The sequence below is a fragment of the Enhydra lutris genome, unplaced genomic scaffold, assembly GCF_002288905.1.
Source record: "Enhydra lutris kenyoni isolate GAN:26980312 unplaced genomic scaffold, ASM228890v2 scaffoldscaffold25, whole genome shotgun sequence".
Classification (NCBI taxonomy): Eukaryota; Metazoa; Chordata; class Mammalia; order Carnivora; family Mustelidae; genus Enhydra; species Enhydra lutris.
The window spans coordinates 24,532,457-24,602,825 of NW_019154109.1; the positions used below are offsets into that span (position 1 = coordinate 24,532,457).

A 70,369-nucleotide genomic window follows, 5' to 3' on the forward strand; every position below is an offset into this window, starting at 1 on the left:
CCTTCGGGAAGGGGAAGAGAGGAGCAACAGCTAAAGGGAAGTGTAGCATAATACAGATTTCCACATCAAAATTATTCCCTAGATTATGACTTGAGAAGGGCAGGAGCCATTTCCTATACTTCTTTCTGTCCTCTAGGCCAGCACAGTGGCTGGAATATGGGAGGTAATCAAACCATGCTTATTGAATCTCCTGGAATATACGAAGCCTTAGAGGGGGGAAAGGCTCTAATGCTCCATGGCAGGGAGAGCTGGCTCAGCACCTGGCCTGCAGTGCTGTTGCTGAGTCCTATCGCGGGTCCAGCTAATTGCAGACCGTCTTCCAACAGTTGTGACTTGTGTAAGTTGCCACCGTCAGCCTGACCTCTTGGGGTTAAACTGCTGAAGGTTCTACCTGAGAAGGAGCAGAAGGCTCCCGTGGGTCTGCTGATAAACCCCAGGCTTGAACAGTCCTCTTGAGATAAGAACAGATGTTTTCTTACGTTTAACGAGTACCTACTATGCCCTGTGTTTTCACGCGTTTTTCTCATCTTTTCACAAATCTCTCATATTCCCAACCGTCGTTCACATTTCACAGATGAGAGCATGAAAACACAGAGAAGGTAAACGTATTTCCTAATGAGCTCTCAGTGGCCAAGTCAGGATTTGAACCCAGGTCTTCTGATTTCACAGGATGCACACAGTGCTCTAGGAAGGCATATGGAAAATCAGCAGGATAGAAGAGGAGCAAGATGGGTTTTCATGGTCCAAGGATCTTGAGAGCTCATCTTTTCCGTGACTTTTGAGGGACACGAAAAGCAGATGGTAATTAAATGCTCATGGGTGGGAGGAAGTGGAGGAGAAAGGAGGGGAAGGATAGCAGAAGAGATTGATTCATTCATGGGATGAGATTCAGGTGGTTGGGCCCCCGAGGGGCTGCACCAAGGGGATGCTCATAAAACCTTCGTTTTGGGCTCCAACCTTACGGCTTTTCCAGGGGGGTAAGGATTCCAGGATTTTTTGTTTGTTTGATTTGCTGTTCCTCAACTATGTGCCTTATAAAATGTATGAAGGGAAGAGGCTGTGACCACTGACGCACCAATGGCAGAAAACAATAAGTCCAGAGGAATAAAGAATATTTTGTTAAAATTTTAAAAATATTTTAATTATCTTTCTCATTGTAAATGTAATTGGTAATAGGAAAACATAATAGGGAACTCATAAAATATTGAGAGTTTTGCAGAAGAAAATAAAAATCACCTCAAAATTCCATGACCTAGAGTCAATTGTTCTTTGAATTTTGCCATATTCCGGTCTAAAGAATATTTTTGAAGAAGTCCAAGGCTCCTTTGAGTTCACATAAAATATTTAAAGGAACCTTAGACGGTCCCTCCTTTTTCCTGCAGACAATAACATTGATCTTATACGAACAGGGGAAGAGAAGAGCCTAGTTTTCCTTAAAAATCCCCAGAAAGAGAATATTCTTAGCCACTCATGCTATGACATTCCAGGGGACCCCACATCCTGGTAGAAGGGAACCCTCTCAGTTCCAAATATAAACCCTCCTCTTCCTCAGACCCACCTCGTCTCGTCCTGGCAATGGTAGAAACATCTATGTAGTCAATAAACCCAAAAATAGCCACTCAATTTGCCCTTGAGGCAACTACTATTTTACAGAAGGAATCTGAGCCAAAAGTTGAGCCAAAGCCCAGAAGGAAACAGGCTCTCTTCACCGTGATGATCATCTCAGGACCTCCCTTACAACTGATGAACCAGCAGGAGGGAAGAAAAAGGAAATGAAGGTTAAGGAGGAGACAGGGACCATTGGAAGCGGAAACTCTTTTCATAACAGAATCGTAAAAATGTCTATGAACGATGTTCTTGTCTTTAAAAAAAAAAAAAAAAGCCAAAGATCTCACAGCTGGCCGGGGGTCAGCTGTGCCCAAAACCAAAGATAGTAAGACTCCGTGGCAGACGGCAATGTGGATAAGCCACCCAATCTAGCATCTGAGGCACACAAGAATTCGTGACGCATGAATCCCCTTTCTTGCTGCATCTAATGAGCTTTCCTTCCCCTGGCAGCCTCCTGGGCTGTGCGGCATGTCCTCAGAGGGACAGACAATATTTTAATAGAGTAACGAAGTTTGATGGTATGGAAATCAATGTTGGCATTGACCTTCCAGTCGCAGTGTGTAGACCCTGGTTCTCCACATCGGCAGGACTCGTGGAGAACGTCATCGAGCAAGAGGCCATGCCAACCCGAGTTACAAGAGTTCTCCTTGAAGTCGTTCATCGATGAGTACGAATAAAATCCATATCTCTAGTTTTTTGGTAAATTCACGACCTGCTTTTGCCCAAATTTTTGCACATGCTTTTAGCTTTAAAAAACACTGGCGGCTAGCAGGTTAAGAAGCCAGGGGCCATCGTCAACTGCAAGAGTCGCAGAAAATCTGGAGATGCTCAGGATACACACCAGCCAGCAGGGCGCAGGCAGGAGAGGCTGGCTGGAGAGGCAGGCATCCCCAGTACTGTTTGCTCGTTCCCTTTGGTGCTTACTCTGCGTCTATCCGTGTTTGCATTTCCTCCACCCCCATCCCGTGTGCATCCCCACCCCCCCTTTCCCATCTGCAAGCTCCCTATTCTTATCAAAAGCTGCTCCTCTTCTCCAGATCATGTAATGCCCGTTACCATGGCACCCGGTACTTCACGTTATTAAGACAATCTCTTTATTAGTAAGCCCGCTCCTCCCAGGATGCCAGGCGCTTCAGAGCCCATTTGACAAGATGATGAACCTGTGTCTTGGGAAGCTTAGGCACTGTCAGGGGGTCAGGACAGACAGGCTCAGAGAGCTTGGACCTCACACCCCACTCGTGGATTGCGCCTCACTGCTTCCTGGGTGACTGGGACTCACAGTCCTGTCTCCTTTTCTTTTCATCATGCACTTGTAATAATTATACATGTTATCACACTTCACATTTTACAAAAGGCTTTCAAATACATCCCTGCCTTCAATCCTCACAGTGTCCCTGTGAACTAAGAATTTTGTGCTCATTTTAAAGGCTGAAGGAACTGGCTGCTGACGTTCAGGCAATCTGACTGTTCAAGGTCATACAGACACTCAGCACCAAAGGCAAAGCTATAGCCACCCCTCTTATCATCGACAGATGGATAGACAGGTACACAGAGAGACAGACGAAACATTCTATGCCTTTTGGGGGCTCAAGAATCATTTGTTGATTTATTGGACTAAATGTGTGCTCTTCTGAATCAAATGTGATGTTACTGACTCACCATCACTGGCTTTGGAGACTATTTTCCCAGTAAGGATTAGCTTCAACCTTTCTTTTTGTCCCCCCCCCCTTTTTTTTCTTTTGAGTTCCTAGCAGGTGCTAGGAATGATGGATGGCATGATGGGAGTGTTGGGGAGTACAAAGAGTGTCCTGTATCACCTGTATTCTGGGGCAGTGTGGGACGGGTGAAACACACGCTACCTGCAAAGCTATCATCTAGCACAGTGTGATAAAAGCGAGTTATCCATTCACCAACGATTGGTTGCCTACCAGCCATGACCCAGGATTCAATGATGAATAAAAGAGATATGGGCCTTGCTCTCATGGAGCTTTCTGTCTGCGGAAGGAGACAGGTGTTAAGAGTTACACAACCGTTTAATTGTAATTGGGATGTGTGCTGGCAAGGGAGAGTGGAGGTAGAACCACAGCATGGAGCGGGCAGGGATGGCAGTGTGTGGCATGGAAAGCTTCCTAAGGAAAAGTCTTGGATCCACAGAGGTGGGATGATATGTCTCACTGCCCCCTACCCCCCGAGGAAACTGAGTCCCTGCCTCATCACAATTAGGCCAAGCCCTCAATGGACATTGAGAAAAGAGCATGAGTTTCAAAGGGCATGAAGGATGGTTTTTTAGTAGCAGGAATTTCAGTGATATTCGTCTGTGGATGTGTTTCATGTTGAGAAAACCCAGAGGTCCCAAGGCTAAGGTAGTTGTGGATCACAACAGGGAGGTACTCAACACTGGGAGGTGGGGGGTGGGAGTTTTAAGAGCAGGGAGAGAGAAGGAGATACAGACAGCCACGCAGAGAAGTGGGGGAGGGGGAGGAGAGAGAGAGAAAGAGAAAGAGAGAGAAAGACTTAGCTGGAAGGATCAGGAAGAGGTGGCATGTAGGTCCAGAGAAGGACCAGCTAGGACTCAGCTAATGGGGACGAATAGTGGGGCGGATGGTGTTGCAGAAGGACAAAGCAGCTTGAGCAAAAGCAGAGAATAAAGGAGGAGGAGTGTGCCTGTGTGTTTGGGGAAGAGCCCGCTGTGCACCTTTCTGGAGACTAGCGTGTGCTCAGTCAAGAGGAGGGCTGAAGGTTTGGAAAAGTGGAAGAAGGGGGCCAGGGTAGATAGCTCCGTGGGCAGAGAGCCGCCGGGAGGAGTATCCAGTCTGGGGAGTCCCATCAGAGCCATGTGTTATTAGATTAATCTGTCGGGAGTACGCAGGATGGATGGGGAGGGAGGGCGGGAGCTGCCCGTTCACCTCCCTCCCACTGTCCTCCTGGGCTGCCAGGGGCAAACTGATCTGTAAATGGCACTTTTAACTCCGTCCTCTGCCTCCTTTCCAATGGAAAAGGGGTGATGAATTTTTAGCCCTAATCGTGATTGCTTTTTTAAATTACCTGGCATGACCAATCCTTCCCTGAAGTACAGAAAGGGTGTATCCCTGCCCCTCAAACAGCTGGGAAGTAATGGATGTTCCAGAACTACTGAGAAGATTAACTGAATTTCCTCCCTTCCTGCTTTAGCTTTTGGTGGTCTGAAGTCCTTGGGAACTGTTTTCATCTGCCGGGATGTCCTCTCCACCACCCCTGCCTTTTCCACCTTTGATTTCGGAGCCCTTCCAGTCTTGGCTGGCTCAAGCCCCTGAAGGATCTAGACCAGCCGCATCCGCGTGGGGCCGAGGGGGGAGGGGGCGGCATCGGCCTCAGATGGCAGCTTTGATTAGGCGGCACAAAGGCTCCAGTCCTTAAATATCTGTGCCCAGCCTGCTGATGTGTCTGAAATTCCCCCTTAAGAGTCACTGATGTTTGGGCAATTCCAGAAATAACGCTTCATGCTAACAGCTGTCCAGGGTGACGTCACAGGCAGCCAGAAAAGCCTTCCTCTCCACTCTGGGCCGTTGCACCGAGGCACTGCTTCTAGATCTGCCCCTCCCCCACCATCCTTCCGTCCCTGCAGCCCCAGCTCTAACTGGCTATCCTCTGGGGCTCCTTTTGCCAGCCTGTTCCTCTTCAGCCAGCCCTCTGTATCCTGAATGCTTTGAACTATTTCTCATCTCTTGGGCCTCCTTTCTCTCACTAAGCCCTTCCAAAACCGTAACCACAGGCAAACACCACCTCTCTCCTACCTCACTCCTCCCTCACCCCTGACCTCAACCCATTTTCCAGAACCTTCCTCTGACCAGAGCCTCTGCCTCCTGCTTGCTGGGGACAGAGGTTTGGACAGTTCAAGGATTGCATCTTCAAGGTGAAGGGTGGTAGAGGGAACACAGTATTTAGAGTCAAGAGAATTTCCTATGCTTGACTCCACTGCTTGTACTAACTGTGACTTCAGGAGCTCTGGCTGTGACATTAATGTCACAACATTAATGTTGGCTTTACGGAGTAGCCAGGAGGCACCAATGAGTAATCTCGAACCCGGCAATCTGGCGTGCATACTCGGGTAAGATCTGGTCTTCTCTAGATACCATTCCACAAAGCTCTGATTCTTAAATGTCACTGCCTATGGGAATTACCTGGGGAGCTTGTTAAAGACCCTCATGCCGAGGCCCTCTCTAGCCCCAAAGACTCTGAATCAGAGGCAGGCCCCAGAAGTCTTTGGGTTTAACAAGCCTTCCAGTTGAGTCTCGTGCAAATGGTATGGACCTCTGAGCAACCCCGCTGCAGGGGTAAATGTCTCCGATCCCGACTTCCTCCACTCGATCTCTTTGGTGTCCCATGGTTGGTACCAGCTAAAGTGGGCCTAGTATTGTTTCCGAGGCTACTCTAATGCACTAAGTACCGAGATCTCTCAAACGCTCTCTGATGTTGCTAAACATGGACTTTAAGACCTTCCTTATGCCCCACCTCTGCCCCTGATCAACTCTCCATCTGCCTTTAGCCATTTCTAATCATTTTTGCTCTTCGGCAGTTACCTAAATGCTGGTGGTTTATGCAGCTCTCGCTCAATGCCTTCTGGAACTAAATGCTTTCTGGCCTTTTGGGATTAGCTGCCTGGAAATAGAGTTAGTTAGGAGCGCCTGGGTGGCTCAGTGGTTTAAGCCTCTGCCTTCAGCTCAGGTCATGATCTCGGGGTCCTGGGATCGAGCCCCACATCAGGCTCTCTGCTCAGCGGGGAGCCTGCTTCTCCCTCTCTCTCTGCCTGCCTCTCTGCCTACTTGTGATCTGTCTCTCTCTGTGTCAAAGAAATAAATAAAATCTTAAAAAAAAAAAAAAGAAATAGAGTTAGTTATACAGGGTTCAGCTTTTGGCAGTAAGAGAACTATGTCCTGGCTGAACACTAACTCAAAAGGCCTTCCCCGTTACAGAGAAAATCATGACTGCGAGATAAATTCTCATGTCCTAATATCCAACATCCTTTCCCACTGCAGCCCCCTTGGGTTTGCCTTTAGTAATATTTCATAGCTGCTTATAAATAAGCTATAAAAGCATGCTGTAGACGGTCAGGTGTTAGGCACAGGGGAAATTTCATTACTGTTGCTTATATAATTGCGGGACCTTCCTCTGATGTGAATCCTTGAGAACAGAACGAGGTCAGTTTTGCCTCTGTCCTCCTTTGTGGCATCTACACACTTAGTGGCTCTTCTCAGGGGACAAGATAGAGGTTTTGTTGCCCTGTGGAGCCCATGGCCAGGTGCTCGTACACGCAAACCCTGTCCAATATAACAGACACTTGCCCTTATGTAAATCTAGCCCTACAAGTGGTGGGGCCTTTGTGCTGGACTGGGGGTCCTGGTGAGTTTCCTGGCGTCCCTGCCTGTCCTACCCCACCCAGCCACCAGCAATGATAACCTGCCGCCCGAGGTCACTGGAGGGTATATTTAGAGCCTCTTCCCCAAGAGTGAGCTGGGTCTGAAAATAGATCGCTTGGCCTGTGTGTGTGTGTTTGGGTCACAGCCTCTAAATCTACACCTTCAATATATGCGGCCCCTGGCCAGCCCGATGCATTCTGTTCAGCAGAATATAAGTACCAGGGACCTGGTCTTGGGGGCTGGGCTCTACTCCAGGATGTCGTCTTCCCTCAACGGGACTTGAGCAGGCCTTCCCGAGGTCTGGTGCTGACATCCCCCTCTGTGGCTGTGAACCCTTGGATCTGGACCCAGTCTGGATTAGAGTGTCCCATATTTGAAGTGCTGGCCTCTCTCTAGAAGAGACCAGATGTTTCCCTCTGGTCTCAGCTCTGTGTGATCACAGTTGCTCTGTATCTCGAGAGCCCCCATGTACTTTGCCGCTGTGGTCGAGTTGTTTACGACAGGGAGCATTTTATGACCGTCATTTGGGAACCAAGCGATGGAGGCATCTGTGTAACTGTTCTTTCCACCTTGAACATGTTATGACAACATTTTGTAGTTGGAGTTAAGGGCAGTTGAAAGTTACCCTTAAACTGGTAGCTTATAGGTCTGTGAGAGCAGGGATAGAGCCTGTCTGGTTCATAGTTGTCCTCTTAGCATCCATTCAATAAGCATTTATTAAGCACTCACTGTGTACAAAGCAAAATGTTAGATTCTTTGAAACTATAAAGATGAATAAGAAGTTGTCCCTATATTCAAGAAGAAGGTCCTAGTTTAATAAGTAATTATGATACAAAGGGAAATTAAACCGGTGCCATAATAAATATTTAAGCAAGTTTTTTGGAGGACAGTGGAAGCACTAACCGTCATTAAGGGAAGATTGACAGAGGAGACGTCCTTGAGGTAGAGCCTTTAATGAATAAGATTTTGATGGCAGAGGGGATGGGGAGTGAGTATGTCACACACAGTCCCAGCAAACCTCAAGTCAGTATATGCTAAGTCCACACAGCGGATGGGCTCAGCCACCACATCTCCTGCTAAGCAAGAGCTTCTTGGGTCCATGAGTCCCAACTGTGTGTCCCAGCAAATGGGTGAAGTGGATCTTGCCATTTCCTTGGAATTATCCCAGGAAGCAGTTTCTCATTTTTTGCTGATGGCTCCTTCTTAGCCTCCTACTAAAGGAAGGTTTTCTTTAAGTCAGTAGTTCCCAAAGTCACCTAGCTGGGCGTTAGGAGCACCGGGGGTTTTTAGCCCTTCCCAAACCCAGACCACGACCCCAAGCCAGTGACATAATCTCTAGAGGTGGAAAAGGCTTCTGTAATTTTTTTAATCTTCCAGGTAACTGTAAGTTTGGGAACAACTCCCTTAGGGCAAGTTTAAGTCGGCTTGTTTCACTAGTGACTGGAGCCGCTGGCCATGATATAAACACGACTGGTTGCTAAGCCACGGAGGACACCTTGTAGATAAAGCATGTGTCTTTGAACACCCTTTAGGCCTTATGGAAATGGCCCAGTTTTGGGGGATGGCTGAGACAGTCTTCATTTAAAGCTAATCACTATTTCTGAATCAGACACCTCATTTCTGTCCTCGGAGGCTCTCAGTCCCCAAGACGCATGTACCGTCCCAATGCCCATATCAAACCTGTCCATGCAGGAGTGTATGACTCCATGAGAAGGAGCCCATGAAAATGAAAATGGGATTGTAAAACCTGTTGGCACCTAGGAACACTCACCTCCTCGAGTCTGGTACCCTGGGGCTGACATCAGGAGAGGCTAGCTTAATCCACAAATGTCCGTTCATTCACACATCGTGCAGTTACTGGGTTTCTATGATGTGTTAGACACTGTGGTAAACGCTGCTGGGGCTGCAAAATGACTCAGACCCAGTTGCCAGTTTTTTAGGTTTTCCTGCCTAGGGAGAGGGCTTTTCGGATGCGTTCAGGAGAATCACAGAAGAAGGAACGTGATGAGCTACACAAGAATGGTCCCAGCTACAGGCTGTGGGAATCCAGGAGAGAGTGGTTCCAACGGAGGGCCATTGAGAAGTGCCCATGAGAACGGTCTGGGGGAATGGGGGTATTTGGACAGAGAACGGGTCGAGGGGAAGGCTTTTCTGAGTGGAGGAGCAGAAGGAACACAAAGATGGATTAGTGGGGTGGCAGCCCTGGGAAACAGTGAGTTATCTGAATCTGCCCAGCATGTAAAGGGGAGACAAAGCCAGGAAGGGAGGTTTCCAGCAGTACACAGCTGACCTGGCCCGTCGGACACAGAATCAGGGGTGAGACAATGGCACTGTGGAACTCTTGGAAGCCAGGTCATCTATGGGGGAGACCTGAACATCGTACTCTCCAGCTTCTGGAATGCACTGAGCTCGTTCCCTCCTCGGTGCTCTTAGACCCACTGTTCCCTGTGCCTGGTCCATGCTCCCCGCCACCACTTCCTTTTCCCCCAACTGTGTCTTATTCTTTCTTTAGATCTGAGTATAACTGTCATTTCCTCAAAGAATTCTCCCTGACCTTTCAATTTAAATTAGATTTCCCTGCTATGGTCTCTTATCTCATCCAATTATTTTCCTCCATAGCACTTATCATGGCTTCTAACGGTACATTTATATCTGTGACTATGTGTTCGCTCTCCAGCGCCTCCATCAGACTGCATAAGCTCCGTGAGGTCAGGGACTTGATCTTGTCACTTAGTGCACCCCCTGGGACTGACAGGCGAAAGGCTCTCAGTAAGTGTTAGCTGAATGATATGTGAATGAATGACAGTGAAGAGAAAAAAAGAATATGTAAGACCCTTCTGTCCCATAACACGTGTAATAGAAATACATCATTAATAAGGGAAGGGTCAAGGTCTCGTGAAAGACACTCTGGCTGGGAGTCAGAGTTGGGGGTCTGGTTTTATACTCACTTCTGTCACTTCCTAGTCATGAGATCACATTGCAATCTGACTGGTTAGTGCGGCTCTCTTTCCTTCTCTGACTTCACAGCCCTGAACTCAAATTGCTCATTTATCAGATAGGGTCATAGAGTATGCCCTGTTTAATAGTTGGGAAAACACACTGAGACTTTATATACTATTGGGCAGGTGAAGGACTACACAAATGTAACAGTATTAATTGGTGCCATCAGCTTAGAGGTATTTGCCTCTACATTTTATATTGAATAAATGGCTTTGGTGTTTTATTCGTGTTTACTGCAAAATATTCTTTTCTATTGCCATTGTTCACACACACACAAAACACACACACACACAGACCAGTGGTAAAGCTATATTCTTTTATTACCAGGGTGAACCCAAGATATGCAGAGTCTGTGTCAAACATACTAGTGAAAACAGATGCCCTTTTCATTTACTCAAAGGCACTAATAGCTTTAATAAAAGCAGAACGTATCACTTAAGAGGAATAGATAATTAGCCTTGACAAGAAGTGAGCTCAGAATTCTTATGAATGAATTAGCTAATTCCCACCATGGACATTGAGCATTTGGTTTTTCATCTGACATCCTAATGAGAAGCCCATAACAGCTGGGGGCAGAGGAGTGACTGAAGTCCGTGGGGTTGTCTGGGAAGGGCTTAGGTCAGGCTAATGTTGTTATATCAATAATGGTCTTAGACAGGACACTGCGGTGCCAGCCAAAAATGTGGATTGGAAAGAAAAGCCACGCTTGTATTTCTTTTACTTTAGACAAAGTGTATGGCTTGTTATGGGATGTTAAATCATATGGAAGGTGTCACAAGGAAAGCATGCTGGGATATCTTGCCATAAGCATATCAAGGATTTTTTTAAATGCAAAAATATTTATTGAGCACCTACTGTGTTCTAGCCTTTAGGCAGGAAAACAATTTATGTGGGGACGCAGGTCGGGTTGGGGAAGGTAAATGGACCTAACAATGAAGCACAAGTTGGGATGAACCAGGCTGTGCTCCCACAGTGAGCAAAATAGCCAGACTAGAAGGGACCATTGGAGAAAGGGAAGAAAAAAACGCAAACAGACAAACATGAAGATATTATTTCCTTGTATGTGTACAGAACTTTGGTGTGTACAACAAACAGAACCCCCAAACCAAGCCAAAACACACGCAGTCCCCTCATCCCATTGGATCATGAAGCAAAAACAAAGCCCAGAAACCTTAGCCAGCTGAGTGCTGTGGGTGCCCCCCTCCCCCGGGACTAAATGAGCTTGCCCAAGGTCACACAGCAGGAGGTGCTGGGCCTTACTTACGACTTCTATCCCAGAGCACTTTCCTCCTGATGGAGCTTAAAAGGTAGGTTGAGACAAGACAGTGGGGCCTTTCCTTACCAGGCTAAGGCTTTTGGTCTTTATTCCGTAAGCAGAAGTGGTCAGGGTCACCTAACTTAGCAAAAGGGGAAGAAAGTAGAGCCTACCACTCACTGCTGACAAATCATCTTGACCTTGACCTTGAATAAGGCTCTAAGGAGAGCTTTTTACAGGATGGTCTTTGAGTACTTGGAAGAGCCCTTGCCAGCACCAGTCCACCAGGAAGTCAGTTGTGCTGGAATAACTCATTTCTTTCTCAGACAGACCTACAAAATGGTAGTTTATGCTTTAGTAAGACTTGCTTCAGATGCTTCTGGGGGAAAAAAATGGACAGTTACGGAATTGGGGGCTGGATTCATTTGCTTTTAATTTTCAAGTTGAAGGAGATTTTGGAACTCACGTAGCCCTGTTCCATCATTCTACCAACGAGTAAAAAGAAACAAGGGGGAAATGACTTGCTAAAAGTCACATCATCATCATCATCATCAAAATGGCTTGTACCCATTGAGAATTAATTATGTATCTGCCACCTTCTAAGTGATTAACACGTGTGGACTGAATCACAAGACTATGGGGTCACTGATGCCCAGGGACACTCAGTGCCTTGCTAATATGGTGAGGCTCGTAGCAATGGAACTGGGATTTGTACCCAGCAAGGCTGGCTTCTGACTGGTTTCCTCTGCAGACACAGCCTCTTCCGGCCACACAACGAGTGTTTTATGAGCCAAGTGTCCATGGTCCTATAATTGGATGGTACGTTGGTATGCCCTAAGACATCTTTGCTATGTTCTTTTCAGTATTTTTGTCCCTAAGTTAGAGAAAATATGGGAGCAGGGTGTCAGGTCTTCAAAAGTCTCGAAATGAGGGGGGGAGGAATAACATGCACTGGATGGAAGAGACAGGAACCCCAGAAGACTCGGGGTGATGAGTGAACCCAAATGCAGGGAGGCAAACAGTCCCCGCGTATTCTGCACGGTCCACATCTAATGCCAGTTCTCAACGGAGCCTCTGAGGCCACCCCCCAACCAAGGAAGCCCCGGGCACACCAGGCCTTCGCAATGATAGCCTGTATCTTTCTTCCTCCTTCCTGACCGACTGGTTCTGATCCCCATCTGGGCCCCGTCCTCCCGCATCATCTGGGCTCTGTTCCCGTCTCTGGGTCTTTATTCTTAGTTTTTTGCTGGGTTCTCTTAGCACTTGAATCTTGATATTTTTTTTCCTGTGGGCCTTGAGTTGCCTTGCCTCTCTCCATGTGCCACACCACATCAAGGACAAAACTCTCATCCTGTCCCAGCCTCTCAGAACTCAGCCCATGACTGTGGTGGGTCTGCTGACGGCACCTGCGTTGCCCTACAGACCCAGACACCAGGTGGAGGAGATCGGGGTTATACCTGAAATACTGTATTCAGGTCTGGCCAACTCCCTTCCCCTCCCTGAGGGTCTCCAGAAACTGAAGCATATTCCTAGAAAAAGAATAGATTGTCAATGGACTCGAATACTTGGTGGTACATGGGCAAGTTGAATGAGGCCAGGGCGCCTCGAGAAGTAGATTGCGGGCACTGGAGATTTTTCTATGAATTCGCAGAACCCTGCGGGCTCCTCTTACGTGACCCTAGAGCCTGTTGGCAGAAGCTACAGAAAGGAGGTAGACGTCAGTTCAATTAAAAACTTTCTTACGGCAAGAGCTCTCCGGAAACGGAACGGGATAGTAGTGAGCCTCCCATGGCTGGAGGTGTCCAAGGATAGGCCCACAGTGTGTTGTCAGGAAAACTGTATAACAGATCCGCACATCAAAGGGATACCTGGACTCTGATTTGTAGCTGGGTTCCAGCCAAGAGAGTCTCTGGCTCAGTGAGGACTCAGTGGTGCCTTCTGAGGGAAGGCAGGATGGGATGACAAGGGCGGGATGACCGCGGTGTGTTGGGCGAATGCATCCCTCCAGTGAATGGCCACCGCCACCTGGAGCCCACGCGTCCTCCCTGCTCGCGCGTCTTCCCTGTGAATGCCCCGGGGCTGCACCTGTCCGGCTGCTTCTGTTAGAGCGCAAACGCCTCCGGCCCCAGAGCAGGAGAGGCCCACCGCACACCGAGGGAGGCTGCAGCTTAGTGTTCCACAGCTGGGCCCGAGTCTCACCCTTCTGCGATCTTGTGCCCAGGAAGGGGCTCTATTCTCTCTAGGCCCTCACATCTGCCCCCCTGCAGGAAAACAAAAAGCCCAGTGCAGAGGACGGACAGGAGCCCGAGTGCGAAAACGCATTTGCCCAACACCCCATCGATGTCCGTGGGTGCCAATCAAGGAGGAGCGCCCCCCCCCCCCCCCCCCCAGCGCCCCCCCCGCCCCCGGCCCCTGCCCCCGCCGCCCCTCCCAGGCTCCCGACCTCCGGGGGGCGGTCACGCAGCGCCTTGGGCTTCCGGGACGCGGGGCCCGCCGCCGGCAGCGCCCCCGGGGAGGCGCGGAGTCGGCGGAGCGCACGCGGCGGCCCAGCCCCGAGTGAATCAAAGCAACAGGAGCCCGTGCGCGGCGGGGCGCGGCGGCGGCGCCGTGCGTGGTAACTGACAGGCACCAGCTGCCGCGCCGCCCGGACGCGCTATGTGGCCGCTCCGAGCGAGGGGCAGATTCCAGACTAATCCCGGAGGGCCGGCCCAGCCCGAGCTGCCCGGGCTGCGAGGAAGCGATGAGCGCTCCTGTTAGCCCGAGTTGAAGGCAGCCCCGGCGGCGCTCGGGAGCCCGGGAGGCCGCGCTCTTCCGCAGACGCTCGGGAGAGGAACATGAACTGAAGAGTAAACATGTACGGGAATTATTCTCACTTCATGAAGTTTCCCACAGGCTTCGGCGGTGAGTCAGGCGCCGGGGCTGCCCCGGGGTCCGGCGTGCGGGGTGGGGGACCTGTGTGGAGGGGCCGGAGGGGAACCGCGACCTGCGGGCACGCGGCTGCCAGTGAATTAGGAGGAGGGCAGGGATGTTCGTCTGCACTGGTCGTGTGTTTCCGCGGAGTGTGTCTGTGCGTGCAGGAGAGGGAGGGAGAGGGGATGGTCGGAGGCGAGGATCCGTGCACAGCAGCATGAGCGAGCAGAAGAGAGAACGTGCAGATACCCCACGGAGCGTTCCAGCCCACCTGCCCGGGAATGGATCGGAGACCCAGACGGAGCGAGAGCGTTGTTAGAACCCAGTGTGTTTGTGCGGGTGGGCAATGTGGAAGAGTCAGAGGGTATCACTGGACGTACCTATTATCCAACTTGTAATGAGAAACGTGCTGAAAAAGGCTTTGCCTCTCTATTAAGAGCCCCTGCCATACTTGGTAACAAGGGCATGCTTGTTTTATTGAAACGCAGATCTCCCTACAATCGGATTTTTTTTAAAAAGAAAACGGAGCACTTGAATTTGCCACCCTGTTTTTCTTCCTCTGTTGTCTTCCCTTTTGATTTGCTAATAGCCTCGCGCCCCCTCCCTGCTGCTTTCCACTGCCAGGGTCCCTGCTGGCAGTTCTGTTCTGAGGGTGGAAGGTCGGTTCTGGGTGCGGGAGTCTGCGCTCCCGGGACTGGCAGGCTGAAGGTCCAAGTCCCCAAGCCCGCGAGGGCAGCCCCTGCTCACTTTTCAGGGGCCGCCTTCCGTGGGACTCGAGGCTCCCTCGATTCAGTGGCAGAAGCAGTTCAGCCGTCCAGCTTTGAATAAATGGAACCAACAGCTGACCGACTGGCCTGTCACTTGTCAGCTGGTGGCACGAAGCTTGTGCTCTTGGGAGCCAAAGAGGAGCTTTTGCCCTGCGGATGCTGGCAGACAGGACAAAGCAGAAATTCTTGTTAGGTCTTGAGAACTGAAAAGTCCCTGCTCTCCCGACCTCCTGTGTGGACAGATAGGCAGTTCATCCGAGGGCTGGGGTAGGGGGGTACAGCTTGCCTCCTTGGCCATGCAGAGCCCTCTGTGAGGCATGGAAGGACGTTGCAAGGTGGCCATGGTCCCTGCCGGGGTGGTGGGTGGTGTTGGTCTAGGGGACTTGCTCTTTCATTCAGGGTGCCTTGGGGAGTTTGTGAGCCAAGCGTGGTATTAGGTTCTGGGAAGACAGATGTGAATGAGACACGGGCTCTGCCACTTGTGCAGAGCAGGCTTATCACACAGGCACACTGTCATATTTCTGGCTCTGTGTGCTTTGGGGTGCAGGAGGAGGCTGTTGCTGGGACTCAAGAGGTGGGGGGCCACAGATGTGTTCCTGGAAGAGGGGAAGTTGAAGTCGTTGGGGCTAGTCTCATGCTATGACCCAGTGAGAGTGGTGGCCAAGGATGTGACCGGGACATCTGATCTCGTTTATAGTTGGGTCCTGGGTGTGAAAAGCCTTCTCAGCTCCTGTCTCGGTCCCATTCACAGTTGAGATACTTTTTTCTTTTCCCTCTGAATTCAGTTGTCTGAGGTCAGAGGGATGTGCTTGTCCTCGAGGTTCTTAGGTTCCCCAAGGTCTGGGAGGCTGTGGCTTCATGAATGTCATGGAGACCCTCTGAAGCAGTGGGAGTGAAACAGGGTTAAGGGTGGAAAGATCTAGGGAGAGCTAAGAGCAAGGCTGGATAAAGAAGGTCTAGCGCCAAATTCAACCGGGGCTGCCTGCTGGAATCTCGAAATGTTAGTCTGCTCAGGGACCTCGAAGAGTGTCTTAGACCTCCCATTTTTGGAGTGGAAATGGAGGCCTCGACAAGGCAGGGGCCAGTCTAAGGCTACATGGGCTTGAATGTGAGAGAACCTTCCAGAAAACCTCTGACTCAAACTTAGAATAGTACTCCTTTAATCGGATCTAGTGCAAGGAGCATGAAAGGGAGAGAGAAAGAGCAAGAGAACTGGAGTTGGGTTCACATACCAGCTGTGTGGCCTTAGGCAAGGAATTGCCTGTCTCTGAGCCTCAGTGCCTTGGTCTCTGAAATGGAGCTGATAATCCCATCCTCAGGTATTGTTTTGAGACTGAAATGTGCGAACATTCAGAGAAGCAGCCACTTTGGTACTGTCTGTGTTTTTGGTCCGTAGTAAAAGTTAATATTTTCATCTCTTCCATTTTGCTCAAGCACTGATCATGCAGATTAACCGAAAAATCAAACGTTACTGGAGAATAATGAATTAGGAATCTTGGGAAATAAAATGAGGTCCACGAAGGTGCGTACACTTTTGCTGGTTTGGAGTCTCACGATTGTGGGGGCTCTGGTGGTTGGTGTAATGAGTTTTCAGAGACAAGGAGACACAGCAGTGCAGCCACAGAAGAAAATACATTGATGTAACACGGGGAGCCAGAGGGAAAAGGGCCACTAGGTTGTTTAAATGTCTCCCTCTGATGCGACTTTTCCTTGTTCCCAAGGGAGGAGAACAATTATTTTGTTTAGTTCTGTTGATGTTTTCCGTTTTGTTTGCGTGCACCGGCTCAGAGTGCTAAAACACTGAGCCAGAGCACATCCCCTGCCCCCCTGCCCCCCAGCTGCAGGGAGGTCTGTCTGAGAACTTGGCACACCCCCGAGGCACAGGGAAAACCTGAGGACTGGGGTGGCTGCCACCTGCAGCGCTGGCACAGAGAGAGGAAACACGTATATGCAGTAATTTCGTGCCTGCCCCCCTTGCCTTTTTATACAGCAGCAAATGGAGCCTCAGGGGGCTCCTGGGATCCCCTGTGAGGAGCTCTAGGGACACAAAGTCACCCGTGGGAGATCGCCCCGGGGATCGTGTCTGGGGCTGTGCTTCCCAGATGTGAGCTCATCGTCCCATCGGTGAAGAGGGGCTGGTTCCTTGGGCCGAGCTGCGGTGACTACCTGGGTTGCGGTGGTCGCGGTGGTCGCGGTGGTCTCTCCGAGGTGCCCCGGTGCCCAGTGCCCCGCCCTGCCTTGTGACAAGCAGAGAACCCTTCCCTCCTTCTCCGCCTGGCTTTGCCAGCTGCTCAGTAAGAGATTTGTTTGCCTGGAGGAGACAGTTGCTGCCTCTAAGAAGATGGCAAAACAAAGCCTGTAATTCCCCCATCCAATTGTGCCGTAATCCTCCCGGGGAGAGCAGGATCGGGAGCAGGGGGCTCGCGTTTCAGGGAACAAGAGTCGCTGCAGCCGCCTTTGCGCGGGGCCTGCTTCCCTCGCGAGCCCTTGACCCTGAAGTCTCCTGACAACCCTCCAAGGAGTCACCACGAGGATCCCGCTGCTTTTAGAGGCGAGGAAGCGGAGGCACCGCACGGTGTGGTAACGTGTTGAAGGTCTCGGGGCCGGAAAGTGGCGCTGGTCGGGATTTGAACCCAGGCCATTGGGCTCCGGTATCCCTGGTCAGCTGAGCTGCCGGTCAGGGCGTCTGTGGACCACACACTTGCTCCGGGACAGGCCGGGAAGCCACGGGAAGCAGCGCAGGCCTTGCTGGGCTGAGGAGCCCTGATCCCGCTGCGGCCCTGCCCTGTGGCCACAGGCCTGTGGCCTGGCCACTGAGGAATAAAACACAGGGGAGTTCGCAGTCACTCAGCAGCAAGGGACTCTGCGGCCCTGCCTGGGGCTGCCCCTGGAGGCCCACTGATTTGCAAGAGTCCTGCCCAGCTGGCCCTGACATTTGTGTGGAACACTCTGCTTTTCCCCTAAGAGTCTCCTTAGAGGAGGGGTGGGTCGGAGTTACGTGTCCCCACGTGTTTGTGTGTATGTCTGGGGGAGCTGTGAGGATGTGCGTGGGTGTGGGAGCCGTGTGTGTGTGTGTGTGTGTGTGTGTGTGTACGTGTACACGGATGCATGCGTCAGAACATACTTCTCCCCTCCACAAATGTGTGGGTGGCTAATTGGGTCCTACCGTGGACGTAAGTGGTTAGGGTTTATGTCGGAAGGCGTAACTGTTTATGGGATTTAGGAAGGAACATATTTAGTGTAAACTATTTTCTGAAACATTTACAATCTTACCAGGAGACAGAGAGCTGAATAGGAACTGGGGGAAGAAATTGTGCAAAGACTAATCTAAATTCTCCACCTCTTCCTTCCCCTCATTATGTCGCTTCTGTATCTGCAGAGAACTTCGCCACCAGAGCTGGGTGGCTGGGATGCCAGGGGCTCCCAGGGGAAGCTGTGATTTTCTCTTATTGGAAAGTGGAAGACTCAGAGGCCCAGGGAATGTAAAAATTTATTTTCTAGAATGCCTGGGTGTGGGGGGCTCTCATGGGATTGGTCCAGGTCCTGGCTCAGCGGTCGTCACAAGAGTGAAATGGTAGCTAATGTATATTATGCACCTACTGTGTGCCAAGCCCTCCTCCACATTGCAAATCTCTCCTCGGCATTGGAAACACCGTCTCATTTAATATTCTCTAGGGCTCCTGGAGGGAAGGCACTACTGTTATCATGGGGAGTGATGAGAGTATCACTGTTGGACTAGATGACCAGAGTCACGGGGAGGTTTAGCAAACTGCTCAAGATTGCCCATCTGGTAAGGGGCAGACCCAGGATCCAAATCCAGGCAGGTGTGAGCTGCCTGCGGTGCTGGAGCCGTATGCCGCACCTGCTGTTTGTTGGGGGGTTAGGGTGGAGAAGGGGTGGGGTGCGGGGGCATGGAGTCCCAGATCTGCCACAAATGGGTGAATTATGTGTAATAACAGCAACTAACAATCTCGGTGCTCTGATCATAATGCGTTTTTTGGACATGTGTAATTACAGCAAATGACTGAAATGACTGGGTGTGGGGGCAGGGCACTGGGCACTGGGAGGTGCTAAGAAAACAAAAATCCAAAAAGTGTCCAGATGGACCCCGCTTTGTTCTAATACACGGAGCGCGACCTTGTATTCTAAGGTGGGGCTCAGCAAACTTTATGAAGAGCGGGAGAGTAAACCTTTGAGTCTTTGCTGGCTCTAGGGTCTCCTGTTGCAACTGCTTGTATCCGAATCTTGTCCTTGGGTGAGAGGAGCGGTAGCTGAAGTAGCGAAAGCTAAGGTACAGGGAGGTTCAGTGCTCCTGTCTATTTGCGAAGCCCGAGGGGGTCGTTCTGGAGAAGGCTGAGTGCTCTCCAGTCTGCAATGGTTCCCATCCCTGCCTCTAACCGGCCTCTTCCTGGCTTCCCCACCACCACAGGGCTGAGTCTTTAAAGCTAGACTGAGGGGCCTGCGGGTCGGGGTGGGGGGTGACCCCTTAGTTACAGGCGAGGACATGTGGGGAAGCAGGGTGGCTTGCCCCGGACCTGCAGCTGCTTGTGGTCTTCAGACTGGGGGGAGATGGAGGGAGGAGTGGGGAAGCCTCTGAGAGCCCTCCCCCCACCCTTTGGGAAATAACTCAGTTCTACCCACCCCACAGGGTCAGTGTTAACTTTCCACAGTGTAGGGGTTTAATAAATAAAGCCTAGACGATCGTAAACACATGGTAAAAGATCCCCCTTGCCATTTCAGAAAATTTGGAGACTATAGTTCTAAAGTCACTAGAATTTTGTGCGTAGATTTTTCTTAGGGGAGGTGTGCCTGTTCTTAAAGCATCAGACGGCACTCCAGGCGATCCTGATAAAGCAAAGGCAGACATGGATTCAGCGCATGTTACAGAAAGTTCTGTTTTCACAAATCATTCTGGGGCAAGCCTCCTGAGATCTGGCAGAAAGAGAGCTGGGACCTGGGACCTTCAACCCCTCCAGTCTTCAGGAGACCTTGGCCCAGGGCCAGTGACTTTGATGAGTCATGAACAACCTGGAACCCCTTGCTGTCCTTATTAAATACCTTGATTGAGAGACAGGGAGGGAGACGGGAAGATTCGAGGTGCGAGATCAAGCTCAAGTTCCTGATGGGATTTCAGAATCCAACATCTGAACTTGAAAAATGGAGAAGCTTGTGATCTTTAGTTCAGAAAGCATTTACTAGGAGTCAGAGGAGCGTCCCAGAAGGAGCTTAGCACATATGTTGGGATGTTTCTTCTAAGCTGTTTGGCTTGGCTTTCATGTCTACGAACTCACCATCTCCTTCATCTCCTTTGCTGGTCACTGGCGTCATTGGGAAGCAGTCTCTTAGACATTTGGGGGGTCATGGTACCTGTGACTTCTCAGCCTCAGCGATGAGGGGAGCAGAGCAAAGGTTAGAGTTCATCAGCAGGGAGAGAATATTCTAGACTGTGCTGGGAATGCCGATTGGTGGTTAGGCACACGTTGGCTAAGTATCTGGCTTGTGCAAGGGTTGTGCAGAGCTCCAAGAAGGCAGACCCATTCCCTGCCCTGAAGGAATGATAAACTAGTTACACGCTCTATAGTCTGCCTCTGTATAACATTTGGAGATGACTTATTTCCAGAAATGTTTCTTGGGACTGAGGTTAAGCGAATGGGTCCCAGGAATTTACGCATTTAGACCCTGGGAATAAATGATCCTGTGTGCCTTGCCTAATGTTAACGTGCACTAGGGGTGTTGTTTACTGTATTTTAAGATGATTGCAGTCTTTAGAAGACTTGTTAGAGGAGCCCCTGCTCCAGGATTTTGGCCTCCCTCTCCCTTATGAGTTAGACACAGCGTAATATCCACCTGTACCATCAAGGTTGATAATTTGGTCCTGGGTAGGAAAAGTGGTATGCAAGCAAGATGTCATTAATTACATGCAGAAAGGTTACCAGAAACTGTGCTAGACTCAACTCAGATTCTAGGTCTGTAATAGCTCACAGCAAGCGCTTACAAAGGTCACTTTATCATTCTGAACCTGTTTTTCTAAGTCGAGCTAATGGGGTTTATTTCTGCCCTACCAACCGCTCTGAGTCAGGTTCAAGCTTCCATGAACTAGGCACCGGCTCCCAGGAGGGACTGCTCTCTCCGTAGTGCCTAGCTTGGGGTCTGGTACATGGTAAGCACTCAACAAATATTTTTTTGACTGACTGAACCAATAACAGACACGGAAATAAACAGTGTATGGTTATGAAGAGCTTTGTGAGTGAGAGAAGGTATGTAGAGCGTGGAATGACCTTGAACCTGGGAGCCAGAAGACACAGTGTTTTTGTACTGATCGTGTAGCCTTCAGCAAGTCCTGCAAACTCTCTGGGATTATTTTCTTTTCTCTAAAACACGGTAATTCTACACGCCCTGAAAGTCAGGTTTCTAACCCTAAGCAATATGGCCTTACGAATTTATGACCTAACTGATTTGGAAAGGTGATTAAATTTGGTCATGGTATGAACTAGTTTGTATTCGCTCCTTCGCCGAAAAAAAAAAAATGACACACACAAAAAAAGTTCGTGGAACAAGTAAGACTGCAGAAGTGTTGCCCCATTTAAGTTACATCTGTTTTGAAGCAATTTAAAAAGCCTGGTAGAGAGCATCATTAGCATATTAACCGGGTGTTAATTACAAAGAAGTCTTTTAAAGCAGATTTTATAAAATCTCTGCTTAATAACCATTAGCTTGCGGTACTGGAAATACAAACTCTTCACGTGTGTTACTTAGAAGTAATAAAATTGTAATTTAAAAGTAATCTGCCAACTTGTCAAGAATTTAGACTGATTTTTTCTCTCAATTGATCGAAATGAGTAAGGTTTTGCTATAATTATATATAATGCTGGTGATAATGAGGCTGATTATCAATCTTTGCCTGCTTTTCACTACCCCCATCATGGTAGATTTTAGGAGAGATGGGGTGGGAGGGGCTGGCAGGATGGGAGCAGGGAGGGGCAGGGAGGAGGAAGGAAGATGGGGGATGCCACTGTGCTCTCCCCCTCCCCCAAGCACCGGGAGAAGCAACCCCATCTCCCACCCCAACAGCCCCAAGCCCTCCTTTAAAGGGACCTGCTGGAAGCCGGAACTGCCCTGGGAGACTCCGAGAGGCTGGTTAGGGGCGCGGAACCCATGAGCCGCTGATCTTTGCGTCCTCCCTTGCTGCTGAGGGGCCCTGGGCGCTGAGCCCCTTCTCCCACACACTCTCCACTTCTGTCACTTTGCTTTATTTTCCCTATTGAGAAAGCCAGAAAACGCTTCGAGAGCAGAGAAGGCTTCTTATCAAGAAATGTGGCTTCTGCTTCTGCTCCTTACTGCCTGGGAGTTGGGGACCTCCCACCTTGGAGTTGGCCCCCGTTAAGCTGTAGAGCTCTGTGCCTTGGAGACACCCTCCTGTCCATGTCCGGGTGGCCATGAAGCTCCAAGGCTTACGTGCAGGTGCTTTTGAACATGCCGACAGTGACTCAAATGTAAGAAACGTGGACTAGCAATCCCCTGGCATCCAAGTGCCCCTTCCACTGGAGAAGGGAGAAGCAAAGGTCAGGCTGAGCTAGGACTCCAGTGAATGGAGCCCCCCGCCCCCGCCCCCCCGCCCCCACCACCTTGGAAGTGGGCGGGGCCAGAGTCTGGGAGGGGAGTGTCTTAGTCAGAAAGTGCCAGGGTCAGGGGCATCTGACTGGCTCAGTCCCTAGAGCAGGGGACTCCTGATCTCGCGATCAGGAGTGAGTTTGAGCCCTATGTTGGGTGTAGAGATGACTTAAAAAAATAAAGTCTTTGTTTATGCACCACACCCAGTGCTCCATGCAATACGTGTAACAATCTTGGAACACTGAAAATAAAATCAAATAAGAAAAAAATTCTTTTAACAATGTGCCAGGGTCAAAGTCCAGAATAGGGAGGCAAGTTAGATTGGGGAAGGCAGGGAGAGCTGCTGGGAGGAGTCCCGGAGGAGGGCAGTTTGTGGTGGGGATGGGGCTAAAGCCCAGATCTGCCGCCTTCCTCCATTTAGACGCCACGTGTATAATTTACGAGTCCTGTTCCCTTGGGCGATGTCTTTAATTCCTCCGTACCCCAGCTTTTGCATTTGTACAGTAGAGATAAGCAAACCAACCTTAACGGGGCTTGTAGGTATGAAGTATGTCAATGTATATAAAGCGTCGAGAACCAGGTCTGGCTCCTGGCAATTGCTCAATGAATGTTGTATTCTTTTGTTGTTGTTCGTCATGGAAGGAGGTGCCTATTAGTGTCAGTTAAAGTGCCGTCCTGTGGCGGGCCTCTGCCTACCTCTCTCTGCAGCCAGCCTGTGTTAGGAGCCAAGCAGCCACGGGGGGAAAGATGACAAGTTTCCCTTACACTAGGAAGAGCAAGCCACGGGGCACCTGGGTGGCTGAGTCGGTGAAGCGATTGGCTCTGGATTTTGGCTCAGGTCACAATCACAGGGTCCTGAGAGAAGGCTCCTTATTCAGTGGGGAGTCTGCGGACGATTCGCTCCCTCTGCCTCTGTCCCCACCCCCTCACTCCCTGCTCCATGCTCTCTGTGTCTCTCTCAAATAATAATTTAAAAAAAGTATTTTTTTTTCTTTTTAAAGCAAGAACAAGCCAGGTGTCAGACTGATTCTGATTCTGGGGCTCACGCACCACGTCCCCCCACTGAGACAAGGAGGCAGGCTTGGGTGTGCGCTGATGCCCCATGGGAGAGAGTTGAGTGGGACTGGGCGGTGCGATGCTCCCTCGACTTCAGATGGAGAGTCCTGACTCAGAGATAGCGCCTCTTTACCTCCATCCCCTTCCCCGCGGGTGGGTATTAACCGGTGTCAAGCTTCCGTACAAGTTTCCGCTGTGCAGGAGAGCCGTGTTAGCAGGCCAGCAAAGTCCCTGCGTGGCGGCAAAGGGCTGGACACACCAGGCCACTTGCTCCCTTGTCTGGCCAGTTGGGAAGACTCACGCTTGACATTTTCCTTTCATTGGCTGAGGAGGAGGTTGCTAGGCAACTTCCTCACTTTGGTAAGAATTCTGTAGTTCTGAGTACCCGAGATTCTCTTTCTCAACAAGGCCCCCCTACACACACACACACACACACACACACACACACACACACGCATGTGTGCACACACAAGCAATTCGTTACTCAGAGATTTTTGCATTGGTTAACAGTGGGGACAGAGATTTCTGATGCAAGTGGTTTCTACTGATGAACTCTCTGTAGTAATATACATTAATTAACCAAAAAATGATCCCATCACTGCTCCCATCCCATTGTCAAGCGTCTTTTGAGCATCTGCTATGTTCCATGCTCGGGGCTGGTCCCGTAATGGGAATTGTGAACAGCAAGGGATAGAAATTAAAAGTATGTGACAACCAGGAGGACAGCAGACGGTAAGACTGGAGGTCACGTGGAGGACCTCTTTGTCCCGGGCCGGATTATGGGGTGATCTGGCCGATCCTAGGGGAAGGGTGGAGTGGCTGGGGTGACGGAGGGGTGCTCCAGGCTCAGAGCAGTGGTGATTTACTGCGATTTACTGTGTGTGGCCAAGACTGTCCTTAATAGAGCATTTAGCACGGGCCTGGCTCCGTGATCTTCTACACCGGCGTTCGAGCCACACACAGTCCGCCCCTCACAACATTTACAGGATAGTGCATTAGTGCACCTGCTGCTGCGGGGTCCGCAGTCTCAGGTGCCCTCAGCGATCCACCGAGGTGAGCGTGTGTGTGTCTCCACTTTGCGTGGGGAACTGCGTTCAGGCAGGTCAAGTTCCTTGCTCAAGTTTATGTGACTGGAAGGAGGCAGAGCCTCAAACCCAACCTAAGGCTTTGTGGCTTCAGAGGCCCGTGTTCTGCGGCGCTGCCCATGCAGACTTCAGGAATCTGGAGAGTTTAGGTGCCCCGCAGGTCCCCAGACAGCTCTGATTGCTGGGGACATGCAGCCTCTCGGGCTGCAGTCTGGAATCCCAAAGAGCCCGAAGGTCCGGCTGCCGACGACAGGGGCCCCTTGGAAAGCGGTCCGGACTCAGACCATGCCAGGTGGCTGGGACCTTCGGGGCTGCTCTGAGGTACCGCCGGACCGTAGCCTGCTCTGGGTTCACAGACCCGCAGCCGGAGGGGTCTAGGACACCCCGGGGCAGAATGAGGCCCAGAAATAAGAAAGACTTTTTTTTAGGTATGTTGCCCCGAGAGAAGATGCTCCTGAGAAAGACCCCTAGCCCTTCCCCATCAGATGCGTTCGTTTTTGTTTAAACAAATCCTTGCCTGAGCGAAGGGCGTCAGCTCCGCGGAGTGGAGGGTTTGTGCGTTTCCCAGGCATGTGGCAGTGGGCACAGTCTGGCGGTGGCCAAAGAGGGTTAGAGGGGGTAGGGTCAGGGAGAGAGCAAGACTGCTGGGGCCTGGACCAGGGCGGATGGGCCTGAAGGGACAACAGGGAAGCATTAGGGGAAACCTTGACTTCGGATCTGGACTAGAAACCGGGTTTCTGGAAAACGTGTGGTGGCTTTTGGTCCTGGCTGTGGCTCCCACGTGGCTTGAGAGAAAGGGGAGAGAGGGCTGGAGGCCGTGAAAGTGCCGTGGACTGCCACGCTCTGGCGTGTGTCTGTGAGGCCGGGTCCATTTCCCGTTGAGAAACACGCTTGTGCTTAGAAGCACCGCATCCACCTTTTCTAAAAGCAAAGCGCTCCTGTCTGAGAACCACTGGGTCATGGAGAAGCACAGAACCAACCCGCAATCCTGTAAGACACATCTGCTTTGTCGGATTTTATTATTATTTTTGTGAATGTGGTTCTAAAGTAGCCCACCGCTTCTGGACCACTGACTCAGCAGAAGCAAACCACGTTTTAAGGCCGTTGCAAACCGAGCTTTAACCCTGTTTCAGTCTGTCTCAGGCACGCCGGGCTCCTCACTGAGCAGCCAAGGCATATCCTGGTCGGTATTACTGTTATTATTATTATTATTATTAATAAAAACAGTGTACTTTTCATTTCAGTCACCCTCTCATCATCTTATTTTATTCCTGGAACAACTTGTGAGTTCCCCAAAGCCCACGTTCCTATGTTCCTTGTGCAGGTCAGTGTTTCTCCTACACAACATCCCCTTCCTCGCTATTCCCATGTGTTCTGCATATGGAGTACCCTTGGACTTGGACTTGGTCCTAGGTCACTGTACTCCTTTATTTTTAAAGATTTATTTATTTTAGAGAGTGAGAGTGTGAGCAGAGGGAGGGGCAGAAGGAGAAGGGGAGAGAGAGAGAGAATCTCAGGAGGGCTTCCCCTGAGCCTGGGGCCCAACGTAGGGCTCCATCTCATGACCTGGAGATCGTGACCTGAGACTAAACCAAGAGTCAGACGCTTAAGCGACTGAGCCACCCAGGCGCCCCTACTCTCTTTTTGAAAACTTAAATAGCTATTTTTAGAAAGGTAATCTTATGCAAAAATAGAAGCCTAGTCACTTGTTATTAATAGAAGGAAACTATAAAAATAATTATAGAACTATTAATATTTTTTTAAAGAGTTTGCCACATAAAATACTACCTAAAATGTCCCTTACGACTGCGTTACAGGTCTCAGACCTTGTGAACCCTGGGGTTGACGAAAGTGTGAAGCGAAGCCTCGTCCCAGTCTGTCTCAAAGCTCTGGGCCTGCGTTCAGGGTACAGAAGTGAAAGGCACGGGCTCTCTGAGAGCCACATAAAACAGAATAAAAAGGAGAGTAGGAGGGTCTTTTGGTTTGTCTCTGGAAAGCTGAAGCCAGGAGGGAACAGCAATTGCCTTCAGGTGGCGGGGCTGTGGGGGCGACGGGCCCGCCGTCCCAGCCGGGAGAGCGCGCCCCATCAGGGCAGGCGGGCTCCCGGCTCACCTGTCACATGTTATCTTAGGAACAGGCTCAAGATATACATTGGCCTCTTTAAATGTCACAGGCTTCCAGGGCCTCAGAAGAGTCTAAAATTGTTCTTTCCAATCAGTGGCCATCTGGGAAGATTTTTGGTTTCTCTGGCTCGAGTTCTTGGAAGCTGCCCTTTTCTCTCTCCTTCAGATAAACTTTCAGCTTGAGATCCCTTCATAATTGAGTCATCTTGTACTTTGTGAGGTGATGGCTCTCCAAATCATCCTTGCTGTCCTTGACAGCACACACAGGGGAGAGCGTGGGCTTCACGTTGACAGCTGGAATCTAAGCTCTCACTGAATACCCGGGCGGCTCCAGGGACCCTGCTGGGGGTGGGGAAGCAAAAACGGACACTCGTCTCCCTCTCCCAGTTTAATGGAAAAGACAGGGAAATAAATAAATATGGCGACACAGTTTAATAAATGCTAGGATATGAGTAAGGGCAGGCTGTTGTTAAAAAACGGAAAAGGGCATCAAACCAGACCAGGAACACCAGGGAAGGCTTCCTGGAGGAGGTAACACTTGACTTAGACCTTGAAGGATGAATCCGAACTTGGTAGGAATGGAGGGGAGAGCGAGTCATCCCGGAACAGTGTGGGGGTAAGGCTGAGCATAAGTTTTCTCATCTGTAAAAAGCTAAAATGATCCTCACAGGCTTATTGTCAGGATGAAATGAGTTAACATATGGAATTTGCCTGATGCTATTCAGGACATGTGATAAGGGTCTGAGCCGTTCATTTGAACCCCTTGGGCACTTCCTCTGTGGATCCACAGAGTGTGGTTCCTCTTCAGTTGTGCTACTTAGATCGGGTGATCGGGATTTAACTGTTTGTAAGACCATTGTCCCTGATAGATGGAAACTCCCTGGGTAGAATGATGGACGATCAGAGTTTCCTTGATGGTGGCAGTGACTGTTCTCTCCACTGGGAGACCTTAACCACGTTAGCAGAAGCTCAAGAGAAACTCCAGGCTGACATTTTTCCAGTGGAATATTTATGTTTAAGAGTAGTTGCACAGTATTTAAAGGGAGCACATCCTCCCCCCATGCTGCTCCTAATGCTACACTGAGTGACCCCTGAGGTCTCCCCAGGGTTTGGATAGCACCTCGCATCCCACATGTACCAGGTACTCGAGGTACCCCTTGAGTGACCAGGCAACCATGTGGGGAAGCTGTGCTGTGATTCAGGGAAGGCCGCCCTCTCGCTTCTCCGGTCTCTGTTTCCTGCTACAGATCCACGGGTTTATAGCTTCTCTCTTCTGGAGAGAAGGTTTCATGCTCTGCTCCTGAGAGGACAGCGGGGCCCCCTCCGTCTCTGTCACCTTGAGCTGTGGCTCACTATAAGGGAACTTGGAGTCAACTTACCTGGGAGAAATAGGACCAGAGGATCACGTGCCCAGGGCCTGTTCTGTGGACACTTGTGACCACAGCTCCCTGTGCTTGGTAGGGGTAGGAACAGCTTGGGCAGGCCTGTCTGCACTTGCCCTCCTGGGCCTTTTTGTGGCCAGTAAGCCATGCCCAGCCATCCTGAGTCTCCTTCCCTGGGTGCTGATAAAACCCCATGCTGTGGAGACAGGCAGGGCAAAGACCTTAATGGGCACAAAGTTGCAAAAGATACAGGTGGCCAAGGGTATGACAACAGTCTCTGCCCGCACCACCACCCTCGCCTTGCCATGGTGGAATGTGACCCCTGACAGCAGGAACTGTGTTCTCTTGGGCCCCTGGAATCGTACCTGCGTCTCAGAAAATGTTCATCGCTCATGAGCGAGTGAGCCGTTCCTGCCTCGCAGGCTCAGCCCGACCCCAGCTCTCCGAGCACCAGGAGCGTGGATCTGGGCGTTTCGGAGGAGCCCGGACACCTGCTCACTTCCTCTCCACGTGTGGGTTTGGACTTGACTCCCCTTCCCTGTCTGGCTGGCCCTGGCCACAGTCCCTTAGGCACCGGGGGCTCGTGGGCTGTGCCGCTTGTGGCCTTGGGTGTTGATGTGACCCAGTCCGAGGTGGGTTCCAGGCGGGCATCAGAGAACTAAAACATGGATGCGTGTTCTGTTGGAGAGCGGGTTCTTCCCGTGCCTTTAATCTAGCAGCTCAGTGGGGGTGTCAGCAGCTTGGGGTCACAGATATGCAGTGTGGTTGGGAGGAGAGGAGAGCTACAGGACACAAGCAGGGGGCCTCTGTCCACAAGGGGTCATCTCTGTGCCCCCCAGTCTCCTCTCATCTATGCTCTTCTCCTTACAGGCTCCCCCGGCCACTCCGGCTCCACGTCCATGAGCCCATCGGCAGCCTTGTCCACAGGGAAGCCGATGGACAGCCACCCCAGCTACACGGACACCCCAGTGAGTGCCCCACGGACTCTGAGTGCAGTGGGGCCCCCGCTCAATGCCCTGGGTTCTCCATATCGAGTCATCACGTCTGCCATGGGCCCACCCTCCGGTGCACTGCCCGCGCCTCCAGGAATCAATCTGGTCGCCCCGCCCAGCTCCCAGGTAGGTGCCCGTCCTCTCGCGGGACTTCCCGGTGACTCACACAGGTTGTCCCCGGCTGCTGCTGAGCTGAGCCCTGGCTCGTCAGGGCTCCGAGGTTGCTTGCTGGCGGGTCGTGTCTCCTGCAGGGCCTTCACGGAGTGTGTCGACCATGCCTCATGGGCCAGGAGGCTGTGGCCCAGAGGCCTCCCCTGTGGTTTAATGGTTTAGCCCTGGCAGTGATTTCCTCGTTTCTGAGGGCCGTTTGTCATTCTGGGGACAGACCCCTCTCTGTTCTTCTCAATTCAATAATGAGTGTTTATCAAGTCTGTGAAGTGACTGCGGCTCCACTACATGCTGAGGGCGATAGGGAAGCGGAAATGATCAGAATGCCATCTCTGCTCTCCAGGAGCTGGTCCCTGAGAGGGGGACTGGGCAGGTATGGCACATGGACAGATCTAGAAGATGGCCCGTTGTCCCTGAGATGGAGGAAAAGACTGGAAACTCAGGAAGGAAACCTCCCCGAATTCCTTGTGTTTCTGCTGCAACAGAGGGGAGGAGGTGTGTGTGCGTGGGCTGCATGTCCTCGCTGCGCTGGGGACCCCGAGGGTGGCTGATTACCACTTCCTGCCAGCAACGTCGCAGCGAGGTCGTCCACCTTCCTTTCCTGTGGTGGTCAGCTCTTGCCATGATGATGCTGTGTAACAATCTTCAAATTATCATGGTTTACAAAAACACACATTTTTTTTCCCACTCACTTGCAAATGTATGTTGGCTGGGATGGCTCTGCTTCAGATGGTGGCGGGGGGCTGGGCGAGTCTGCAGACTCGGTGCAGGTCTGCTCCTCGGTCCCAGAGTAAAGGAGCGACAGCTGTGGGGCATGCTTTTCTCGTGGGGTCTTGCGAGTGCAAAATGAAAACCAGAGCAGCAGGGTCCAGTGAAGCCTCTGCTCGCTTGTGCCCACCAGTGTCCCATGGGCCTAAGCGAACTGTGTGGCTCACCCCAACACTGCCAGGGCAGGGAACTAGGCGGTGCCTGTTTCAGCGGGAAGTACTACGGAGACACAGCGGAGAGGAAGTGAAGAATTAGCAACAATAACCCCATCTCCTGCGTCCCCTCTCTTACTTACGGGCATCTCACTTTTGGGTGGCACTGTCCTGCTCCAACCGTGGAATTGGTAGGTTCTGAGGCTTCCTCGGAATTTATGGTTTTGGAGAAGAGCCAGGAATCCCGTCATGCCAGTATTTCTTCCTAATACAGGGAGAACTTCTGAGACCACCCTTAGACCATCCCTTTTAAGAGGCTTCCTGGGTGCAGGGTCTGGAAGCAAAGCCATGTGCAGTCACAGAACTTTAGAGGGCGTTAACGGACTCAGAAATCTATCGACTGGGGGATCCGAGCATCTGAGAAGACCTTGGGGTGGTCACTGAGTGTGGGATTGCGGGAGCTGGGGCCAGGCAGGCAACAGAGTTGCGTGAGTGGGGCGGACATCTGTCAGCTGGGCTGGTGGGGTCTCCAGGGAGTTGCCCCCTTCCCTTGAAGCCATTCAGATGTCAAGATTTGACAAGCAAATGGGTCACATGTGGCTAGGCCTTTTAGCCCCAGTTTATAATCTGATGGTTTCACCCGTAGGATCTTCTTCAGAGTATACATTTCTCCCCCAAATCGTATTTTAGCCCTTGTGGAGCTGGCGAAAGCCCACCGGAGAGCCACTAATTCTGTCTACATTGTTCTCATCCCACGAGTGAAGTAGCAGAGCCCAGTGAGCTCAAGTGACGCCCCCCCCCCCCCCCCCGCAAACAGCCAGTCAGCAGCAGAGCCAGGGTTCTGGCCCCAGCGTCCTGACCCCCACTCTGTGTGCATGTCGCTGCACTCACCCTGCTGCCGTGGTGTGTGCTGACTCAGTCCGTGACCCCCAGATCTTCCGCTGGCTGCCAAGGATCAAAAGATGACGAGTTAGTGCGCCTGAGGAGCCTCAAGGGGGCGTGGCACATCACGCAGGTGAGTTGCAAGGCAGCGTGTGTAGGCGCGAGGGCGCAAGGGAAGGGAGCAGAAATAAGGCAGCTCTGAATGTCCCCCATGCCTGTTCCATGAGCGTGTGTGACCACTCAGAGGTGTGGGGACCAGTCGGTCGCGGGGATGGCCACTCGGTATTTAAGCCACTCTCACCTGCTGTCATGAGCAGAGCTGGTGATGGGTACCCTTGAGGATGTGAGATATTGTTTGTTTCTTTCGTGGGAATGGACTGCGGGAAGGCAGGTCCTAGCCAGCGGGCTGGGGACAGAAGGAAACGTTGGAAGTTCTGGGCTGAAAGTAAACTCTTGGCAGGGCGCGCCCGTCCACTCATTCAACTATTTAGGAAGACCTACTGTGTATCTGGCGGTCCTTGCCGCTGTCCTGCGTTCTGGGGATGAGCGCTGAATAAGGTGGCCGAGGTCTTTGCTTCACAGCGGTGACCCGTAGCAGGCAAGCCGGACGAACAGCAAAGGAAAGAGCAAGATGGTTGCAAGCGGCACTCATTGTATCTATGAAGCAATAAGACAGGGTGAGGTGACAGACAGTGACGGGGTTGTGGGTGGGGAGTGGGCAAGACACCATCCTTCAAGGCTGCTTTTAGCAACCATGCTCCGGTCTGATTGAGCCAAACCTAACCAATAAATTCAGCTTCCTAGCCGAGCGAGTGGCAGGGCCGCTATTCCTGGACCATATGTCTGTACAGAGGGATTGGGGTTGAAAGGTCAGCTGAGAGCTGTGGTCCTGGCCAACTGGGCTGTGTGCAGAGGCCGAGGCCAAGTTTCACTCCGGGAGCTATATTAAGCTTGCCAAGCTCTGGGGAAGCTCAGCAGCCCCGGACACTGAGCGGTGTCGTGGGCTCGGGCTCTGGAACCCCCGAGCGGAAACATTCTGCCCAGTTAAGCGGCCGGCACAGGGCACCTCGTATCTGTTAGCTGCAGTGAGCTGGACTCTGAACCGCCCGGATAGAAGGTCTCTGTGCATCTTGTCTTCCTCGCCCTGGACGGGTCTGAGGGGGACTCGTGCAGGAAGCATGCTCCTGTAGTGAGCCGGGTCTAGGGTAAGTACAGGTTGGGGATGAGGGGAGCGGGGGAGCTGTGGTGTGGGAGCAGCAGCTGCATCTCCCGTTCCCTGCTCTGTCCTTCTGCTGTTGGAGCTTCACTCATTTTTGCTCTTGTTGGATTTTCATTCTCGAGGAGTAAAGAGTACTGAATCCGGTACTGCGGGGGCGGGGACTGTGTAACCTTTTGCAAACCACTGAGGCTTACATGGATCTCAGTTCCCTTTTCTCTATTTTGGGGTAACATGCTTTTCCCTGGTTACTCTACAGGGATAGTTATGAATATTAAGGGAGCTCTGGATTTGAAAAATCACTTCTTAAGCACTCTACGGCAGTAAGGTGGTGATATGATTATTTTTACACCTAGGTGCTATTACGCACTTCAGTGATTTATACTGTACCCCCGTGTGATTGTTGATTCTGGCGCAGCCTTGCTGAGAGGTTCCACAGAAGTTCATTACCATAAGCATTCATTGAAACAGGCACTGGAGATTAAAAAAAAAAAAGTTATAAGACTCATTCTCTGCTCTGGGGAGTATCTAAGTGGAGGGAGCAATTTCCAGAAACACCGAATATATCGTTGGGAAGATATTTATGGGGCTTTCAGACAAAAGGATCTAGGCCCCATTTTCCTGACTCTGTGTGTGTATGCGTGTATGTGTGTGTGCATGTGAGTGTGTGTGTGTGTGTGTCTGTGTGTGTGTGTGTGTGAGTGTGCTGCCTGTTGTCTGGACTTGGAAGCAAGCCCTGCATGTCCTTGGAATGCCCCCACCTGAACCCAACTGCCTGACCTGGGTTCTGTCCCTGATAATTCCTGCCCTGGTAGTGATCGATAACTGAATTACTATCCTTGCAGATTTTTATAGAGAATACTTAAGTAATAAAAATTGCAACTGTTAGATCTGGAAAAGACCTTAAGAATCATCTTCTATAGTGAATTAAAGAAGTTAAGCTGTAAAGTCTTTTCTCCAAGAGAAAGCACGCTTGGAAGGCTGTTGTGTGTGTCACATACAAGCAGGTTGGGTGAACTTGGGGCAGGAGATGAGAAGCCTTCTTGTTCGCCCTGCCCACTGCCCAGCCACACGCACACTCTGAGTTGGAAAAACCACGGATCGAGTCTGTAGACGAGGAAACCGAGTCTCTGAAGCAGGGACCTGGTTAAGTGACCTGGTCAAGATCACATGGTGAGGAAGCGCAGGTGTCCCCCGGAACCCAGGGCCCCTCTCTCCCCGGTCAGGAAGTCCAAGCTCTCTACTCCTCACGACAAAGACACTCAGTGGGTTAAAGGAGCCCCACTCTGCAGAGTCCGGTCCCTGGAAAAGGAGGGCGTGCTTGGGGCCGGGCAGGCCCGCCGCGTATCTGCGTTCAGTGGAATGATTCTGGCTGAGAGCAGCTCCGAAATGCGGGACCTGATGTTCCATGATGGCTCTAGGGCATCCGGGAAGCATTTGGCCCCTGGCTGAGAGGCTGCAAATGGAAGCTGGACCACTCAAGTGTGTTTCGCCCTGTTCTCAGGGAGCAGCCAGCCGCCTGGTGAACCCCTGCTCTGAAAGTGCTCGCTCCGGCAGAGCCGCTTCTAATGGAACGAGGCAGCCGGGGGGGAGAGTGGGCCAGGCGGCTAATGGCTTTGCCCTCCGCTGGCTGCCTCCCATCCCATCTACCTTCGCGCGGAGCCCACATGAACCCCGAGCGGGCACAGAGGCCAGTGAAGAAGGGAGTATGCCCCTGACCCATAAGGAGAAGGGGTGGAGGGGGCTGCCGGCTCCCACCTGGGAGAGAGGGAGCTCCTCACCTCACCACCGCTAGGGCAGGGGCTCTGACAGGTCTTGCGGTAAAGGAGGAATGAGCTCCTAGCCTGGGCTCTGGCTTGGGCAGGCCCCTAACCTGCGACTGGGCAGAGCGACAGCCCCAGTGTCTCCCTCCTCCAGGCTTTCCTGGAGCTGCTGTCTCATTTCCTTCCCTGAGGCAGAGTTTCAGGAGCAGTGGTCCTCGGTGCAAACCCTCCAGTGGCTGCTTTTAATTGCTTCTCAAGATTAAATCCACTCTCCTTAGCCAGGCAAGCCTCGGGCTCTGTCACAGCCCATCCCCCAGTCCTCGCCTCCCACCCATCCACATGCCACGGGAGACCCCGGGCTTCCCTCAGGGGCCTTTGCTCTCAGGGCCTTTGGCCAATCACCAGCCCATCACTGGCCCCCGGGAGTCTTACCCGCTTTTGAAGGCTGCCGGCGTCCTAGCTCAGATGCCGCCTTCTTTAGGAAGTCTTCCCTGATGTCAGTTGGGGGCCTTTCCTTCCTAAGCAATCCCAGCTGACTCTCAGTCTCATCAGCGGCCCGTCCCCTTGAGGCAGGGGCTGCCACTGTCCTCCTTTCTGCATCCCTGTAGTATTTCTGAATGAACACTCGAATAAACCAACTGCTCTCTGGCCCAGTTTTCTCATCTGGAAACTAGAATGACCTCATAGGGTTGTTGTGAGCGCCAAGCAAGCCTTCTGTAGAGGGTAGTGCTAACAGTAGCATTAACAGTACTTGCTGTCTCTGACCTCTGGAGGCTGCAGGGGGTGAGGCTGGTCCCACAGGTCAGGGCAGTGGGAGGGGAAGGAGAGTGATGGCCTCTTGAGCCTCAGATGGTGGTGGCCTCCTCCTTATTCCCATATCCTTTCTGGTCCATCTGAGGCTTTGAGTATAGAGCCTTGGTCAGCCAGAGGGTTCTTTCTCTGGGGTCATCTGACCTAAAATGTTGACATTTCATGGGTGCATCTAAGGGGTGACAGCTGTTTCACTGTCATGCTCCAGAAAAGTTGTCACCTAGAATCTACACCAACAGAAACCCCCTCAACCTAGTTCTTAAAAAGCAGTAAACGTCTAACTATGTCCCACATCCGAAGTAATGATAACCTAGATAGTATCATGACAACATTAGTTTTCCGACCCCTACCCCCGCACCATGAAATGGAATCATTTAACCCCTTTGGTGGATGTGGGCTCATTTACTGCAGAATTCCTAGCACAGAGTAGAATGTCGACTGGTAAGAAACACTCAAAAGTCTCGTCTCGATGAACTGGATCTTATTGGAATGGTAGGAGCTGGAACTCACAGAAACCCTCCAGGGTGCCGGGCGCTGTGATGGGGATTTTCCGGCGTTACGTCACGGAATCCTCCCAGTGACTCTGTGGACTCGGTCTTACTGGGCTCATTTTCCAGATAAAGAAACTGGGATGGATGAAGATAAGTAACTTCTTTGAAGTCCCGGGGCTGTTAAGGGCACACCTGGAGTCGGTCCGGCTTCATGGGACAACAAAGTGATTGATGTTTTTCCTGCCAAACTGGTGAATCTTAGCCCTGACTTCATATTAACATTTCCTGGCAAACCTAGAGGAACAGCGGTACCAATGACCCTCAGAGCCATTGACTCAGAATTTCTGGGTGTGGAGCCCTGGTATCTGCTTTTCTTTTTATTTTGTTTTTTCCTCTAAAGCTCCCAGGTATACATCTAGGGCTGAGAACCACGGTGTGACACCAAAACAAAGCAAAATACTGGGTACAAGTTCTAGATACCTTGTCTTAGCCCTGTGCAAAAGGTGGGGGAGAGGAAGAGAGAGAGAAGTCTCCCATCCCATGTGTGTTTGCATCCTTCGTACAAATTTTTAAAAATTCCTGATGACTTGGACTTCAAAGCAAGGAGCTGTGGGCTGTCTTGTGTTTCTGCATCCCTTATTGCCCTTGACCCGAGCCTCTGCCCCCACCTCCTGTGCTCAGTAAGTATTTGCTTAGTGAATTGAATAGCTGTAAATTTAGAAGGAACGTAACTCAGGCTGTATTGTGTTTTATGTTTTATTGATTATTCCTGCTGTCCCAAAGGCCTTGAATAGAGAAACAAATCCTACCGTTGGTTTAGTTTGAGAATTGCTGTCACTTTGGGGAGATAGTATGATTCAAAATTCACGTAGACCATACAGAAGTCAGTGGAAACTTGCTTCATTTCCCCGATAGTTACCAGGTGCCTCTGCTGGACACAAACACATGTGTACTCGGCACCACCTGGGAATTTACTTGTAAGTGTTCCTATTTTTTGTGCCTGTCCCCACTCTTCAATGAGAGTGTGCATTTTTGAGGAAAGATCTAGGTTTTCGGTCTCCCTTCACAGTGCCTAGAAGGTTGGGCTGTGCTCATGAACACTCACAGTTTCTGCTAAGTGGTTGATTCTGTCATGTGTATTAACGATTTGATGAATACAGAGCACTCAGCTGTGGCTCTCGGTAATCTCCCCGAGCACTGGAAGGCATGAAGGTGGTGGGGGTGAGGACCCAATATGAACTTGGGACAGGGCTGAGGACAGGGAAACACACGTTCATTGCTTAAGCCTTTTGGGCACACCAACTCCCTACCGTGTGCCAGGACCATGTCGGGTATGGGGAAGACAAAGCAGATAGTCCCTGGCTGTACGAATTTTCCAGTTTCATTGGAAGATGGCCTGTTCCTTATGGTCAAGTTCAACACCATGATCTGGGGCTTTCTACCCAGTTTTGGTGCTACTGCAATGATTTGGACATTCGGTTTAGCATCCTTTGTGGGCTTGTTGAGATGACCTTCTCTTCCATTTTACTGTGAACTCCTTACGAGTGTGAATTTTTAGACCTCACTTTTGTACCCCAGAGCCTGGCATAGTCCCTGCAGGGTAAGCACTCAGCCAGTGTCTGTTGATTGACTTAGTGAATGGATTTGCCTTTTATTTTTGCTTGGCTCTCTTGGAGTCTAAGTCTTTTGCCTAAGAGCTGTAGCTCCTCTTGGAGCACTGTTGAATAGACAGTCTGCCGTTATAACAAAATCTAAAACACATAGTTGACTTGTCCTAAGTGGGTCTTAAGTGTGTCCAGGGTGGATTTCCAGCTCTTAAGAAACACATGGGTAAAATGAGTAAAAAATAACAATTCTGATCATGTGTTGTGATGTTCAACTTAGGTGTTGGTGTTACAAATGATTTAGTTCCTCCGTGTCACTTTTTTTCTCCCTTACATTCATATCCCCCCAACAGGCAGTTTCGGATTCTCTGTACTTACGAACTACTTCTTGAAATAGATTTTGTTTTTTTTCTGCAAGGATACCCTCGTTGCTTTCTGTCTCAGGCATTGGGTCTGTTCTGTCTCCGTGTTTTATTGTATTTTTTTCCCTTACAGCTAAATGTGGTCAACAGCGTCAGCATTTCAGAGGACATCAAACCCTTACCAGGGCTTCCTGGGATTGGAAACATGAACTACCCATCAACCAGCCCCGGATCTCTGGTGAAACACATCTGTGCCATCTGTGGGGATAGATCCTCAGGTACGTGTAGAAGCAGATGCCACTCTTGGGGGTCCCATCCAGTGAGGGTCTCAAGACGGCGCCTGTTCCACTGCTTACCTGGCTACTTTGTACCCAGTGGAAGAAAAAGGGCCTTTGAGGATGGTCCAGCATGGGGCCCAGGCTGTAAATTTCTGGCACTGGATTCATAGCCTGAAATCTGTATGAAGTTAAAGTATGAGTTCATTTTTAAGGATTGGATTTATAGGAAGCATTTCAGAAACACCTCTCTGGAGTTACTGTGTTGTATACCGTTTATGTGGCATAGTGAAGCTGTTATAATTAGTCATCTCTTTAATTTAAAAAAAAATGATTTTTTTCTAATTCTAAAAATATTGTCCCAGGGTAGGAAATGTCCCAATGTAGGAAGAACTAGAAAAGTACAAAAGAAAACTAAAAACATTATCTGTAATGTTCCTAGTGAAGCTAAAGACTTTACTCTTTTAGCATATTTCTTTCTACAACATTCTAGGTTTTTCACATGATTTCATGGGTAGAAATAATTGTGTTTTCATAGATTTCATCCTCTCTGATTCTCTTCCATTTTTGCCCAAATGATTTCTTTCGTGACTTCTTCTCCGCCCTCTCCCTCACCCCGCAACCCCGCCAATTTTGAGGACATGAGAATCTCTGTTTCGATGAATGAGAAGATGGGGAAGGCTCTTTCCTGTGGCTGTCCATGGTGGTGGACTGAGGATTCCTCATCTTCCTGTTGTCACCAAAGCCACTGCAAAATTCTCTCCATCGAAAGTTTCCTGGGGCCTGGAACTGACTTCGCAGTGTGGCTGACTTGTTCACTTGTTCTCAAAACGTGGTTGCCAAATGGTGCGGGTTTGGCCGTTGCCATAGCAACAGAAGGCCAGTCACACCCCAGCAGGGTTTCCTCTGCTATGGCTTCTTTGAAAGTCTGGGAATTTCACTCAAATACGGGAGAGTCATGGGAATGACATGCAGGTACCATGTTTCTCAGAGACAAATACTTCAGAGCTGAGAGCATTAGGATTTTTCCGCCTAAGATAAAATCCCATATTTATTATTGCTATGCGTTCAGTGGGTTGGTATGGGCCACTGATTGAGCCCCGACTGGCTTCAGCAGGCAGGCCATCTCAGGCCCCCATTTTATCTGAGGGCAGCTTCCTCTGACACCTCAGCTCCTGGGATGCAAATGCGTGTCTCGACTGGTTCTCAAGGACGTCTTCACGTTCACTTTTCCATCAGCCTGAGTACAACGGAAGTAGAAAGCAACGTCGGGTCCACAGCTAAACAACATCACAGGTTACACTGAAGAACTGGGGGTATATAGAGTTTGAATGATCTGCTTCCTTCTGTTTTTCCACATTCAAATCAATTGAGCACAGCCGTCTGGCGTGTAGATCTGAGAAGGGCTGCTTAGAAGGAGGGTTGTGACTGGTTCTTGGTGCCCCTGTCGGGTGCACGTGGTGGCTCTCCTGCCACAAAGGAGCCACCCGTGGCTGGGGTCATTGGAAACTGTGTGGAACACATAATCAAGGCAATGAAACATGTAACAGAATATTCTAGATCAAGCAAAACTGCCTTCCATCAGATATTTCAGTCATAAGACTACATGTCCTTTTATGCTCTGAAGATCATATACCAATTTATTTCTCCAACAGCAAGAGCATCTAGAAAATCCATAATCCAGGTTCCTGTTCCTAGTCTGTGGTGGAAGACAGTACTCCTCAGTGGGGCTCCCATGTCCTTGGGCCTCAATTATGGGGAAATACTAGTGAAGTTGAGGGCTTTTTTTTTTTCCCTGCTAGATACTACATAACAAGCATAAATATTTTTATTTATTGCATATACTAATGTCTTGGATGGAGACAGAACATTTCGCTTAACTAAACACAAGAGTTGCCTTAATAAAATAAATGTAAACAAAATCTTGGGTCAGGACTTTTCTGACAGTGTTCTCTCTGGAACTGGCGATTCTGGATGGGAGACACGAGCAGGGGCCTCTTTACTCTGCCTTCGTCTGGTCCCTGTGGTCCAGCCTGCCTTCTTCGCTGGCTGCTCTTTGCTGTCCGTCCTGGGGCCCAGGTGGTGGGCAGGGGTCCCTGGGGAAGAGCCGAGGGGGCTTTTGTCAAGGAAAGGTCCAAATGAACACGAGGACAGTCTCTGCCCGGTTAACTTTTTCTTCTTGTGAGCAGGGAAGCACTACGGCGTGTACAGTTGCGAAGGCTGCAAAGGGTTTTTCAAGAGAACCATAAGGAAAGACCTCATGTACACGTGTCGCGATAATAAAGACTGTCTCATTGACAAGCGCCAGAGGAACCGGTGTCAGTACTGCCGCTACCAGAAGTGCCTGGTGATGGGCATGAAGAGGGAAGGTGAGACCCTGCCCCCGCGGGGAGACAGGTATAAACCATGGTAGTACCCTCCTGATCTCCCGAGGCCTGCGGTCAAGTCCCCCGCCTGAAGCAGCGGGTCCCCCAGAGCAGAGAGAGCAGGAGCGCCTTCCTCCTCCATGCTCAGCCTTCCTCTCCAGGAGTTCAGGTGGGGGTCCGCAGGCTGGACACTCTCCCGGGCTCCTCTCAGATGGGCAGCAAGTCTCAGAGCTGTCGTCCCGGTCCTGGACCCCACACATGGGTCATTCGGATCCTTCGAGGCCTTTCTGGGCAGAGCAGGCTCCTCGCCTCTAATCCTCACGGAAAGGTTGACTGGTTTGAGTCATCTCTGTGGGCTTGTGTAACCTTGGGCAGCTACAGCTCTTCTGAGGTTGGTGCATTCCATGGACGTGGGGGGATTATTGGCTTTACCAGTAATCGGACATCGCCTTCGCATTCAGAGAGACCGTCGGTGTACAGTTTTAGGACGTTATATCTCTCAGTTTACAACGTGGGTTCGTTGGTTGTTGTAGAGCAGGGAATAAAAAACCTGAAAGTGCTTTCCGTTCATTTAGAAAATCAAAAGGTCTTTCTGTTAAATATCACAAATCGAATCGGGCAGTTAATTAACTCGTGAACTCAAGCAAGGACACAGTGAATGGTGCCTCTTACGAGATTGCAGAGTGAGGAAGTCCCGCCTCTCTCCAGGAAATGGGGGCAAGGCATGTAGTCAGCCCCAGGTGACTCCTCATTCTCCAGCAACTTCTTTTCTCTGAGAAGGGGAGGCTGACTGAAGGGATCAATGAAGAAAAGGTTCTCGGAGTGTCTCTGAGGAGATAATGCTACCAAGAAGCAAAAATGGACCTTCTTAGCATGTCTGAGGTAGATGGAGGTGGCCCTTCAGAGTAGTTTACTAGCGCTCACTGTTCCGCAGCTGAGGAAACCGGTGTGGGCTGGTGAGGGGAGTTTTCCAAGGTCTCTCTGGTCCAGCCTTGCTGGTCTCTGCTGGGCCTCCAGGAGCTTTGCGCTTACTGTCTCTCTGCCGGCAGCACCCTCTTGCCAGGTGCCTGCAAGGCTCCCTTCTTCTCTTCCTTCAGACCGTTGCTCACTTGTCAGCTTCTGGGTAAAGCCTTGCTTGTCTATGCCGTCTAGAATTGCATCAGCCACCCTGGGTTCTTCCTAGTCTCTTTTCCACAGCGTGTGTCACCGTATCTAACATACTTATTTTGTTTATCTCTGTCTTCACCAAGGCAAGTTTTCCCCCCCGCCCGCTTTGTCACCCATGACTAGCACAGGTAGGCATTTCATACGTAATTGCTGAATGAATGGGTGAGTGGTTTAAACTGAATATCGGAATCAGAAGTTTTAGTCATGCAGGAGCTCCTGAGAGAACTCATTCCCTCCTGCAGCGAGTGTTAACTGAGGGCTTGCTTCATGCTCGTGTCATTCTGGCTGTCAAGGAATCAATGCTCTTACCGGTCGGAACATGTGAGGTGAAAAATCAGCTGGTGGAGACTGTCTCCTCTTCACCAAGATAGAACTGCTGCTCCGTGGGGCTTCTGCCGCCATGATGGTCACACGTAAAATTTAAGACGCCAAAGAATGTCTCCCATCAGCAAGAGCATGATGGCTGTAGGGGGCCATTTTTGTCTCTCAGGACAGATGAGGTAAATTCAGGATGACTTGGAAAAACAACCATTTTCCTTCTGCGGATGAGATGGAACTAAAGACAGGTGAAAGGCGTCCCTCAGAGGAACGGCCGCGTCTGCTGCTCACGAGCTGTCTCTCAAAACTCAAGCCCGGCTGCCCTCAGCTCCGTTTCAGTCAGAGTGGTTGGCGGGCAAAGGGCAGGAAGTGTGGCTCTTTCACGAAAGAAAAAGTCAGTCAGACTGGAGCATGTGAATTCTAAGGGCCTGGGCAGTCCTTCCTGTAAAGCCGGCATTGTTCTGATTCTTTGATGGAGCCCTGTCTAGTTTTGGCTTCTGCCTCTTTGAAAAGAATGTGGAGAAATGGGAGTGATGAACAGTTGAGTAGTAAAAATTCAGAGGGTGGGACGCCTGGGTGGCTCAACTGGTTAAGCAGCTGTCTTCGGCTCAGGTCATGATCCCAGCGTCCTGGGATCGAGTCCCGCATCGGGCTCCTTGCTCTGCAGGGAGCCTGGTTCTCCCTCTGTCTCTGCCTGCCTCTTTGTCTGCCTGTGCTCACTCTCTCTGACAAATAAATAAATAAAATCTTTAAAAAAAAAATTCAGAGGGTAAAAGGGCTCTTGGAGAAGTTCGAAAGGAATCGGTGCTATTCACCCTGACCTAGAGGGGGCAGAGGAGCGAATGGACCCCGGGTCTGAGTGGAGGAAGGGCCACTTTCCGAGGCTGCTGGGCACTTTCCTTCACCGCTCTCATTTCTGACCTCGATTTACAGAATCGGGAGCTCAGGGTGGACACTGCCTTGAGGACAAGAATAACAAGACTCTGGAACAGTCAACGGAGAGGAACTGTTGAATGGAGAGTTTCTGGAGAGTTGACTAGAGAGAAAGGGAGGGACGTGGGATGGGCTCCGAAGGTGTCTGCTGGGAGCCAGGGCCCATGACCCACTGCCTTTTCAGGGTACATAGTGGTGAAGCCGGTGTGGACATTTGCTATTCTCCGATGTAACACATTTGTTTCCTGACAGAAACGAAGGTCCTGAGAGCCTTGGGACCTGACTAAGCTTCCTGAGCAGTCTAATGGCCGAGCTGATACAGGACTGGGACCGTCTGGCTTCCAGGCTCCAGATAACCCTCAGGGGTCATGGGGAAGTCTACTTCCGTGATTTCTGGTCACATACTAGAGTTCGGATAGTTAGGTAATGGGCTGTTTCTGAGGCAGTTCGTGGGTAGCGTTTGACATCCCTCTCGAGCCCTGTGTGGTCGTCATTAGTACAACCGGCCCAGAACTGGGAACAGGTACAAACGGCTGAGGGGTGGGCTCAGAAGGCTGTCGCCCGCGTCCACGCGTTGGCTCCATCTTTTCTTAGCTCTGGGACCTCTGGCAGGTTACGTAACTGCTCTGTGGCTCCTAGTACTTGAGAGGGTTATTGGGGGATTGAGCGAAGTGTAATCTGTGCAAAGTGTTGTGCATACTCCATAAATTTTGGCTATTAGAGTTAATGTGCAATAAATGTATGTTGGGCTAAGACTAAAATTCTGTTAGAAGGCAGAAGTTTGGTATAATTTTATTTATTTATTTATTTATTTGAAGGTTTTGTTAATTTATAGAGAGAGCGCACACGAGTACGGGAGAGGGAGAAGCAGACTCCCTGCCGAGCAGGGAGCCCAACACGGGGCTCGATCCCAGGACCCCGAGAGCATGACCCAAGCTGAAGGCAGATGTTTCACTGACTGAGCCACCCAGGGGCCCCCCGAGTTTGGTGCTATTTTAGATCACCGAGTGTCCCCCGGATATATCCCAAACGCGTATAGTAGGGTAGCTCAGAATGTCTGCCACATAGAAGATTTCCCCAGCAACAGACATATGACTCCTCTGCTGTGGCAGTAAGATTTATGGCACAAAGAGGAGAGGGGACCAGCAAAGAATAACGCGATTAATGGCACGATTGGAATTAGAGTCGAATTCCCGGAAGCCCAGGTTGTTTTGTTGAAGGTTGAAGGTTATTCCCCTTCCATGTTACAGATCTGTAAAAAGAAACCAGTTGAGGACCATAAAGGAAACTTAACTTAGTTTGCTCTTCCCCATCTTTTAAAATCAAGACAAATAGAAGCCTGCTCACCTATGTTAAAACGATTAATACAAGAAGCACTCAACTTTAACCAGTCAGTTCAGCTGACAAATAAAACTACATATGGTAGCATCTGTGTGCTGTCCGTGAACGAAGGCTAACCGAGTGGACCAGAAGGAAGGAGGAGGGAGGAGGAGAAATGAGGAGAGGGAGGAAGAGGTGGAAAGGGGAGATGGAGGAGGACCAGACAGAAGTCCCAAGAGCACAAACAGAGACAAAGGGAAGGGAAAACTACCTTTTTGGGAACTTTAAAAAAAAAAGATATTATTTATTTATTAAAGACACAGCGAAAGACGGAACACAAGCAGGGGCAGTGGGAGAGGGAGAAGCAGGCTTCCCGCTGAGCAGGGAACCCGATGTGGGGCTCGATCCCAGGATGCTGGGATTGTGACCTAAGCCAAAGGCAGACCCCCAACCGACTGAGCCACCCAGGTGCTTGGGAACTTTTTATAATTATTTCATTTAATCTTCCCCAAACAGCCTCACTCAAGTATGGTAATCCCCCCTTTACGTTAGGGAAACTGAGGCTGAGTGGGCTGTCATATGTCTGATATCCTTTAGCTAGGAAGTGGTAGAGCCCATTTTGAAAAAAACTTCTTGGGCTCCAAAGTACATGACTTTTGTTCTCCTCTTTTCTAATTTCTCTTTATTCTCTCTCCCTTCTGTTTCTTCTTTTTGTCGCCGCCCAGCTTTATTCTCTTTATGCCACGTCTCCCTCTACTCTTTCCTTCCTACCCCCCATCCCTCTGTCCCAGCCCCTGAATATCATTCTCATCTTGAGGCGTCTTCAAGGGTATCTACTGGAGACTGAAGTGTGAGTGGTGCTTTTGCGGTCATACCCTTCTCTGACCCACTGTGGCCGTCTCTGACATCCCTTGTGTGACAAACTGGACGCCCAGCGTCTGGTTCCGGTTCATTCTGCAGCCTCTGTGTCTCACTGTCCCCGCGAGATCCTGGTGAACCACTCACTTAGAGGATAATTTTCTTGATTCTTGGGATTAAAAAAAAAAAAGTATACCAATACTGAATTTTGCTCCTTGATGCTAGGACTAGGAAGATGGAAACCACAGCTTTATAGATGAAGGGAACTCACCCAACAGAATATTTGTCAACAGAGAGGACAGAATTGGGAAGGGGGTCTGCCTGCCATCCTTGTGTACAGACCATTAGGGTTCTGAGGGTTAGGATGCACTTTGGTGAAAACCCTAAGTGTGGGGCAGCAGAGATCATTCCAGTCTGCGCTTCTGCCTGTGTCCTCCCCCCCCCCCCAAATCAGCCACTGACTCTGAAATGTCATCTAGGTGACATTCCTCCACCTTTTCACTTACTAAATCCCGTCATGGCTCCCCAAAGATCTCCCCTGACAAGTTGGATCAGGTGATGTTGTGTTCAGGTCGGTGCATTAGGGGCAGAGCTAATGGGACGTGAATGCCAAGCCTGATGCATAGAATCTGACAGAGGGAATTCGCGAAGTAATGCACTCGCTGCTTAACCATCGCAGGCCCACAGTTTTAGAGGGAGCAGCTAGAGGTGAAATGCAGGGACGCTCCTTGAGAGACGGAGGAGGAAGTAGCTCATTAAAAGAGCAGGATCAAGGTTATGAAAATTTGAAACGCAAACTTCTTAGACTGGTCACCATAATGAACGGGGAAGGCTACAAGCTAAACGCACAGGTGTACACCTGCATAGGCAGGCCACTGGGCTTGCTTTGTTCCATCTGTCAACATCATGACAGCTCTGACCCAGCGCCAGGATGACGCCTGTGTTACAGACAGGGCAGTGGGAGCTCTGGTAGGTAACTCACTTTCCCGTGGCTGTCCTGGGCACGTGGTGACATCTGCGTGTCTTTCTGTGTGCCAGCTGTGCAAGAAGAAAGGCAGAGGAGTCGGGAGCGTGCTGAGAGTGAGGCAGAATGTGCCAGTGGTGGCCATGAAGACATGCCTGTGGAGAGGATTCTAGAAGCTGAACTTGCTGTTGAACCAAAGACAGAATCCTATGGTGATATGAACATGGAGAACTCGGTATGCGGTCTTAGGGCTCCGTCCACCTCCCAGTGTTTGGCAGGGCTGGAGATGGGAAAGGGGTGCACTGGAGTCCCGGAACCTGCCCCTCACAGTACTTTGGTGTTTTTGTTTCTTTTTTTTAAGACGAATGACCCTGTCACCAACATATGCCATGCTGCTGATAAGCAGCTTTTCACCCTTGTTGAATGGGCCAAGCGCATCCCCCACTTCTCCGACCTCACCTTGGAGGACCAGGTCATTCTGCTCCGGGCAGGTAAAGGACATCGAGGTTTGTTTTTTCTTGGGACCATCACTTGGGCTGCCATTTTGAAATTACCCTTGGGATCTGAAGTCAAGTCAGCGGAGGAAGCTGCGACCCATCTGAGCCTTGTGCCAGGCTGGTAACAGGATAACCCTACTCAGTTACTCTTTTTGTATTAATTACAGGCGCTTACATCTGAGTGGCCCCTCCTCCAGAACTTTTTTCCCAAATGAAACATTGTTAATGGAGGGTGGGGCTCTTCTTCTATGCAAATTTTGCCATGGTTTTATAATTTGGATTTAATTTTCCGAGACAGCTAAGTCCATTTCATCAAGGGTGGTCCAAAGCAGTGCCCCCTTATTACTATACTGTAGGAGCTAGAGGGATTCCCATTTCACAGAGGCGAGGAAAGACACCGGAGAGTGCCCGCTCAAGTTCATTTATCCAGGATCCCTTCCTCTGCTAAGGTTCTGTGTGCCGCATCATGTCTTGGCTTCCATTTCTGGGACGTTGGGCATGTGGCCCATTCACACCCCCCCCCCTTGGCCATCGGACCAACAGGGAGGTTTCATGAAGACCAGCTGAGCCTTGGGAGCCAGACCCTCATCTCATCCCCGTTAGATAATGCGCAGTCTCTGAGCGTTGACTGAAAGCTCCGTGCTCGCTGGGTGCCACCAGACACTAAGGTGATCCAGCCGGCCTGTCGGGTCCTGGGGGCAGAGGCTTCGAGGTCTCCCTTACCCACCCTGGCAGCTAACATGCTGACGATTACCTGCTCAATGTTCAGCCTATATGTGTTGATCGGGGGCGGAAAGAGAGTCCTTATCCTCAAGCTGCCATTCTGAGCTGTACTGGGGAGGTGGTGGGGGAAGTGCAGGGCCCTGAGTCAGGGGACCCCCAGTCTTACCCTGTTTCTTCACTAATTAGCTGAGTGGTCCCGAGCTGGCTTTTAGCCCCCGCGCGTTTCTGATGCTGCTTCTGTTCCACGCGGGTCACAGTACAGGCCTCGAGTGATCATCAGTGAAGCACGAATGGGGTCAGTTTTCCCTCAAGGCCTCTTTCTTCCCCACGCAGGGTGGAACGAGCTGCTGATTGCCTCCTTCTCCCACCGCTCCGTCTCGGTGCAGGATGGCATCCTCCTGGCCACTGGTTTGCACGTCCACCGGAGCAGTGCCCACAGCGCCGGAGTCGGCTCCATCTTTGACAGGTGGCTGTCCTCTGCCTCCAGTGCTCGTGTGCGCGCACGTGTGTGTGCATGAGTGTGTGCGTGAGTGTGTGGGCCTGGGGGTAGCTCTGGTGTGCAGGACGGACCACCCACACAGCAGCGCGGGGCAAAGCGGAGAGACTGTGAAACACACAAGAGCAGACCCTAGGGGACGTGGCTGGTGTATTGAAGAAGGTTTGAAGGGCGATGGGGGGGAGCCGGTCAGCGGGGAGGCTGAACTGCTGATCCTAGGGGGCCGGGATGGGCACGCGCAGCCAGGATCCGATTGGGAGGCAGGAGAGATGAGCTGAGGTTTTTGCCCGACCCTGTGGCAGGGTCTCTGGGGAAGGTCTGAGCAGGAGCAGACCCACCTCGGCCAGGCAGCAGCAGCCTCTGCCTGGATGCTCTGCCTTAAGTGGTGTGGAAGGAAAATGAAGGCATGTGATTTAAAGACATGAGTGACATGAGTGGGGGTGAGTGACTTGGGACAAAGGGACGGAGAGCTGGTAAAGAGGAGGCTAGGGTTGGAACAGCCTCTCTGTCCAGTGCCAGGGCCCTGTGGCTCCTTTCCACTTCCCTGAAGAGTGATCTTCCAGGTCACGTGCCCGTCCATGCAAGAGGTCTCTACTCCCTCCCTGTCCTTTCCCCCTGCACGTTCCACGCAGAGACCAGTATGGTTTTTGGCCGGCTCAGCCCTCTTCGTGGTCCCTGGAGATTCCTACCCTGTCTCTGGAGTCTGCCCGCTGCCATCTTCCTCCAGACACGCCACATCCTCGTCCTGCTTTGCCTCTTGCATTCCTAAATCATCTAGGCTGCCTTCCCAGCCCTACCCGCCAGAGTGTCCAGCCATCCCCCTGCTGTCCCCTGGGTGTTCCCTTGGATTTGACTCTTGGCCGTTGTTGGCTTGGTGTTGCTACCTATTGCTTCCACGTCTGTTTTTTTCAATGAAACTGTGAGCTCCTTGAGATCAGGGGCTGCATCCTATTCACCTCCGAGCCCCTAGTACCCGACGCGTCATTTGGAAATTGGGGTGGGCACATAAGGGGCCTTGGCTGCATTCATTGGATCAGCCCTTGGCCTGGGACTCATGGTTTTCTCATCACCTCTCATTGTTTCCTGTGAACAGAGTCCTGACTGAGCTGGTCTCCAAAATGAAAGACATGCAGATGGACAAGTCAGAGTTGGGGTGCCTGCGAGCCATCGTGCTGTTTAACCCAGGTGACTGTGCAGGGGTTCGCCCTCCTCCGTGCTCGGCCTCCGTGCTCTGTTGTCCTCCGCTCCTCTAGTTCAGCTGAGACAGACAAGGCAGGGCATGGGAACATGTCTTTGGCGAGGGCAGAAAGCTGATCTTCATGGTTTTTACTCCTAGTGCCATCTTGAAAGTGTCTCGGATGGGTGTGGAGTGTGCCTGTTTGGCGGGCAGATGGGGGAGACCACAGAGGAGAGCTGCCTAGGGTCATGGTGAGGGAGGTGGTAAAAAGTAGTCAGATTCTGCATACGGTTTTTAAAAAATTCTATTTATTTATTTGAGAGAGTGAGCACAAGCAGGCTGAAAAGCAGAGGGAGAATTAGACTCTCCGCTGAGTAGGGAGCACACTGTGGGACTCGATCCCGGGACTCGAGATCATGACCCAAGACGAAGGTAGATGCTTAACCAACCGAGCCACCCAGGCACCCAGATTCCACATATAGTTTTAAGCAAAGCCATGGGATTTGCTCATGGACTAGAGACAGTGCATCAAAGAGCAGTGTTGAAGGTAATTCTCAGGGGGCTTTGTTTTGTCTTCCTAAGTAATTAGAAAGATGGAGCTTTATTTGCTGAGAGGAGGTTCTTAAGCGGGGGGCGGGCGGGAAGGACTCAGGACTTCGAGCGTTCAAGTCTCAGGTGGCTAGTAGGCCTCCAAGAGTAGCTGGCCAGGAAGGTCTTGCTTGCGTCTGGGGTTCAGAGAAGTTGGGACTGGAGATGTGTATTTGAGAGCGGTCAGCCTCTACCTGGCACCCGGGCTCTGAGACAGGTGTCAGCTCGTGTGGGGAGTCAGTAAGGGTTGGGTAGGGAAGGGGGCTGGGTGCTCACGTGGGTGGATCTCGTTTTTGTGCCCCATCTCAGCATTCCATCCATGCACAGCTCATAGGAGGCACTCAGTAAGTGTGTGAATGTTTCTAGAATGATCGGATAAAATAAAACTCCCTTCCTTGGACTCAGTGGTGGATGCCTTTGGCTATTAACAGGGTTTTACACCTTTGTTCCCAGAGTCTACTGGGTAGACTGGGCACCAAGGGCCCGCAGCTTTGTTTCTTTCACTGTTGTTCCCTGTCCCAGTGTGTCTCGAGTAACTGAGTGGGTGAGGACAGCCCCGTGTGGAAGGGGTCCACCTGCCGTGTGTCGCCCGAGGCTAAATCAGTCGTCTTTTCCAGATGCCAAGGGGCTGTCCAACCCCTCAGAGGTAGAGACTCTGCGGGAGAAGGTGTATGCCACCCTCGAGGCCTACACAAAGCAGAAGTATCCGGAACAACCTGGCAGGTGAGGGAGTGCTGGAAGGATCTGCTGGCCGCAGCCGTCCTTCTCTCCTGCCCCGAATACATGGCAGCGCCCGGCAGGCACCGTCTAGGTTCTGCACATGTTATTTAATCTTAACAACAGGCTCAAAGCTGCTAAAACGCTGGCTCCCTGAAGCCAGAGACCTGATCTTGTTTGCCGTTCCCCACTCCAGAGCCAGAGCCTAAAACAGGGCTGGGCCCATGGTATACAGCTTTATTTTGTTTATTTTAAAGATTTTATTTATTTATTTATTGGAGAGAAAGAGAGAGAGAGGGAATGACTAAGAGTACAAGTGGGGAGGAGAGGGAGAAGCAGACTCCCCACTGAGCAGAGAGCTCGACACGGGGCTCGATTCCCATGAACCTGGGATCATGACGGAGCCACCCAGGCGCCCCAGTATAGAGCCTTCAGTGTCGAATGAACAAGCAGATGGGCAGATGAATGTGGGTCCCATCATCTCCAGTTTCTAACAAGGCTCCGAGGCTCTTGCCCACAAACACGGAGCTGGTGTGCAGGGGGGCTGGGATGTGAACTCAGGTCTGTCTGACTTCAAAGAGGTTGTGCTTTCCCGGCTGACCGCTCTGCTTTCTGCTCTGCCCTCACGGAAGCCTGTGCTAGAAGGTCCAGACTGACCGTGGCAGCCAGAACACGTGGCCACTGTCCCCAAGGCCATCTGTGTAGCCTCTGGCAAGGTCCTCCAGTTGGCTCTGGCCCTGAGCTCCTTGTCTAAAGAGGAGGACATTGATCAGAAGATCCCCGAAGGGTCTTCTAAAAGGTCTACCCTTTTAGGTGTTCTGAGTCGTTAAAAACAAAACAAAAACAAACGAACAAAAAACTTAAATGCTGTCCCCAAAGCACGGCTAAATAGAAGTTTCCTGCTCCACGAACTAGTGAAATAGAGAGAATGGGGTCCTCAAATCTCGCCGAAATCCGAAAATGAGACTGATGAAACTGCCTTAAAGACATTCATTTTGTTTTTAGGATTAATATTACATGCTTTGAGTTCTCACTCGTTCGCATTCCTCTGTGAAGCCTAATTTCCGTTTAAGCTGTTTTCTCTGGACCTCAGCCAGTCTGTGTCAGTCGTGCAGAAGCTGGGCTCCAGCTCTTACTGGAGTTTCTTTCCTTGAGCTCCAAGTGGGTGGGTTTCAGGCCTTCAGTACGACACACACACACAGGCCTTGAGGGGTCAGGAGCCCAGGCTGGCTAACAGACCTCCCAGACGTCAGGAGTGGAACACGATAGAAACGTACTTTTTGCTCACGTGCCAGTCCCGGGTGGGCAGTCTGTTTGGAGGGCTGGCTCTCTTCCGCATCAAGACTCAGGGGTCCACTCCTTCCTTCTTGGGGCTCCACTGTGTCCCAGAGCCACATCGTGTTCGGTGTCCAGATGAGGGAGAGGGAGGGAGTGGGAGGAACACAGAGGTGAAGCTATCTGGGCAGACCGGCCTCGGAAAGGTCCCCCATCTCTTCACTCACTGCCGCCGGCTGGAACTTAGTCACATGGCCCAGCGGGTCACAGAGGATTCCGGAGCATTCTCCAGATGCCGCTGTATGCCAAGGAAGAAGGGGAGAGTGGGTTTGGTGGACACCTGGCGGTCGCCCTCAGATATGCAACAGGTGAGGTCACGGCTCTGTCCAACCGACGGGGCTGGTGGCCAGCAGCCGCTCGGCCCTGGCCGGTGGGCTCCTAACCGTGGTGGTGGGTGATTTCTACCCCATCTCCTAGCTCGAAGGCAGCACTAAGCATGTTTGTTGAGCACATATTACATGTAAGATGTTAGGAATAGGCAGGCTCATACTCACCCGTTCCTCCGACTTGGCTCTAGGTCCCATTATTTATCTCAAAAACAAACAAACAAAAACAAAAACAAAACCCCCCCAAAACCCCAAAACCCTGAACCAGTCTTTTTCCTTATTATAAAAGCAGAACATGGTTTTGTGGGAAAGAAGGGAAGTGTTTAAGAATAAAGTAGGTAATGAAATGAATCATAAATTGGGGGGTGGTATTTTTTCCCATATCCTTGTGTGTCAGTGGTTGTGTACGTAGATGTGTGTGTTTAGGGGTGCCTGGGGGGCTCAGTCGTTAAGTGTCTGCCTTTGGCTCATGTCATGATCCCAGGGTCCTGGGATCGAGCCCTGCCTCAGGCTCCCTGCTCGGAGGGAAGCCTGCTTCTCCTTCTCCCAGTCCCCCTGCTTGTGCTCCCTCTCTTGCTGTGTCTCTCTCTGTCACATAAATAAGTAAAAAATCTTAAGAAAATTTTTTTTTCTTTAAAAAAAAAAGTGTGTTTACAGAGAGGAAATCATACAGTTTGGTGTATTGTTTTCCTCTCTTAGCTATTTTGGGCGCTTTATCAGATACTGAAAAGTACAAAATTATCCTTTTTCTGAGATTTTGTACTATTTCACAGGGTGGATGTATCCTTGTGTATTTAGCTCTTGTCCTGGGGAACATTCAGGTTGTTTCTACTGAATATCATATTGAGAACTTGGGAACTTGCCCGTTCTCCTAGGAACAGGACTGCCCGCTTGTTGGCTGGACGAGGGCAGAAGCTCAGGGCGCAGGGCGGGAGTGTGGAGGCTGGGCCCCTGCATGTCCCTTGGGCGCGTCCAGCACAACCTGGACAGAGGGTGGTCGCCCCACCCCCACCCCGGAGCCTGAGCAGGTGCACCAGGGACATCGCTTGGCTCAACCAGGTGGGTGAGTGTGCGGACAGCTGGTGACCTCCGCTTTGCGGAAAGTAGTGGCTGAGGAGCCTGGCCGGGTGGAGGAGAGCGCGCAGTGGTGGAGTGCTGCCACCCCGTGGACACTCTTCAGAAGTACACTTTGCAGGGGCTGAGTTCTGCTCTCTCCAGCCTGGAAGCAGAGATGGAAATTTAGGAGGACAGAGAGCCTGGTGCACATCTTCTCACCCTGGGGCCGCTGCGGCTGCCCTCGGGTGAATGAGGAACTTGGAGACCTCCCCAGGGCTCTGTCTCTTCATGGTCATGCTTATTTCCGCGGTCCTGCTCTCAGCTCCTAAATCAGGAGCAGTCGGCAAAGACAGCAGTATCCTTCTGTATTTAGTGTTTTACGTATTATAAAACTTTGGCATTCTTAGAATGTATAATATAATCTAAACATATTTAGATCTAAATATATTCTCGGAGTCACAGTTCAGGCTAACTTTGTACTTTGCTTCTAGAGAAGTCCTTCCCTTCCCCTAATTCCATGAAACTCTGCTGTGGCCGAGTCTGGACCAGGAGCTCAGTGTCGCTAGCTAACTCTCTCCTCCTGCTTGGTGACCCCCTGCAGATGCCCTCAGAGGCTTTACCATCAACAGTTTCTGGAGGGTTGTGTGGGCCTTGGTGTAGACCGTTAGCTTTTCCACAGAAAGAAGGAACGCCTACCTTTTTAGGTGGTGCCGTTTTATGTTTCTTGAATTGCCTCTGTTCCTTAACCCTTCATGGCGTATCAATATAGAAATAGACATATTTTCAAGGAGTCTTAAAATTCCAGCTTGAAACTCACTCTTAAAATCATGTTGTGATGCTCGGTGAAGACCCAGCCCAGCCAGAGCCTCTGAGTTAAGGCCAGAGTGGCTGATACGGTTTTGGTTCTTGGCCTTTTATTGGAAGTTATGACTTCCCGATTTCCGGTTGCTGTTAATACCATTAAAAAAAAAGCTTCATTGGCAAATGGGTTTGAAAGACGAAGAAGGCCCACAGAAGCAGGAAGGGAAACATGGCAGGTTGTGGGACGTCAGCAGGGGGTGCAGATGTGAGACACGTTGTTCATATGCTGGCCTCCTTCCCTGGGAAGCTCACAGCCAAGGTCCTTGACTGTACAGGAGTGTGGAGGAGTGCGGGCAAGCCTGTGTGCGTGTGTACATGCGTAGGAGGGTATTGAGAGTGAAGGCGAATGTGTGAGTGTGTATAGGTGTGTATTCGTATGCATTAGTGTGTATGTCTGAGGGTGTGTAAGAGTGTGAATGTGCACCCAGGTGTAGCAGTGGGGGAGGCACGTGTGTGCATGTACACACATGTGAGGCATGGGAGCATGTATGAGAATGTGCGAGTATGTATGTGTGATGGTGTGCACGTGTATATAAGTGTGACATACGAGGCAGGTTTGTATAGGTGTGTGCATATGTCACAATGGGGGGCTTCCTGTGCATGTATTCGCACCCATGTGAGAATGTGGGTGTGTACATGTGATTGTGCACACGTGCATATGTGTGATGAGTGTCAGGCACGTGCATGGGTGTGTGTGTGTGACGTGGTGGGGTTGTGTCGCATGCACACATGTGAGAATGTGTGAGTGTGTGTGCACGTGTGTGTGTCATCTCCCACCCAGACCACGGCCCCTCAGGGGCATCGCCCCCTGCTCCTGACTGAAAGGGAGGCACAGCCCGAGAAGCCGAGCGTGCGTGTTGGTAACAGCTGCTTGCACTTCGGTAACAAGCGTTGGTAACTGAGGTGGCCTGCGGTGGTGCAGGGAGTGTGGTGTGAGCACAGCACGGCCCACTGGGGAGGGAAGAGCTGATGCTTCCTAGGATTGGCGCTTGTCCAGCTGCCTCAGTGGCCCTTCCAGGCTCCCTGTCCTCTCCCAGGTTGGAGAGCTGATGAGCTCTGCGGTGTTGACAGCTGCCCAGAGCGGCCGATCCCAGCTCCTGATGCCCCTTCGGCTTCCCTGCAGGTTTGCCAAGCTGCTGCTCCGCCTCCCAGCCCTGCGCTCCATCGGCCTGAAATGCCTGGAGCACCTGTTCTTCTTCAAGCTCATCGGGGACACGCCCATCGACACCTTCCTCATGGAGATGTTGGAGACCCCGCTGCAGATCACCTGAATGGCCCGGCCTCAGCCTCCCCACCCACGACCACCCCTGGGCAGGTGTGTGTGGACCCCCACCCTGCACACGTTCCTCTGCTTCCCACCCTGACCCCTTGCTGTTCCCAAAATGTGATGCTTACAATAAAGAAACCTTTCTACGTGTGCGACTTTTATAGGTGGAGTTTGTACAGATGTTCAAGGAAGCCCTTCTTGGCAGTCTGAGGGGATGGGGATCTTTCTAGAAGTTCCTGGAAAAACGAACCAAGCCTCTGTACATATAATTGGTTTAAATTATTTTTTCACTTGCCATGGAAAGCAAACGAGCGAATAATAAAATAATATATATGATGTTGGCACTGCTTGGAGCACGGGGTGTGTTATTGTGCTTTGGGGAAGTGTTCTTAGCGGGGGGAGGAAAGCTGTTGGGTGGGGAATGGGGCTGGGGTCCTGAAACAGTAAATCCCACGGTCAGGCACCCTGAGTCTAAACTGGGCACAGCGCACTTGGCTCAGAGCTGCTCCACCACCCCCCGTCCCCGGCAAGACTGGGAAGAAACACAGTCTTTCAGAGTCAGCTTGGTTTTTTAAGTTTGTTTTCTTCCTCCTAAGGATAATGAGTGCAGACAACCTTGTTCTGTTTGGGAGCAATTTAGCCAAAGGCCAAGAGAAGATGCTCTCTTGATGGAAGAAGATTCTTGGATCCCAGGAGTTGGTAGGAGGTAGTAACAAAAGAAAAGAATTTTCCGTTGTTAACCAGCAACATTAGCAAAAAAGACCAGAGTATACCTAATTTGTTTTCCATCGTTATCTGACCCTGCATAGACTGTCCTTAAAATGGAAAGAGAAAACCTCTCCTGGCTTCTAGCCTGTGGTTTCCTGGTGGTCCTAGAGCCCTACTGTCTGGTGGACAGTGAGCGCCTTGAGGGCAGAGACTGTCTAACACCACTGTTAGACTATGTAGATAGCCCATCTTCTTCGAATCACCATCCTGCCAGCTGCAGGAATAGAACTTAATGGATACGCAAATCTATACTATGATTTACATGATGCCCCCTAGGGTCGTCAGTGTACAACATGAACAACTGCCCATGGCAGTCCTACTTACCAGAACTTCATCTAGGGCCAGCAACACAGCAGATGCATAGTAAATGTGTGTTGTTGAATTGGTGTCCATGTGACTGGAAGGAATTTCTTAAAGGGTATTGTGGGTGCCCAGGCTGAAGCTGGCATTCAGTAAATGTTTGGTGGGATTGGTACCTTCGGTTTCATCCCCCCATAGATGGCAGCCTGTCACGAGTAGTACAGTCCTGCGGCGAGCTGGGAGCCTCCCCGTTGGGGCCACCAGCCAGAAAATCAGCCTTTGGTTGACTCTTGTAGGAAGGTGTAAGTTCTCCTCCGTCCAGTCAGGTCGCTCTTCACGGGCACAGTGGGCCTCTACCAAAGATGTGGAGACAGTTCTCTGTCTTCGGAGAACTTACAGCTGAAAACAGTACAAGGCACGAGGATCAAGGGATACGAAGCGATGGTATGTCTTGCAGCACTTTAGAGTTTATAAAGACACATGAAGATCTGTGATAGCTTTTGGCCCGGTAGAAGTGGGCGAGAGAACTTTTGTTATCATTTTATTTATTTATTTACTTTTATTTTTTAAGGATTTTACTTATTTATTAGAGAGAAAGGGAGAGTACACAAGGAGAGGGAGAGGGAGAAGCAGACTCTCTGCCGAACAAGGAGCCCAACGCAGGGCTCGATCCCAGGACCCTGGGATCATGACCCGAGCTGAAGGCGGACACTTCACTGACTGAGCCACCCAGGCACCCATTGTTATCTCCATTTTAAAGATGAAGAAATTAAGGTGCTGGAAACTCAGAGACGTGTTCCAGGACAGACATGGTGGGTAGGAGATGGAACTCAGTCACTGTCACTGCCCATACGCAGCAAGTGTCCCCCCAACTCCAAGACTTTTGCACCCGTCTCCTCAGCGAACGGTATATTCTGTGCCTGAGAAATATCTGTCCATTGAGGGATCGGCATAAACACTGAGCAAATATAAAATAAGGAGGGTGTTTTTTTTAAATAAACGAACTTGGGCAAACACTTCACAGTTTGCCTTGAAACTTCTTGGAGACTTTTGCTGCAATGATATTTTCTTTGGAAAATTCTCTTTTCCATTTGTCTTTAGAGCAGCTTTCAGTCCACCTAAGAAACACGATCTCATGGTTCTATATTAAAAGCCCGTCAAATAACAGCAAGGACCGTAACTACCCATGGGACCCAGATTCACAGGCGACTCCGGTCTACCCAAAACCTGCTCTACACCGGGCCCTGGGCTCATCACTCTCATACCAGCTTTACTTCCTCTTTTTAAAAGATTCAGCTCTGGGTGATTTTCAGCTGTTTCCAAGAATCAAATCTCCTCTCCCTGCTAGTGATAATTTGCCCGCACTGATGTAATTGAAGAGACTGAGGCTCCGGCTCCGAAGGTTCCTCCCCACAAATGATTTCAAGGCTCTTCCGGCATAAACCAATGATGTCTTTCCCCCTGGGAGGAAGATTGGGGTCCCTGATGTGGATAAGTTTAGGGCATTCCTGGAGGCACTGAGTGGGGAGTGGAAAGCAAGCGCCCCCCCCCCCCTCGGCCTGCCTTTTGCCCTAAGGCAGGCAGGGATGGAGGATCTGGAAAAGGAGCCTTTGCTCGTCTGAAGCAGAGGACTAGGCAGCCAAATTCTTTCCCAGCCAGAGAAGAGCAGCCTTCACCCCGTTCCATGGAAATGTCTCCCAGGACGGTGTTGGAGCACACAGCCATCTCCTACCACGCCGAGCCGGCGCGGGTCCAGGCCCCCAGGGGGAGCTCCTCGCTGTCGGCGCAGGGGCGGGGATGCCTGCGGCCCGCCCAGCCCCCACCCCCGCTGGGAGCCAAGATCGATGGGCGCGGGCGCCCTCTGCCGCCGGCTCGGGGTACCACACCCACCTTCCCGGGAAAGAGGTCTCCGGGGGGGCCTGGGAGGGCCAGATTGCTCAAGATGGAAAACAAGAAGACTCGGTAAAACGAGATCCGGAGAGGCTCGGAAGGTCCGATATGCCTCTGGCCAGATGCCCACTCGGGGGAGTTTTCATTTCTGGGGGGAAGAGGGCCCTACAGAGGACGGAGACTCTCGCGGGGAATGCCGAGGAGCAGGAGCCGGTCTCAGCAGGGAAGGACCACCTCCTTCGAAGCTGCCGGACCCTCAGCAGCTACACACTCACTAGACGCGGACCTGCGACACGTGCAACGTCACCAACGTCGCACGTGAAGTCGAAGGGCAGTGCCCCCGCCGGGCTGGCGCAGGGCCCGTCCCCACTAGGTGGCGCCGCGGACGGTCCCGGGGCAGGTCCGCCGGCAGGTTAGGCTTCTCGCTCGTGGCGGGCCGGGCCGGGCGCGGGCCTGCGCATGCGCTTCCAGGGGCCGTGCTTCCGGGTGACGTCCCAGGGACGTCCGCCGGGCACGGCTGCGAGCAGGTCATGCCGCAGAGCGGACATCCTGTGCGGCGGCCCTTCCCGCGTCCTTGGAGCCGGGTGCATGTGCGCGGCAGGCGGGCCCGCGAGGCCAAGAGCCCCGCACGCGGCCCGGGTGGAGGGAGAAGCGGGTCGGGAGCCCGGGGCTAGGCCGCAGCTCGGCCTCGTCTGACCCCGTCTGACCCCGGTAAGGTCGCCGATCCCTCAGGGCTTCACATTCCTCCTCAGCCAAGTGGAAGCTTCTGGCAAGATGATCGCTGAGTTCCTTCCCCCTCTCTGAGCCGGGCCTGTCCTTCAGAGCGTGACCGATTCTCCATGCCGCGACCTTCCGCGGAGGGCCCTGAGCTCTCCGTGCTGAGCCCAGAGAAAACCCCGAAGATCCGCGTCCTCAGGGAGCTCCGACTCTGAAGGTGAAACCGGTTAAACTCGGTTGAACCAGTACTCGAGCGCTCGCTGTGGGTGTGCTGCTCCGTCAGAGGGCGGACGTGGGGAGGGGGTCCCTGGCTCCGGGGAAACAGCGAGTTGATCCTTCGCGGCGGAGGGCAGAGCCGACCGTCCGAGGCAAGTCTATCCCCCCCCGCCCCCCGCCATCGTCTCTCTCGGATCGAAATCCTCCCAAAGCAGCTACTTCTCGCGTATTTCTAGTCGGTCCCGGGAAATCCGCCTTCTCCAGTGACATTCGCGGGCATCACAGAGAGCTGTTGGATGTGTTTTACAACGTCCGTGAGTCATTGTTCTGCGATCGGTCTCCCCCTGACTCCTCCGTCTTCGTTTCCCTCTGCGCTGTGCTCCGGGATCTGTCAGCGACGCTCCGGGGGGCAGCTCACTGCCCTGGCTGCCGCAGGCGGCCGGCGAGTCCCTCGGTGGCCGGCAGCTCCCTGCCAGGGTGGGCGCGCTGGCTCGAGCCCCCGAGCGCCCTCGCTGCCTTGGGTAGGAGTTTGTCTGGCACATAGCCCAGGAATAGGACTTGCCTAGATTGTAGTCACATACCCACGTCCCTAACACGGCGATGCTGCTCTCCAAGAGGTTGCAACAACGTATCCCGCGAGTGCCTGAAGGTCCCTTGTCTGCACGTCCTTCCCAGCGTTTACAGTTCAAGTGATAGTTTCGCGGGCTGCGCATCCTGGGAGAGCTTTCTCTGAATTGCCTTTCTCTGATTTGTAGGAAAATTGGGCTTCTCTGCGTGTCTTTATTAGCCTTTCTAATTTCCTATTCTGTGAGTTACCTATTCCTAGTGTTCTAAGGGATTCGAGCAAATTCTTAGTGACCAGAAGCCTCCTCAGCATTCCCCAAATTTATTTATTTTTTTCTTTTCTAAAGGAAACCAGTGGGTTCAGAACATTGTTCCTATTCTCTCTTCACTCAAATAAATCACAAGATTTATATGCAACTTCCTCAAAAAGATATATTTCACATCTTGGCAACAACTAGAATGCACAAGGCATGCATACGTCCTATGAGAAATTTTGGGTCAGAACTTGAACCGGCTTGCTGTTTAGCAGAGCTGCTGGAACACAGAGAGGAAACTGCCTGTTCGATGAGCTTTGAAGGACCAGTGGGGTTTGGATGGATTGTTACCACGGTCAGTCATGTCTACCCTGACAGGGGAGTGGGAGTCACCATCTCTCACACTCAGAGGCAGACACATAGGCACAGGTGAACCCCCTAAAAACGGTTTGGGGAAGGGTCCAGTTTTGCTTGGATATAGGGAAACAGAAATCTCCAGAAGAATACTGACCCACATATGGCAAATCCAGACTCTGTATGATAGCGTGTGGGGTAGGGAATAAACATGGGGCTGAATGACAATTTGGAAGTATCCTGAAGTTTCCGTTTTGCTGCTTATCTTAACTGAAAATCAGGCTTGGTTTCCAGGAGGTTGTTGCCTTATATTAGGGAAATGTCTAATATATAATTCCCTCCTTGTCTTTCTTCCTATTGTATTTCTTGACTTCTTGTTACTGATTGGTTGGAGTTTTTTTTTTAAGATTTTTTTTTTCTTTGAGAGAGAGAGAGAGAGTGTGTGTGTGTGTGCATGAGAGAGAGCAGGAGAGAGAAAGCACGAGCAGAGGGAGAAGCAGACACTCCCGCCGAGCAGGGAGCCTGATTCCAGGCTCGATCCCAGCATCCTGGGATCATGATCTGAGCCGAAGGCAGATGCTCAACGACTGAGCCACCCAGGCGCCCCAGGAAGCAGTTTTAAAAATATTCTCTATATTATACCTTTGAAAGCTATCGATGTTACAAGTAGCTTCTCCCAAACGAATACTATGTATTAACTTGGACAGAATTTTACTTTTGACGCAATAGTCAAGTCCATTCCCCTACATTAAAGCTTGCAATAATAGAGTCTTGTAGGTGAAACCCCCTTCACCCCAGGGTTCCAGAAACACTTTCTCGTTCTGAAATACGTACAGAATTAACGAGAGACGGAAGAGGTTCGGCCTGGAGAGCGTCCCAGTTTAAATTAAAGATGTCCAGACCCACAGCACAGGTGGGGAGGCTGGAGGAGGGACACGGCTGGTGGCGAGAGCAGCCCTGCTCAGGTCCCTCCGGTGGACCCCGGGAGCACGTGGCTCACTGCACTTGAACATGCCCCGTCCGGACAGCCACTGAGGCCTTTACTGATCCATCTTTTGGGTCTGCCCCCGCCGAGGGGAAAATGTGGCTGAATGTCTGCTCTCCTCATTCGCACCAGTTAGACTCGTCACCTTCCTTTCCATGAGGAGGACCAAGTGACAGGGTGGGAAGTGAGGTCAAATGGTCTCTCCCAGTGTTTCTATTTCCAGTAAGGGAGCAGGAGTCTTACATCTCTAGGCTGAGATGGAAATGCGAGGTGAGGCGCAGAATGAAACAATGCCTTTCCCTAGGCCATCTGAGTAGCTTCACTACAGTTGAAGAGAACGTGGCTCAGAGAGGTTGAGTAACTTGCGCATGGTCACACAGCAAGGAGTGGAGCCAGAATTCAAAACCAATCCCTGGAGTCTGCCTGACTCTAGAGATAAGCTCTTAATTTCTCCTGTTACCCCAGACTGAGGGGCGGACTCTGACCTGCTTCGTGCTCTAGCTCTCTCACATTACGGATGCCCAGGATATTGGAACGTCAGTGTCCAGCTGGTTGCGTTGCTGAGAACTTTCCTGCAGAGAACTCAGCAAAAGGGCTCGTCCGGAGTCGCCAGCGAACCGGGGCAGAGCAGGCATCGGCCAAGCACCATGCAGAGTCCTGCCTCGCTGCCGGATGCCTTCAGCCTTGAGCTCCTGCTCCAAAGAGGACCCATGTCAACAGCAGAAGACCCGACACAAGCCAGCTTGAGCAAAAAGGGGAATGTATTGTCTCACAAAATAGAGCGGTCTGGAGGCAGGGCCCAGGCACCTGGACGGTGCCTTCTGGACTCCTCACACCGCCTCCAGGGCCTGCCTTTCTCCTTGATGGAGCCATTCTCGGCGAGGGCGACTGGAGACGACTACCAGGAGCTCTGCATGGGAATCCTTGCTGGCCGGTGCTCACAGAGGAAAGAGAAGTGTTTCTCTCCCCGACCCCGGATTCTCCGGGGAAATCCTGGGGCTCACAACCTCTGATCTGTTGGAACCGTGTTCCGGATACACCTGTGCCGATGAAGCCGGAAGCAGCGACCCCGGAATCACACAGGCTGAGACGGTGAAGTGGTGGTTTTCTAAAATGAAATGAAAACTGAGGCCCGGTCCCCCGAAGAGGTGCGGGGAGGCAGAAATGCCGGGTGTCAACGCAGCGGGCAAACTCAATATGTGGTCACTCGTGCTTATTTCTCTGTTGCTAGCCCACTCTGCTCCCAGGCCACCTGTTTGGGGTGCCAGACATGGGGCCGAGGGTCCTGTGTACATCACTTCATTTCATCCTCGGTGCACTTCTATGTTGGGGAGACCACCATGATCCCACTTTCACGATGAGGCTCTCAAAGCTCAGGGAAGTTCTATAATGAATTCAAGGTCACACAGTAGTAAGGGACAGAACCCAAACCCAAACTCAAGAACGCTTTGACTTAATTCACATAACATTCACCACCACTGCACAGAAGGCAGCCGATCCCAGGGAAAGAGGACTCCCTGAAATCTCTAGAGAATAAAACATAAGTCTTCCCCCTGCCACCCCGCTGCCCCCAGCCCACTGTGGCACAGAGAGCTCAAATCCATCTTTCACTGCCTATGATTTCTTTTTAGAAATTCTGGATTTCCGCTCCCTTCACAGATACTTCCTCCCTTGGAGAAGGCTGACCACCCACACAAGAGAGCCGATGTCGTAAGGGGACAGCTGTTTGGGGGTTGTCCCCAGCCAGAGAGATATTTTATTTGTTTTTCCGCTAAAGAAAGATATTCTCCCCTCCAAGTCGCCCGGGTTCCAAACTGGCTAAACCACTTTTGTTCAGCTTTCCCGAGCAATTTCATCCCTGGGGTGGAAACAGAGCATGGAATGATTTGGAGCAAAAGGACCATTTTTGGACAATTATGAGTGAGTGAAAACAGGAGGTTATAATGGATGTTGTCTCTCAACCCTTAACTCCAGCATTTGTAACCAAGAATTCTGTCCCTCAGGTTTTGGTGGTGGGAACGTAACGCTAAGCAGTTGCCTGGAACTACTTCTAGATGCTCAGTAATTGGAAACAGTGACGCTGACTCAGGAGCCCATCAGTAGGGCTGCAGAACACCAGTGCACATAAGTAAAAGAGGGGGAAATGTTGGAAACGTGGAGAGATAAACATCAAACAAAAATTAACGAATATTTTATATATATACATATTTTTTTAAGATTTTATTTATTTGACAGAGATCACAAGTAGGCAGAGAGGCAGGCAGAGAGAGAGGAAGGGAAGCAGGCTTCCTGCTGAGCAGAGAGCCCGATGTGGGGCTCGATCCCAGGACCCTGGGATCATGACCTGAGCCGAATGCAGAGGCTTTAACCCACTGAGCCACCCAGGCACCCCTATTTTATATATATTTTAAGAGCAACTTGTATTTCTCCTTTCAAAATTGCGATGTCAAATGTCTGGTATATGTAAGTCCTAGAAGAGGAATGAGCTGGAACCAAGGATGCAAATTTTTCGGTAATGACGAGACTGCAAAATCTTACCGGGAGGCGTGCAGTCGATGGAAGGAGACAGTGTGGTTTAGGAGTGAGTCAGGTGACACAGCTAGAAAGTTAATTTGTCTGCAAAAATGTGTTTTGAAATTTGGTCCAGGATGGGATCAGACATGTTCCAATTTCCTCCAATAGCTTTAAAAGCTGGAAAATACCCAGCTATTGTCCATGACTTAGACATTGGGCTTCCTGGAGGCAGAGAAAGGCTTTTTGGAGTGTCCCTTCCAACTTAGTGATTTCTTAGGGCTTTTGCTTCTTATGACGGGTGCAGTAACAGGCATCTAAGCAGGAAGGGGCCTTCTGCTTCTCCAGCAAGTACTGCTGGGTGGAGTGCTGGGCACGCAAACACCGTCTACACACTGAGCTCCAGGGGTCCTGGGGAGGAGCCCCCCAAGCCTCCCCCAGGTGGCTGACAAATGGCACCTTGTTCACACCTCTTCTTTGTACCTGGTGGAGGGGGGCTTGCCAAAGCACGTGCCCATTAACAGGGGAGCCGGAAGTTGGTGCTTGGCCAACTGTGGACCTGGCTCTGAGGTTCACCATCAAGTGGACCTTATGAGAGGGAGAAGTTTGCTCATCCCACGGGCATTGCATTTAGAGCAGACGTTTACTCAACGTGAAATTCTATGCCAAGTAGCAATATACAAAAGCACTTTTCCACTTATGCAAAAATAACTGTATATGGGTTGATTTTGTGTATCTAAATGCATAGAAGAAAGACAGGACGGGCTTGCTGAGGTGCGGGTGGCTAATTCTGGGGCGGGGGGGTGGTTGGAGGCTAAGTGTGCTTTTACCTCTCACTCCACTTCTCTTATCTCTTCCACATCAGGCATCCAGAGGCATTCATACGTTGCTTCTGAGATCCTTCAAAACATCCATCATTTCTTTCACTAAATAAATACAAATGCATACGAATCTGTTTATTTTCTGTCTCTCATGAGGACGGGGACTCTTGGCGGGATGCTATGGACGAGGGGCATCTATTTTTTCACTCTTGTCTCCCCCAGCGTCTGGCACAGAGGAAGTGTTCGGTATATATTCATTGATGCAATGAAAGAACTATTGACAAAATTGCAAAAACATACATGTTCCAAATGCAGGGCTTAAGTCTCTGGAACAGAGCCTGGCTTATGCTAACTACTTAACATGTGAGTTTATTACTTTGTATATAAAGCTTGGTGCCTGCTCTTAGAGATTTTAAAATCCAGAGCAGGCACCAAGCTTTATATACAAAGTATTTAATAAACTCACAGATCCAGACTTACCACTGTGTTACAACACAGATGATGCAAGGTCTCCTGAAGAGGGATAAGCAGAGTAAAGGGTCAGTAGAGGAAGAGAAAGTTTCTATCAGAGGTAATCAGAGCGGGCTTCACAGAGGAGGTGAGGTCTGAGAAAGATGTTGCAGTGTGATATAACAGTTTCCTGGGGCTGCCGTAACACATCACTACAACCTTGGGGCTAGAAGTTCCAAATCAAGATGCTGACAAGCTGTGCATCTCAATTACGTCCTTTTGCTGTTGGAGGCAATCTTCACAGGTTTTGGGAATTAGGAAATGAAGGTCTCTTTAGGAGGCATGTTTTCAGCCCAGCAGAGATGGAGAGAATGCTAAGAAGTAGAGAGAAGAAAGGTGCTCCTTGCTTCCTTATAGGTCAGTGTCTCGAAAGCACTCCCCAAACTTCTGCATGCCATTCTCCCATTGAAATCTGTTCCCAGAGGACCTGACCTAAAATAGGAACTACTGGGAACTTTTGTTTTTAAAGATTTTATTTATTTATTTTAGAGATAGAGTGTGAGCAGGGGGAGGAACAGAGGGAGAGGACAAGCAGATTCCCCACTGGGCTCAGAGCCTGGCATGGGGCTCGATCCCAAGATCACGACCTGAGCCGAAATCAAGAGTTGGCCGCTTAACTGTGCACTCAGGTGCCCCTGTTTTGTTTTTAAATGGTGCCATGGCAGGTGCAAGGTGTATCTGGGGAGATCTTGGCAGGACTGCCTCTGAGTTGTTGGAGGAGAGAACAGACACAGGAAAACCATTCGGAGTCCCATCAGAGGAAGCAAGGACCTGAAGTAGGACGCTGGTGCGAGGAGGGAGAGAACAGCAAGAGAACCAGAGGCAGGTCGGCCAGTGAGGCACTTAACTGGGGAGGACTGTGAGGCGGCGGGGGGGGGGGGGCGGTTCTGAGCCCCTGGCAATGGTCATCTTGACAGACACTGGTATGCGGGGCAGGGCGAGGATGGGGATGAGGGGACAGTGAGTTGGGGATGCTGGTGGGGCAGCTATTTTGTCAATAGTCCTTTCATTGAGTCAGTAAACACATACTGAACACGGGCAGTGAGAAAAGAGGCCCTCGGGATGAGAGGGGAGGCTCAGGAAAGCACTTTGGGCAGAAGCAACCAGAGGAGGTGAAGAAAGAGTGGGCGCAGCCGAGATGCCCAAGTGGGGAGAGCGTTGATGCTGCAGTGGGGGCCTGGGAGACCACGGATGTGTTTCCGTATTGCTGGTCTGGTAGCAGATGGCTTGTCGCTGGCTGGAGTAGAGCCTGGCTCCTGAACGCTGACCCCTCAACCATGCTGTCCTATACCCCACCAGCCCACACCCCTGCTCCACCCCGGGGCGGGGGGGGGGTGTTGCAATTGGAAACCCAGATTAATGTCCTCGGGTCAGACCCCATAGAAGCCGAAGTATATACTCATAGTCATAAAAATCCAGCACAGTCCTATAAACTGAAGCCTGGAATGTATTACTCTATTTATTATTTTATTTTTTTTAAGATTTATTTATTTATCTGAGAGCAAGAACACACACAGGGAGAGGGAGAAGCAGGCTCCCCACTGAGCAGGGAGCCCGATGCAGGGCTCGATCCCAGGACCCTGGGATCATGACCTGGACAGAAGGCAGATGCTTAACCGACTGAGCCCCCCCAGGCGTCCCCGGAATGTAGTAGTTTAGTTTCCCATAGAAATATCACCACAAAATGATAATTTATTGTTCTTTCTAGACTGGGCCATTTTGGTGAAATGACTCGTGGAGATACTATTTTCTTGTTCACTGATATTTATACAAAGATCTTTAAAACAAAATATTCTATCCTTTCTGAGCTGAAAAATGTTGGTGTTTCCACACACTCTGATGTATTTTCTCTTGCAGACAACTGAGGGCTTTGTGCTCTAACCTAATTCCTGTTTTTATGTCATCCGTCAGGGTGCTCAAGGCCAAGTTTTGCAGCAGATTTCAGGGATACATTCTGTTTGGTTTTCTGGGACAATCTTTCTTCCTGTTGCTCACCCTCACTCACCCTAGCCTTCCCCATCCTAGCTCCTTGGCCTCCTTCTTTTCTCTTGATACTTTGCTGGCTATCACTGCCATGCATGACACAGCTTTTCAAATCCTTTCTGGAAGCTGGCAGATGTAGAAACCAGACCAGTAGGAGGTAGACTTTGGTGCCGTGATGGGCAGATGGTCGTTATTTGCGGCCACGGGCCTTTTCCAGCCTCCCTATACCATACTGCAGAGGCAAAGTCATGGTACAGATGTGGCTTGTGGCTCCAGGATTGTGCCTCCATGACTCTGTGGAGCATGGAGCAGGTGAAGGTTACCTGATTCGGTCTCTCATGCTCTCTCAAGTAAATAAATAAAATCTTAAGGAAAAAAGGGGGGGGGCCTGGGTGGCTCAGTCTGTTGAGCGTCTACCTTTGGCTTGGGTCATGATCCCAGAGTCCTGGGATCAAGAAGGTGGCATGGGGCTGCTTGCCAGCAAGAGGAGCAAAGCCAATGGCTCCCCTAAGTCCCTTCCAGTAAGACACACTGGTCTTGTAGAGAAAGACCACGCTACGGCCACCTCCCTAGATGTCCCTTACGTGGCATGGCTCAGGATCCACAGAGAGGGACATGGGAGCCAGGTGAGGCTTTCTGTCCTGTTAAGCAGCGTCCCCTTGCTGATGAGGAAGCGGGAGTGAGCCTTTGGTTGCCTTCATTGGATGACTACCTCCGGACTCCTGGGAACTGGGAGGTGCTCAGCCCCCTAAGCGACCACACGCCTTGCCCTCAGCTGTGGAGCCCCGAGCTCAGGCCGGGCAAGTCCCCAGTGGCCTGGCGCGGCACGCCAGTCAAGAAGCCACCCTGAGTCCCATGGAGAACGGTGGGGGAGCTGGAGGTCTTCTCTGCAGGCTCCCTGGCATTACTGCAGTCGCTCCCCCAACCCAGCCACGCTAGTGGTGTCAGAGGGACAAAGGCAGAGGGGAGGAAGGACGTGGAGTAGGGCTCTCCTGGGAGCCAGACCCGAGGAAGCTTTGAGGGTTAGCCACCTTGTTCTGTGTGGCAGGGAGGGCATGCCTTGTGTATGGGATTCTGAGGGAGAGCGATGTCCAAGGCCGAGCCCAGGGACCCTGTTCAGGATGAGACCTCTCTGGCCTGGGAGCTCCACCTTTTGGGTGAGATTAGGCACCACCTCCAGGAAGCCCTCTGCTTAACTAACCTTCCCAGCCCCACCTGCTCTTTGTAACCAGAAGAGGCTCCATCCCTCGAGAAGTGGGTTTGGAAGCCCCAGGAATTGCTGGGGATCGAGTGGCTGCTAGACTGTGGCAGAGGCCTCAGACACATTACTCCCAGAGGTCTGAGGTGAACCATGGAAATGGCTGAAACAGCCACGACAAAAGGGACACGGCAGTGCTCACTGGGTGGCCCCTGAGAGAGCAGAAACGCATCCTGGAATGATCTAGACCAGGGACGCCTGAATCTGCCTGTGCGTCCAAATCCTTAGAAAATTATAAAAGCCTCTAAAAACCACGGAGGTCCGAGCGCTGGCCCTCATTTGTGGAATCACATTCTAGGAGGGCAGCCGGGGAGTCGTCTTTTAAAAGCTCCCTAGGTGATGCTCACGTGCAGGCAAGGTCACAGCCAAGATGCTGACTCCACATCTGGGCGGCAGGCCCAGAAGAGTGACTCACCGGGGCTGGCCGGGCCGGGCCTGGGACCCGTGCCCTTCAGCCCCCAGTCCAGGCTTGCAGCAGCCCGTGACTGTCACGCCGATCCCAGCTGAGCCTGCACACCCCACCCGGCGGCGCCTCCGGGGCCTTCCTGACCTCACTTGGGAACACTGTGCTGGTCCACCCCACGGTCTCCCTGTGAGCTCCTGGGCTTTAATCTGCTTTTTAGGAAAAAAAAAAAGTTTACTTGTGTCAACAAATCAAACTCTAAGTTATGGTCCAGAAGGAGGACCGTGGGCCCCACAAGGCTTAGAGAGGCATAAACGTCGGATCTCTCCCAGAGCAGGATGCATCTGAGTAGAGTGGAGAGCAGATCAGGCCCGTGGGCTTTGGAATCAGATTCGACTCTGAGCTTTGAATCCCGACCTCGCTGAGGTTCAGTTTCCTAAAGTGTAAAACGAGGCTCAAAGGAGGGCGTGTGACCGCACAAGGCAAATGTGTGTGTGTGTGTGTGTGTGTGTGTGTGTGTATGTGTGTGCACCTGCGTTATTAGGTGGATGACGTCAGGGTAGGATAGGTTTGCTGCTATAACAGCCCTCAGCATCTCAATGCAGAAAGTAGGGTCGTGTTTGTCCCGCACGCTGTGGGCTCAGGGATGGGGTGGTTGAAGGCGGGGCTCAGTGGATGACAGAGGGACCCAAGCTGACCGTCTCCCCATAGGCCTTCGGGGTTCACGTGGAGGATCACATGCCATCCCTCAAATGTTCTCCGGAAGTAAGTGCGTCATTCCATCGACATCCCGTTGGCCAAAGCAAGTTGCAGGAGCTCATCTAAGTCCGAGGGAGCTGTGCTCAGAAAGGGAAGAGAACCGGAAGCCTTGGAGAGCACCGGCCACGCCCACCGCCGAGTGCAAGTTCTGGTTAATGTCCAGGTGGCAGCAAGAGCCATCCCTCAGGAGCACAAGGGCCCAGCTTCCTGGGCTCCCCTCTGGGACCGAATCTCACGCCTGAATCTCGCAGCTGCCAATGGCCTGTTTTTTGTTGCATGATCTCTTCTGTCTGACTCACGCACCCCTCCTCTAGTTGAAGGCGGAAAAGAAACATCTTCAACGGTTACAAAATGTCAGAGCAAACAGAGCAAGATTCCCCTGCCCAGCCTTCCAGCCCAGGGATGGCTCCTTGGCCAGGGCTCGTCATTCCTGTTGTATTTCTAAGTGGCTTATGCTTGTCAGCATAAGTAAACAATGGAATTTGAGGTATGACTTACGGAAGATACATCATTCTTCAATACAGGCATTTGACGTGAGGGTGCCAGTTTACATTTTGGGTCCCTGAGCAAGCGTGTGCAAGGAGGTCCACTGTCAGCCAGCCTCCTCTAGAAGAATCCTTGCCACTCTCACTAGTGGAGCCCTGGATTAGCGGCTGTCCCAACTCTGCAGAGAGCAGCAGGTCCCCTGAAGCCCCGATCCCTTCACATAAAATCAAAACACTCGGGGGGCAGGTAGAAGGAGAGAGTCAGCCACCCAGCCTCTCCCAGCTTCCATAAAGCTCTTCCCTAGAATCACACCTGGAAGTTCTTTTAGTGACCGATGATCTATGCGTATCACATCCAGCTTTCCTTCTCAATTTCAGGACTCAGCGGGGAGTCAAACCATCCTTGCTCTCCTGTAGTTGATGTTGATGAAGACTTTTCTGAAGAGGAGACAACTAATCAGAGGTGAATGAAGAGAAAGTGCCAGTAATGCTACCATACAGCTGAGTGTCCCATTGAGAGGATGTGTGTGTGTGTGTGTGTGTGTGTGTGTGTGTGTGTGCGCTCGTGTGTGCACAGGTAGCAATGTCTAGAGGCAGGGCGGGTTACAGGCCATCATGTTTTGTGCAGTCTGGTACGTACATGTGGCGGGATATTCAGTGTGCGGTACAGAGGGAGGTAAGAGCCAGTGTCAAGGCCCTGAGGCAGGGATAGCTTGGCCTGTTTCAAGAGCAGCGAGAAGGTTACTGTGACCCGGTGACCTGGTGAGCAAGCGGAGGAGAAGGAAGGGATGATGGGCTCCATTGAGACAGGCCCTGCTGCCCACAGGAGGAGTCAAATTCTGATGTAGCCCCTTCCAAGGCCCACAGTGTCTTTCACTGTGTGTGGCTCAGCTCTGCTGAGAAAGTGGGGCACAGTGCCATAATTACTATAACTGGGCAGACGCTG

General features: G+C 51.2%; 1 protein-coding gene across 2 annotated transcripts; it reads left to right on the forward strand.

Moving 5' to 3' along the window:
- Positions 1-13,852: 13,852 nt before the first annotated feature.
- LOC111151020 (retinoid X receptor gamma) lies at positions 13,853-54,797 on the forward strand. Of its 2 annotated transcripts, XM_022508723.1 has the most exons (10): positions 14,112-14,160; positions 29,064-29,311; positions 37,535-37,679; positions 39,866-40,045; positions 45,677-45,837; positions 45,964-46,093; positions 47,156-47,288; positions 48,412-48,503; positions 49,701-49,806; positions 54,502-54,797. In XM_022508723.1, exons 1-10 carry the CDS (start codon positions 14,112-14,114, stop codon positions 54,647-54,649), a joined length of 1,392 nt encoding a protein of 463 aa, XP_022364431.1. In that variant the 3' UTR covers positions 54,650-54,797. The 2 variants fall into 2 exon arrangements, with proteins under 2 accessions (XP_022364432.1, XP_022364431.1); XM_022508724.1 differs by lacking the exon at positions 49,701-49,806 and having other exon boundaries at positions 13,853-14,160; positions 54,502-54,605.
- Positions 54,798-70,369: the final 15,572 nt, after the last annotated feature.

Coding starts and splice junctions, on each gene's coding strand:
- LOC111151020 (XM_022508723.1), top strand. CDS start 14,112: ATGTACGGGAATTATTCTCACTTCATGAAGTTTCCCACAGGCTTCGGC. Junction 14,161..29,063: donor GTTTCCCACAGGCTTCGGCG/GTGAGTCAGGCG, acceptor TTCTCCTTACAG/GCTCCCCCGGCCACTCCGGC. Junction 45,838..45,963: donor ATATGAACATGGAGAACTCG/GTATGCGGTCTT, acceptor CTTTTTTTTAAG/ACGAATGACCCTGTCACCAA.